Source organism: Sturnus vulgaris, chromosome Z, assembly GCF_052056855.1.
Source record: "Sturnus vulgaris isolate bStuVul1 chromosome Z, bStuVul1.hap1, whole genome shotgun sequence".
In the NCBI taxonomy this organism is placed as follows: domain Eukaryota; kingdom Metazoa; phylum Chordata; class Aves; order Passeriformes; family Sturnidae; genus Sturnus; species Sturnus vulgaris.
The window spans coordinates 5,110,732-5,180,537 of NC_142283.1; the positions used below are offsets into that span (position 1 = coordinate 5,110,732).

Below are 69,806 nucleotides of genomic sequence, written 5' to 3' on the forward strand. Positions count from 1 at the left end.
ATTAGATACCACCCCCTAGGTGGCAGGGGGAAGTGGAAGGGATTTGTTTTTCCTTGGCCGGTGTGCTGTAAGATGTGGAGTGTGCCAAGAACCGTCTGGTGAACCATCACGTGTGACTTGTTCACCTCGTGCGCTCTGCTTTAGTGTTGTTATTACCGTTTCTGTTCTTATTTCACTGCTGTTTCTAGTAAATTGCTCTCATCTTCAACCCATGATCTTTATCTCTTTGTGCCCTCCTCTCCATCCTGCCACAGGGAAAGTCATGGGGAAGTCAGGGAATGGCACATGGTCCGAGGTATTTCAGTGTGAGCACTAAACTGGGGAATGCCATTCCTACACTGCAACAATGTGGGAAACTCCATTTCCTAAGTGATTACTTTCCTTCTCTAGTCCTACAGGAAAATTAGCCTGCTGAACAGCAACTGCTGTAATTGAACTGAAAGCCTGCTAGGTAACACTTGTTTTAAAGTACAGACTTTATAAAGTTACACAGAAAGCAAAACTTAAATATTGCCTAATAGTCTTTATAATAATATTTTAAAATCTGTGGTGGGAGAAATTCCTATGGTCTTTTCCCAGAGTGACAAAGAATTCTATAAAGCAAATTACAACTGAATATTTTCAGCTCATCAAGAAAGTTAAGTAGAATAGCAGAAACAGTTACATTTGAGTTGCATTTACACTCCAAAGCAGATGGTTGACTTTAAGGCTTAAAGCTAAAGAAGGGGAAATGAGAGGATCTGTGTGTTGAAAAATAAAACCATAATAGGACTGTGCAAATGCTTTCTGTTCCTCCCTCAAATGGACATTCTTTTATTCAAAATATCATTGAAAGTTGAAGCCAAAATTTCAAGTGACTTGATGACCATCAGCTGTGTTAAATCATTAAAGAGAGCGTTATTGGTCTATTTCACAGGTGTCTGAATGAATGATGAACAGAAAATCTGCACATGCCAAATTTCACTTTCTTGAATAAGTCAGATTTTCTAGAGAATTCAGAAAACAGGTTTGGGTTTGTTTTGGTTTTTTTTGTTTTTTTTTTTTTCCTCCCTCTAAAAAATTGCCAAAGGAGTTCATGCCTTTGCTTAGTCAGTTCAAGGTTCTGAAGGGTCACTTGGCTAGTATCGAGGACACAGGCAATTGATTCTGAGCACTTCCAAAAAGATCTCCTTGATTTTCAGATTTTTTGCAGACAAAATGTCATGAAAGAAAAAATTGAAATCAATTGAATTCAGACACTAATGCCGACCAGGGGTTTTATGCACAGAAGCACAAACGAGATGGGACTGCTGTGGAACACGTCTTGAGCTACTTTATTATTATTTTTTCCTCCCAAGCATCAGTCTCATTACAAGGTTGGGACAGCGAGAAGATGCCAGCAGTTGACATCCTCAGCAACAGCCAGAGAACGTGATGTTACAACTCATTTTGAAAGTTTTTTGACCAATCACAAATGCAAAAACATATTGACAGTAGTTCTATCCAACCACTATAAGTACACGTCCTTTTGGTTAAAACAATGCTTGCGTATTTTAAATACAATACCTACTTGTAAGCCTTAAAATACAATACACAGAGCTCCATTATTAAGCTTAGACCTTCCTAATATCTTCCTAGATATACTTTTCTGCAGCTTAGAGAGTTATTCTAGCCAAGTGTTAATACACAGGCCGTTGTTCTATTTGTCCTTCCTTTCTACATTTCATATAACTTTTCTGCTGACATGCCTTATGTTTTTCTCTTAGCTCCTATTGCAGTTTGCTGTCTCTGAGGCCTGCTTTTGTGCAGCTTTCCCAAAACCCTCTGATTTTAAGGAATCACACTTTTTTTCCCTTTTTTTCCTCCCTCTAAAAAAAAGCCAAAAGAGTTCATGCCTTTGCTTAGTCAGTTCAAGGTTCTGAAGGGTCACTTGGCTAGTATCGAGGACACAGGCAATGGATTCTGAGCACTTCCAAAAAGATCTCCTTGATTTTCAGACTTTTTGCAGACAAAATGTCATGAAAGAAAAAATTGAAATCAATTGAATTGAGACACCACTTTGCTCTCCATTAAGCCACAAAACTACACTCTACCCTTCTCATTAATACAAACACAGAAACATTGACAGCCTTGGTTGGCAGAAAAAGGAAAACTGTCACTTCAGACAACTCATCGAGAGCAGTCAGTGTTAAACCCCCTGCCTGGGCTTCACAGCCACTCCCCACCTGTGCCCATCCCTGCAGGGCAGCACCAGCATCAGGAGGACCTGTGGCAAGAGGTGGTGACAGTGGCAGGTCCCTGTGCCCAGGGCAGAAGGCACAGCACCTCTGCTCCTAGCTGGAACAGGGGGCACTTGCCTGGGTGGATCTGGTGCCCCAAAAGGAGGAGGGACCCCAGCCCCAGGGCTCTCCCCAGCCCCACAAGAGGCCAATCCACCAGCAGCTCTAGCAGGGCTCCTGGAACTCTTTATTCAAGGAGAAGGAAATCAATTGTTATTTCCCTCACACACTCCCTGCACACTGGTTTCTCTTCCTTCTAATGCCCTTCCCTTTCCCCTTGTGCCCCACTGTGGGTGACACCTCTGTGCTGGGGGGCACAGCCATGGGCCCCTGGAGTGCGAGGGCCATGTCAGCAGTGGTACCTCTTCCCACAGGGAATCCTGCTCCAGCTGCACACCTGCAGCACAGCAGATGCCACAGGCAGAGCGAGCAGCACGAGCAGCAGGTCTGGCACAGGACCATGCCCTCAACCTTCCTGTCCAGCTCTCTGGATACACAGTGACTCCACAACCTGTGAGAGTCGAACTGGGGGCACTCCTCTCTGATGTTTCTGCCCAGAAAGTAGAATTCATTTCAGTCATTCAAGCTTTAGAATTGAGTAAAGGAAAATGAGTTAACATTTGAAGTGATTAAAAATACACCTTTGGAGTGGTACATGCACATGGGACCTGTGGAAAGAAAGGGACCTTTTGACATCTCAAGGCACGTTGATCAAAAACGGAAAACATATAAAAGTTGGAAACAAAAAATGGTATTTCTTTTTTTTTTTCTATCCAAGACCATGTACCCACAGGGATGGAAGGCCTGTGCAAGGTCTTTTTGCACCTCTGAGATCACACGAACCATCACGACCCCCTCCTGTATTAACAGCAGATCGTGGCATTAAATTGGTGTCAAGGACAGGATTTTCTGGCGGACAGAAGGGATGCAAGGTTGTGTGCAGTCTGTAGTATGGGAAGGATATATTGCCTCAGCCACACCTAGCTGGCATCTTGAAAGGGTTGAGCCTGTCTAGAAAGCAAGGGGGGCAAATTCAGATTTCCTGCAAACTGCAGACACCTCGATGTAAAGCATCCCCACACTCGCTTGAGGGCTCTGTCATCAGAATTTCACAAAGGATCTCCTGGTGCAAAAGGTGCGACTTTGTTGTTGTTTGGTGGTTTTGTGTGAAAATTTTCTACTTGGTGTAGCGGAGAGACAACCCAATATTTTGTACCTAAGGAGTGCCTCCCAAGTAGTTTGGTCTCTTCACCCGCACAGGGAAGCCAAGGGGGGCACACGGCAAAAGCTGTGTGTGTGAAACTTAAGCCATAGACCTCCCCGTTGTGGTTTTTACTTATCTCTTCATAAAATGACTGAAAATTCCAGTGCAACAGATAAAGCTGCATTTTATGCTTTACTAGCTAAATATAGTGCCAGACCATCCCAAGGTGGGGAGGAATGGGTGAACAAAAATTGGTTAAATCTAGAAAATGTGAAGAAGTTCAAACTGGGCAAAAATGAAACCATACTCTGCTCAGTTTTGGGAGCTTGTCTTGTAGCTGCTATAGAAACTCGCTCTAAGTGAAGAAGTGAGGAAAGCACAACCATAGAGTCTTGACAAAACTTAGTCAAAATTTTGCAAAAACAATTAGATGAAGAAAGGGATGAGAACCTTTTGATACAAGCTGCCCTAAGAGAAGAAAGGGCCAAAAATTCAAAGCATGCTGACTCACCAAAAGAAACACAGGAGAAGGAAACTGTCCATATTAATCAAATATACCCTCAAAAAGACCTGATTTTGAAGAAAAATTGTGGGGAACACTGCTGCCCCAACTTGAAACCTGTAATTAAAATAGAATAGGATTCTATCAATGATGCACCCCCCAAATAACCTTCTCCACAGATTCTGGGAGTTGAGCCAAAGCAGTACACCTGCACGAGGCTTTCTCAAGGGTATAAACACTCCTCCATTTTGGCCCCCCCAGGTTTTAGCCCAGGAATTAAACAAGATACACCAAACCTGGCAATGTAGCTGTTTATCAAGATATTGATGATATCCTGGTGGGAGGAAACGAAATAAAAGTAGTGGGAGATACCCAACAAAAAAATAATCTCCCATTTGGAAAGCCTAGATTTGCAAATTCCCTCAGAGAAAATTCACAATCCTCAGGAAGTGAAGTTCCTGGGAATTTGGTGGAAAGGGGGTGTCACATGCATTCCTCCTGATACCCTAACCTCTTTAGATCAGATTTTAATGCCTGAATCTAGAAAAGATATCCAACAAGCTCCAGTATTACTAGTGTTCTGGAGAAAACACATTACAGTCACCACTGGGACCCCCCCGCCCCCTGACAGGGTGGCCCAGAGATCCTCAGTCAGGAAGTGGTATGCTCAGATAGAACATGACTGCAACATATTCTCAGTAACAAAAAGAGCTGTAAAAAATCTGGCAATACAAGAAACTGGGAGCTTGGCTAACAGCCATGACAAACCTGCCTTGGTAATTAAAATAGCCCCTCCTTTCTCCCCTGAACAATCAGCAAATTCTTGGTTCACTGATGCTTCTGCCTCACGAGAGGGAAAGGTGGGGAAATACAGGGCAGTAGCCCTCCCCACTTCTGCTGGTGAAGGAATTATTACTGAGGGAGAAGGCAGCTCTCAGGTTGGTGAGCTGACAGTTGTTTGGAGTGTTTTCCAACTCGAGGTACAGAGTACCTCTCTTGTTTACATCTACACTGACTCCTATGCTGTGTTTAAAGGAGGTACAGAGTGGCTTCCTTTTTGGCAGCAAAATGATTGGGAAGTTAACAGAATTCCAGTCTGCACTACACACTGGATAGTTCCATCATTTTAATCTCCTGCCTCCTGGAGGCAGACTCTGTTGTGTTTACTTTTCACAGAAGAGCACCGAGCGACATGAAGAAGTATCCCCTCAGTGTTGGATGACAAGAACAATGTCTTTCCTCCTTTCATGGTAACACAGGGCAATGATGTCACAATAATGTGTAAATTAATTTTTGAATCCCTCCTTGAACCTGCATACAGTTATGGCACAGGACCTCACGGCCATGTTTTATACTGTGAAATTCAAAATCAGAATTGTTGGCTACTCTTAACTGTGGTACAATTTTCTCATAAAATCATGTGTGGTAAAAACATTCCAAAATACTGGGGGGAACTGATGTTAATGTTGTAACACCTACCACCCAACCACCGGTTATGCTGAGCCCAAAAAGTTTTGCTCAGAAATTCAGCCAGCTTGTTCACTTTTTCTGCAAAGGGGTGGACAACCTGGTTGTGAAAATGGAATCCTTCTAAGAAACAAACAACAAGAGGCATAACAGGTGCTGTGGGGACAGGACTGGGAATTTTGAATAGTATCAATTCAGAAGTACTGATGAATAAATTGGCTACCACAACTGGAGATGTAGCCAAATTACAGCAGCCACTGCACTCATCCTTAACAGCTTTGGGAACCCAAGAGTGGTTGTCATCAAATGTATTACCAACTTGGGAAAAGGTAAACAAAATAACATTTCTCTTGCTCTAGCTGTATCTAGGCTCAGTTGTGGATGCAGTCAGTTGCTGCCTCAGTTATAAGAGAAGGAGAGGAAGGCACTTTTCCTACTGAAATTTGGAAAATAATCTGGGATAGTGCCACTGATTTTGAAAGAGAATTCCAATCCTGGTGGAACTTAGTAAATTTTACCTATGACCCCAGCACCAACACAGCCACAGCCTTTGTACTGACGATATGCAATGCTTCAGTGCATTCAATATTCCCCATCATTGCCTTAGGGTTGAACCATGATGGAGCTATTCTCTATCTTTTTGAGCATAGGGAATGGGCCCATCAAATTGGTGAGCAATGGCAAACTGTCAATTTGGAAACTTGCGTTGTCCGGGAACAACAAGGGTTTATCTGTGAAAGTAACACAATTAGAGCTCAAGATATTTGTTTGGACACAGAACAGAATGTTGTAACTTTGAAATTCACCCAAACAAGATCCCTGGAACAGTACTGGTGTATATAGGCAATGGATGTGCATGCTTTAGAAGTACTTGTGATAGTGTTTTCATAGAAAATTTGGTAGTGAACACTAAAAATCATTGAAATCTTTGTGTTTGTAACTTTACTAGAATTGCAGGATGTGACTTTTCCTATGTAGCTCCAGTTACTTCTTACCACTTTTTGAAGTCAAATCACACATTGATCCACCATCTATTGCCCACCCCCATTGGAATAAGCCTCTCTCTGGTGAAGAAATTGCTGCTTCACCGGGATTTAATTGAAATTTTGGAAAGGATCAAGAAAAATGGACAAAAACCTTTAATAACTGTTCATCACAATGTGAAAGAAAAACATGGTGTTTTGGAAAGAGTAAAGAAAGATGCCGAACACAGGTGCTGGGATACTCTATTTGAGTGGTCACCTACTGCTACAGGTGTCCTGACCAAATTGTGTCATCCCATCATTGTTCTCTTGATTTTTGGCTTTAATTGGTTTTGTTTTATTAGCAAACCTATACATTATGAATTGGAGAATGATGAAACACTTAACAAAATTGGCATCTGTAATGGAGGTACCCAAATCGGTCACTGTTGACATCCCTAAGGTTATTGACACAAGACAAACTACACAGGTGTTCAAAAATAGGATAAACTGTGATATTGACTGAAATTGCTTATTTTAATTGTGTGGTATGTTTTGGAATTATTTAAATCTTTTTGTAATCAAAATTTGAAAATTTACTTCTTCTGTAATCAAAAAACTGAAAAAACTGTTAATTTCTTTGTAATCAAAATTGAATGTATATTTTAATTGAGAATTGATTATTTGTTTTGTTTCGTTCTCTCTCTCCTTTTCCTTTCCTTTATTTTTCCTGCTTTTCTATTCTGTCTGATTCTGTCTCTGTTTTCCGGGATATGCTACCAACTTGGATGGGTCCTGAAGACTTCACAACAACACTGCAAAGGAGCGCTCTTGACAACGATTGTGAGTCCTGGGGGGTTTAAGGGTCAGTCCGAAGTTTCCCTCGTTTTTGACTCACGACCATCACAAGAAGACCCCGAGGACTCCCACCTGGGCTGACTCTGGACAATGTTTTTTTTGGCCTGGTCGAGATGGATGCTTGCCAAGAGACTGTTTGCAGGTGTGTTGTGTTCACTGCACTGTGCTGTCATGGTACCAGCTGAAGCCTGCATGTACTGCACGTACGCACCTGTCTCTTGGAGCTCCTCACAATGGTCCATAAATCTTCCCAGCTCTCAGCCAGAAGCCACTCGCTTTGACCCTCTGGAGAAGACCCTTGAGTATTCCCCACGGATGAAGGTCTATTGGCTGAGGATCACGAGGACGTCCATCTTATCTGTTGGTAGCTATTTCCCCATTCTCCTCTTTCTCTCTCTCTCTAGACTCTGTTTCCTATATCTCTCCCCTCTATCACAACTGAGCTGTTAGCATTCCATAAAAACACATTGCTCTGAATAAACTGATTTGTCCCCCGCTATTTGCCTGCTTGCACCTCTGAGATCAAACGAACAATCACGACCTCCATGCTGTGTTGGCAGATCATGACAGGAACACGGCGATATTTTGGGCTCTCTGCTAAGGTGGGCAGGGATCCCTCATGAGGTGTGCAGCAGGGTTAAACTAGACGTGTTTTTTCAGGCTTCTCAGCACAGCAAAGGGACACTCTCGCTCGAGGTTGTGCAAAGTTTGCTGGAAGCCTCCTGCAAAGCCTTGGGCCCGGCCTGCGGGCCCAGCGGGCGGGCAGAGCCCATCCCTTGGGGCCGGGCGGGGCCTCTGGAGCTGCCGCGCCCTGGTCGGGCCGGGTCCCGCGGCCGGGCCGGGCCGGGTCAGGGCCCCGGCAGGGAAGAGCCGCGGCCCCGGGCTCTGATGGCGCTGCCGAGCAGTGCCGGAGGCACAACAAGGGCCTCGCTATGCCCTGGCCCTGTGCTGCAGCCAAAGACACATTTACAGCCACGGCTGTTCCTGGGCCACAGCAGGCACCTGGGGTTACAACTGAGGCGGTGGCTTCTCACACTGAGGACTTCCCTGCAGTTGTCTCAAGCAGATGGGGAATCCAGCACAGCATGAAAACGGTTCTGATGGGTTCTGGTCTGTGCTCCCGTCTAGATCAAGAGATGGATTGACTGGAAGTCCTGGCTGGTCACAGTGGGAAGATCATAGTGCATGCTGGAGGCAATTTCTGAATGTCCCTTTCCTGACAGAAGAATCCCTGATTGTTAACCCTGCCCAAGAGTAGCCCCAGGAGCAGTGGGCAGAGGCAAAGCAAGGTGGGGAGGAGAAAGAGCAGGGTCTAGATTGCCTTTGAAAGGCAGATGAGCTCTGGGGCCTGCTCGTGGCCAGGGACCCTGCCCAGAGCCATCCCCTGCTGGCCGGGGCCTTGAGGGGCAGCTGTCCAGCTGGGCCAAGGTGTGCCAGCAGCTCCAGCCGTGCTGGGGAGCCTTGCCAGCTCTGGGCCCAGCTGTGCAGGAGGGTCCCTGTCCACCACCAGCAGCTGGGGCCTCAGACACTCCTCTCTCCACAGGAGCGCCCCTGCAGCTTCACGAGAGCAGCAAACGACTTCAGTCTGGACGAACTGGATCTGTCATCTTGCATCTCCATGCACGTGTCTGTTTTCCCTCCCCCAAATGCATGACCAGGTAATTCCTGTGCATATGCTGCCACCAGGATGCAGAAAAGGACCCTCTGTCCCCAAAGGGACTGTCCTTCCTCTCCAGCCAGGACAAGAGTTGGGGCCCTCTGGCCAAGGCAGAGCCTGAGTCCAGAAAAACCTTTGGGCTTCAACTCTGGTGTCTGGGTGGTGTCACCAGCACTGGCAGAGCTCCTTGTCTGGGCACAGCCAGGGCTGGACAGGCAGCGGCCAGCTGCTCCTGAGATCAGCAGCTGCTATGTTTATTTTTCAATTGGCTAGATTTAGGAAAAATTTTCACCAAAACAAATCCCCAAATATTTCTTCCCTTTTCCCCTAGTAGTTTAGGATTTTTCAAGTAGTTGTAGAATTCTGAAAAGCTTATTTACACTTGTAGAATAAAAAAGAAAACTTCATTTAGTTGGTACTCTTTACTCTAGCACAAACTAAAACAGCCCAAGACACCCAGCCTGTCAGAGTCGTTCCATCAGCTGCCAGGGGCGGAGGGGGCGGGTCCCAGACAAAGGCACCAGCACTCCTGCTTCTTGTAACAACACCTAAGCCTCGCCCTGCTCTTTGGGGTTACAGCTTCAGAGCTGTATTCTCATTTCTGGCTGTAAGTGAATACATCAGAATGTTACTGGTAGTTCCTTAGCCACCTGCAGTGCTGCACTTGGGAACTGCACATTGGGAGAGATGTGCAAGGAGTCCCTAAAGGCCCTAAGCCCTGCTTAGAGCCCAGGATGTATCCAGAGAGTACTGTTCTGTTCATATGGTGTGTGGGGTTGCTTTGCTTTTATTTCTGCCAGATCCCCAAAAATGCTGCTGGTGGGAGTTCAGGGGGCCCTGCTTTGAGCTGAAGGCACAGCTGCAACATGCACAGAGGTATGATAGGGAAGCACAAGCAGTCAAGGGTGGCATTGGTCTGTGTGTGTCCCTTCCAGAGGGAGGGAGATACAATGTAAACCTTCAGGGGAATAAAGACCACTGTTCTGAGCAGCGTTTAAAATCCTGGGTTTTCTTGGAACTGGCCAATTTCCTACTCCTTGTCTAAAGCCCCAAGGAAACTGAGCATGGCCTTCTGAGTTCTCCAGAAGATTCATCAACTGCCCATTCTTAGACTGAGAGTGCAGAATTCTTTTGCTTGATTTCCTAATTAGAGCTGGCTTTCATGGTGTGTTGTTTTCTCCACAGCTGATTTTGGCCTCTTTGCTCAGCTCACCCCTGAGCAGAGTAGATGGAGCTCAGTGGCCGGCGCTTCTGGGTGGATGGCACCTGAAATCATGACAGGTCAACCATATAGCCCCAAAGTGGATATTTGGTCTTTTGGAATTGTGGGAATTGAAATGGTGGAAGGAGAAGTTCCTCACTGGAACCAAACTCCTGTCTGGGTGAGGTGCAAATACTTACTGATCCCACTGTCTTTCTCACCTGTCCCATGTTCTGTGTGCCACTGGACAAAATCCCATTGCCATCTGCTGGCACCACTTCCACCAAGGTCCTTTTCTAAAACTGTCCCTGCATCACATCATCATCTCCTATACTTTTGGTTGTCTCAGAAGGGAAGTGGCAGGTAATCAGTTCAGCAATGTGCCATTTCTGCCTCCAGCCATGTCTGACATCTCATTTGCTTTTTGAACAGTGTTGGAGCTCTGTTCCTGAAGGAAAGCAATTTTTTCGTGAAATGGTTAGATAGGTGATAAATATCTATCAAAATGGAGGTTGACTCTTCCTAGTTTCAACTTTAAGGAAATAGTAAAAAAATAGAAAAAAAAAAGAAAGGGAAAGGAAAGAAAAAAGAACAAAAAAACCCAAAAAACAAAAAAAGCAAAAAAAAAAAAATGAAAAAGAGAAAAAGGAAAAAGGTAAAAAGGAAAAAGGAAATGGAAAAAGGAAAAAAGAAAAGGAAGTGGAAAAAGCAAAGGAAAATTCAAAGGAAAAAGTAGACATAAAGAACAATCACCAAAATTATTCCGAAGCAGTTCTGCTTGCTTTTTCCTTTTTTTACCAAGAAGAGGACAAAAAGCTTGATGAGTTTTGTTTTTTGGCAGCTCTGCTTAAGGGACCAACAAGCACTGCAGACATGCCTTTTATGTAATTACCTTTGGAAATTGTAGAGTTAGTTAATATAGCAAAGTCCCTCTTCCAAAATGCCTGTTAAGCTCATGTGAATCCTCAGGGAACCAAATGTGCTTTTGATGATGTAGTTTCCACTAACTAGGTGATTCAATGAGATCAGCTGCCAAGGTGAGATCCCCTGCATGTTGGAAAAGCTGTGGCTGCTTTGGGGTTTGGGTGATTTGTTGGTACAGCAAAGTCATCTCAGCCTCTCTGCCAGGGCAGAAACTGCCAGTGCAGAGTGCAGGTTAAACAAAGGCATCTGGGAGAGCAGTGACAGATGTGAAAGGAGCAGGCTGAGCCTCGTGTTTCCTTTTTCTCCAGCCTCAACTCCTGATAGCCACAGGAGGGAGACCAAAGCTGCGGCAGCCCAACCTCTTCTCGCCTTTGCTGCGGGACTTCCTGAGCTGCTGCCTGCAGACAGACGAGGCTCGGCGCTGGTCTGCCAAGGAGCTCCTGCAGGTAAAATGCAAAGGGGCTGCAGGTGAAAGAGTGTCTGAGGGATGGGCTCCTCCTCCACTGGAGGCCAAGGCATCAGATCAGCCCCCTCCTCCTCACCTCCAATCTTGTGCTTTTCAAATGAAAATGGTGAGGAATCCTAGACTGGGCTGGGCTGGCAGGGAGATGCAAAGGTCATCTGGTCCAAGTGGCCTGCAATGAGCAGGGACATCTTGAAGGAGATCAGGTTGCTCAGAGCCCCTTCCCATCAGAGCTGGAATGGTTCCTTGGATGGAGCACCTATCAGGTTGTGGGGTAACCTGTACCAGTGTTGCATAATGGTCCTTAGAAATACTCAGACTCAATCCCCTTTTCACTTAAAAATATTACCCCTACCTTTAAAACACCAGGTTTGGGAAGTCATGGTTCATTGCTCTTTTGTTTTTTTCTCCTTTTGTGCAGCATCAATTTGTAACATCAGCCAAGCCTGCATCCAGCCTGGTGCCACTGATCCTGTCACTGAAGCAGTGGAAGGAGGAGGAGAGTGGCAATCCATTCAGGACCATTTTCTGCAATACCAGCCTAGAGCAGGACTATAGAGTAGGATTGTAGAATAGGATTGTAGAGTAGGATTTTACAGGAGGATTGTAGAGTAGGAATATAGAGTAGGATTGAAAAGAAATAAAGTTTCTGAAACCTCAACTCATTTGGAAGATACCCCTTCTTCTGAGCCTGTGAGAAAGTTCAACATTTCTTTCTGAATTATCAGTTGTTTCTTCATGCTGCAAAGTGACATTTCTGGCTTCCTTGGTGTGCTTCAAAAGTGGGGAAGGCTCTTCTTTATTCATCCTCTCCGGACCACAGTGCCTTTGGAATATGGCCTAATGGCCAGGTTTTGCCCAGCCCTGGTGCTTCTTTTTGAGACAGAAAGGGAAATGGAACTTGCAGGCAAAACCAAAGGAGTGGTGCAGCCAAATCTCCCTGTGCAGGTGCAGGCCTTCAGTCGTGAGTGGGCAGAGGCAGGCTGGAAGGAGGCCCTTGGAGCTGCAAGAGGCAGCAGCCCGGCCCTGGGTGCCTCCTCCTGGCACCGGGCGAATCCTCTGCTCTCAGAGCCAAGCTGGCAGCTGGCTGGGCCCCAGGGGAAGCGCAGCCGTGCTGGGCACAGCACAGACTGGTGGCATTGGCCCCCTGGAGCGTGGCCAGCAGGAGAGAAAGGCAAAGAGCAGCCCAGGGCTGGTGCCCTGGCTGAGCATTGCCCCTCTTGGGCCGGCTGCCCTGTAACTCCTGGGCAAGGTCAGCAGTGTGTGCAGCACTCTGGGCACAGGGGCAGGGAGCCGGGCTGCTCCGCAGGCTCCAGCACAGGGCAGCGTCCTTCAGGCACGGCACTTGTGCCAGGGGAACCGAGGCCAGCGGGAGGCAGGGACAGCTTGTCAGGTCACAGCTGCAGGAGACAGTGCCTCACACAGCCCTGCGAGGAAGCGCCTGCAATCCTGGACTTGTGCACGGAGCCACAGCAAAGGTGTGAAATGCAGAGTGCTTTGCAGAAATATTCAGGGGCACCAGGCCAGCCTGCTTTGTGCTCTCTGCAGCACAGCAAGCACTGTGCAATGCAGCTCTGAGCTGCTGGGAGAGAGGGAATATGGGGATGTGCCTGAGGGTTGTGCTTGAGTGGTGAAATGATTTGCAAGGGAGCAGAATAATTTCAGTAGTCAATCTGTGTGGACACACACATTTAGAGAGCTAGGAAATTACAGCTTGAAAATTCTTTCCCAGGCTTGGATTTTCCTGCCTCTCAGGTCCATTCCGAGACTGATAAGCTGGTTGTAGCTTCAGTTAGGGAGGAATTCTCCCAGGATGATAATATGTCAAAACAGAATGGAATCTGGTGAAAAACAAAATGGAATTCATTAAAGATTAACACCTGGTGTTTTTCCCGTGGGCCACATCCTGAAGTATGGTCTCATGGATGTTTTTCCCAATTATCCAATGAGCTACTGTCCTGTCTTAGCTCCTCCTAATATGTTTTAAATACGGGCTGTCCGTTCAATAAAGTTGGCTTTTTTTCCCTAAAGAGGTCCATGTGTGTTGCTGTTCTTGCTGTCTCTCTCTCTCTCCAGGGCAGTAACTACAAATCTGTGCTTTCTTTATTCCTTTTTGGAAGACAGATATAATGTAGCTTCATTCAGCAAAAGTCTTTTTTTGGTTTTATTTTAGAACGACTACTCAGGCAAGACCTTCAAAACAGCAACTGAAGCAATTCCCACCCGGTGAACAAAAAAGCCCAAACCCCCTGCATCTTTCTACTGTAGATTTTGACTTTTTGGGCTAGTCCTGCAAAGGGCTTAGCTCCCTTTAAGGTGGGAAACACCTTCTTGTCTTGTCAGCCAGGACAAAGGATGCTTGGCCTGTTCTAGAATCAGGCCATGAGCTTGTTTGCTTTTGCTTTTTGTTTTGTTGCAGCCCCTCTGTGGCAAATGTTCATAACCTTGCAAGCTGACCAAGCTTTGCTCACTCTGTCCATCCCAGTGCTTCTGGCAGAGGCAACAGATGGAAGCCTCTTCGGCTGGGAAGGGAACCTATTTGGAATGATGTAGTGATCCCAAAGTCCAACAACACTGCACCAAAAGATTAGACCCCTCACTTTTCAGTACATTCTAACTGATCCTGCCTAAGATGGTTCTAGTGAATCTCTGCCAGGGCTCACACCTTTATTGCAGGGCTGTTCTTCCTCTCAGTAATAATGGCTCAGCTGTGTCTTGATGACAGGCTGCTAACCCAAGGCCAGTCTCATCCATATCCCTTAAAGAAGGACTTTACCTTAGATCCTGAAATGTTGCGTACATGCGTGTAAGAAAGCCAACAGAAACCTTTAGGAAAATCAAGGTGCAAAAGCAGATTCCATTAATCAAACCCAGAGCAACTGCATTAAAATGCAGGTCTATAAGCCTTTCTTCAGAATTGTCTTATTCGTGGCTCCAGAGTAATTTTTGAGAGATAACTAGGCTGCCCCTAACAAGTCTAGATTACTTATCAAGCAGTAATTAGTCATCCAGAAAGCTTTCCAGCTGTTGTGTGGCATTTTATGCAGATAACTTCTCCCTGGACATTGCAACCAGCTTCTGACTTATGTCTCTGCATTTCTTTTCCATGTTCTCAGCCCAGAGCATCCTAACACATTCCACAGTGACTCCTCACTCCGATCCCATGTATTTTCCCGTGGAAGATTCCTTGCTCTGTTTTCCTTGCCACCAATGGGGATCTGCAGTCCCTGCCGGCACTGCTCCTTGTGGGTTCTCCAGCCAGAGGCGATGCTGTGGCGCACCTGGCGCAGGTGAGCCTTGGGCCCGAGGAGGGACCGACGCTCTGAGCTGCCGCGGATACGGCGGCGAACCCGAGCGGTGCCATCGCCTCGTTGGGAACCCGAGCGGTGCCCAGGGCGCTGCCTCCCCGGGCAGGGCTGTGCTCTCACGGCCGCCGGGGCTGCCGAGCAGTCGCTTTCCACGTGTCTCCGGCTCCGGGGCCGCCCCCGCAGCCGCGCTCTCCCAAAGGCGCTGACCCGCGCCCATTCCCGGCCCGGCTGCACGACTCCCTGTGTCTGTTAATCAGGCTTTTTCTACTGGCCCAGTTTCTGCTTTGTAACCATGACTATTCCAGAGATTTGTTTTGCTCTCAGCAAATCTGCTGACAGGCAGCAAATCACACCTGTGTTCACTTGCGATGTTCAAGAGCTCCTGGGAATACCTTACAATGGCAATCTATGTCATTCACAGCACTCTCTGATACTTCAGTGACAAATCAAGTGATACTGGTTCAATACTGCGAGCTGTAGCAATGTGTTTATCTTTTGAATCTGTGGGTTGAGGCGAAAATAATCAGCATTAATTAGTCAGCAACATAAAAAAAGTGATGAGTTTCAATCACTAGAAATCTAATCCGTAGAAAACATATTTTAAGTATAACTAAGATGAGCTAGATAAGCTATCGTTATCAAATGATTTTTTCATCTTCAGGATCAGTGTCTCTTAGCTCCATCATTTATGAGATCTTCACGTTAACTGCTATACACAATATCCTACAGATACTTTGTGCAGCCCTTCTGTTAATGATGTCTAATGTTTACTACAGATGATGCATCAATTTTGTTTTTCTTCAGTGATAATTAAAATCATTTTTTGTACAATCCTAAATCAAACTTCATCGAGTTTGTCAATATTCTAACCACTTAATTTTTGAAAGAACAGTAGCGTTTCTCTTCCTGATTTTACTTAGAAAGAACAAAACATGAGACTAGCAAAAAATGTCGATGAGAACTTGTTTATGTAGATCATTTATTCAGCTGATACTTCATACCTGTACAAATAGACATTATTTTTAGATAATAGGGTATTTAACCAAGGGTTTACAAAGTGATGTAAAATAACTATCAGGTCACTGCTTTAAATGATTTGCTCTCTTCCCTTCGTTTATCCTTTCTGTTCCTGAGAACCGTGGGGAGTTGTAAATGATAAAGAAGTTCCAAGGTATCCATTAGTCCAGTGGATTACTGACATTAAAATCAAAATCAAAAGCACACACATGCCATGTTTACTAGGAAAAAGAGAACAAAAAATAAATCTAGATTTTTACTCCATTTTAATCAGATTTAATGGAAATATTGCACAGAATGAAACAGAATTTAGATTAAATTTTAAACCAGCCCTGCAATTCTCACCCTTAATCGTTTTAGCAAAGTGTCTTTTTACTATAGGTACCTTAGAAAATAATTTAAAATAAAGTTCTATGGAAACATGCTGTTGCAAAACAACTACCCTTTCTTAAATTTACCCTTTCTTCAGGGAGATCAATGGATGTTCTATAAATCTGCTAAAGGAGAGAATACATGGTTCTAAATGCTGAGCACTACCTTTTGAAACACAGAGGGTACTTAATGCAGAGACAGTCTAAGAGATCTAAAAACCAGTTTTAAGCAATGGGGCAACAAATTCTGAAGTCTTATAATTGATAATATTGATAATCAGGTCTCCTCTCTGCAGTGGGTTTGATCTCCAAAAGCCAAGCAGAGGCTGCGGGACAGGGAGCTGAGCTGTAACTGCAGTACAGGAGGGGTCCCGTTGTTGGCTCAGGAACAGCTCCCCTGTCCATCAGCAATGTGCCCGCTCCTCCTGCCTACTGCCAGTGCTTCCCTGCAGTGCCAGCAGGAGCTGCTCCCTGCCGCCGCCCAGCTCCTCTGCCTGCCGTCCCTCCCAGTGCTGGCACTACAGCTCCCTCCTGCCTTGAGCCAAATGCCTGCTGCACCTTGTGCTGGCTGTGCCAGGTCTCTTGCTCCAAGCCTTTGACTGCCGGGCTTCTGCCCCAGCCCAGGGACATTGGTTATTTCCATCACCAGGGAGTTTTACACAATGAACCATTTTGGTTTTACCTAAGAGGTGAATCATCAAGATTGTGGTGCTTTCTTGTACCCAATGTCCTGTTAAGACCAACAACGAGCTCTTCCTACAGCTTAGTTTGAGGCTATTCCTACACCATTTTATTCCACACTGCATGCCTAAAGAAAATATATCCTTTTCCTTACTAAGTTTGGGCTGCAGCTTAGTGCAAATACGTGTGAGAAGAGAATAAATGTCATAATCCCCTGACATTTTTCTCCTCCCCTCTCCAGCCAGGGTGCTGCCTGAGGGGGTTCTAGAGATGGACCACAACTCACAGACAAATAACCTCAGACAGTTTCTATTACCCACAGATGGACAGACTTGGGAGGAATTGGGTGCCACAGGCTGTCATACACTCACCAAAGCTTAAGGATCAGTTAAGAAATAGGGGCAAACATTGATGTGGTCACTCATCATAGAAACAAGAAGTGCTCCAAAGCCAATGTCAGTTTCAAAGGGAAATTTATTACAGATTGCTACAACTGCGATGCTTATATACGATGACCAATTTCAGTTCTGTTGGGCGTTGAATTTTCCCCTTTTCTTTCTGTGAAATTGCGGGCGATGGTGAGGGAAGGCATGCAGACAAGCAATATGATTGATAAAGCCAGCTCCGTTTATTCTCTGTTACAATGGCTTTTTATACACTTAGCAAGCAACAAATACAGCTGTCACATTTTGATTGGTTGCATACAGATTCCTACCTTGCTGCTTCTTCTTGCCAGGGCTCTTCCTTGTTCTCATGACAAACTTCTCTAAAGTTGCATAGAACAGGATGACAAGATTACAGTGCTGTGACAATTGATAAAAGATTCGTGTTAATCACAAAAGCATTAGGGTTTGTATAAACCAGAATACTAAGCTCTAAAGTGAAGCATGGACGCTAGATAAAGGAAATTATATGATTAAATAATTCTTTTTAAAATCACCTTGTTATGTTATATTATGTTGTATTATGTTACATTATAATATGTTATGTTACGTTTTTCAAATAAGTTGTATCGGCTACCAGCTTGCAAAATTGGACTCCCCAAAAAGCCCTTCCTGCCTTTGTCTGATCAATACTGCCTATCCCAAAAACCAGACTCCCAGAACTTCCCTGGTGGTCATCTCCAAGGACCGGATGGCTATCTGTGACTGATTATCACCCAAAGGCTTTGTGAATTTGTGAACAACGAGAACCCACAGTATAAGAAGAGGCTCCAAACCAAGGTTCAGTGGAGCGTGGAGTGGGCGGTGACCCCTCACGTTCCCCAGCGAGCTGCTCGCTCTTTCTATATCAAATAAAGCAATCTAAATTTTGCTGAATATCGAGACTTTTGTCTCTCATTTATAACAGTGCCCTTGTCACATTATTACATAATGCAATACTTGTGAAATGATGTACAGCCTGTCTTATTCTGATCAACAAGGGGATTGTTCGAACAATGCTTCCAAAGACCCATGACCCTGAGCAGCAAGCCATTCCTCAACATGAAATTTTTCCCATTGTTATGCCAAGTATTTGGAGCTACACCCAGAAGCTCAGATAGCTCAGTTAACAGTTTCTCTCAAAGGGGGAGGAGAGGGGCAATACTGGAGAAATGAAGAGGTGGGGTAGGGGCCTGCTCTCTGGGGCTCTGGCTCTCTCGCTCGTTTGGCTCGGAGAAGGACGGTTGCTACAAACTCCGCTCTGCCATCCTGACGCCGGGAGCTGCCTCCCTTGGCTGTGGGATCCTGCAACCTCCCTGCTCGGACGCTCTCTCTCTCCTGCATCTCCTGCCTACTTCAGCACATCCTCTTGGAGCATTGGGATCCGTGAGCATCGTCTCCCTTCCGCCCTTCCCATCTGGGACACAGACGCCATTCACCGCAGGGCCCCTCCAGACACGTGGGATCATCGCATCTCCTCCCTGCTCAGCGAGAGCTGGCAGGCAGCGCCAGAACGGAGACTGCACCGCAGAGGAAAGGTGTCCACAACCGAGAGAACTGTTCACTGGGTTTGCTGCTCTGTTGCTCTTGATCTCGCAGTTATTGTTGTTTCTCTTGTTACCTATATATATATATCAGTAAAGAACTGTTATTCTTTCCCCCATATGTTCGCCTGAGAGCCCTTTAATTTATATAAATCATAGTAGAGTGAAGGGAGGGGGGAGGTTATACTCTCCTTTTAAAAAGAAAAAAAAGAGAGGCCCCTGTCTCTTTTGGCCGATACCTGTATTTCCAACCAAGACAAGTTCAAAGATGGCTACAGAACGGTACAACTCTGCTGACTCCATAGATAAAGATAGAAATATCCATTTCAGTTCCCACAATTAAGTATGTTCCAGGTCACTAAGTCACTAAGTACTGCCTACATATATATATATATATATACTTATCTATTTATTTATTATATTATATCTCTCTCTCTATATTTTTTTTGTATATGTATGTCTATGTATGCATGTATATAAAGAACCAAAGATCAATTGAGTGATCTGAAAATCCACAGAGCAGGAGTTCTACGCTCAGTGGAGTCCCAGAGTTTTTTCAGCAGGCTTTGCAGAGAATTCTTAGCAAACGTGTGGCTCTGCTGCCATCCCAAATCTGAGCTTTCCTCGCCCAACCTGAGTGCATGTGGGGCCTGTGCTGGGCATGGCTGGAGATTTCCATGGCCAAAATCCTCCAGCATCATCACCTGTACATCTGCTCATTGCTTTGGATAGCACAAACCACACAACACCCATCTCAGCTGACAAATGTAATTTCCTGCAGATTGCTACAGCCACACTGCTGATCGACAAATACACGAGACTCGATTTCAGTTGAAAAATGTCATTTATTACAAATTGCTACACCCGCGCTGACAATACAGAACTGTACAAATCTCAGTTAAGGTTCAAAAAAGGAATTTATTACATTAATAAAACAGTGATATGTATATATATACAAATACCACCTTCTGTTAACAAAAACTTGATTTATTGCCAACCTCTACAACAACTCGGTTTACATAAAGATCATTTAGGTGTTTAACAACTTAATTTATTACATATTACTACAAGCGTACAGCCCATATACAAATACAAAAATACATATTCTCTCTCTAAATAGACAGAAGTATACAGCTACACAACTCCATACACGTTTAAATAGAAGTAAAAAAATACATATATACACATATATAAATACATTAAAAACTATAACGAGATACAGATGTAAATATAGATTAAATATTACATATTATATACAATATAAACAGATCTATAAAACAAACCTATCTATAAATATAAAACTATCACTGTGCCAAGCTAAATATCCATATAACTTCATCAATACAAATACACAGCTATACAATTGGATACATATGTCAATAGAATGACATATAGAAATAGATTAATATATAAGAGAACATATATACCTATGTAAATATGAATATACCTATTTAAAGAGCCATTTATCTATAATTGCATCAATAGAAGAAATAGATAGCAACACAACTGTATACATAGGAACTAGAACTAAAAACAGAACAACATACATGTATACTTAGATACATATATACATATACATAATTACAAACATATATGTTTGTAATCCATAATTATAACACCTCCATAAATATAACAACAGACACATAAAAATATTGATATACAAAACAAAACCCACATATGTAGATATCCATAGAATTATCCCTCTCCATGTGCAAGTCCATTTATCTTGAAAGGGAACGCTGAGCAGAGGGATTCCAGCAGCCCCATCTTCAAAGCCTCTCCCTCGGTCTCTTCCTCCCACGCAGAGCAGCTCTCCTGGACAGCGACAGCAGACGGGACATCTGGGAAAAAAAGGGAACACGGAGTCAGGATCAGGGCCTTTCCCTCGGCAGCACCTGCACTTCCATCAGGGAAGAGAAAATCTCAGCGCCTCCCCAGGAGGGCTGCAAAGGAAAAGCGGCCGAGCGGGCCAGGGTGTGGTGAGCGCAGCCGCGGCGGGACCGTCCCGCAGCCCCCGGCAGCCCGGCACAGCCGGCACAGCTCCCGGGCCCTGCCGGCACAGCTGCCTTGCCCAAGGACAGCCCCTGTGCCGGCCGGGGCAGCTGCGCTGAGCAGCCCCAGCACGGGCAGGGCCCGCTCCTGCCCCGCCGGGCAGTGCCCACGGCCACAGCCCACGGCACCCTCACCCCCAGCCGGCCTCACCGGCCCTGTGGCCTCACCCAGGCTCCCTGCTCACTGCTCTTGCTCTGGCCTTCAGCTCCTCCCTGCTGGCTCCTGTCAGTCCTCCTGCTGTCTTCAAGGTCTTCTCTGCAGCTGTGCCAAAAATGGACGCTCAGGAATTGGTTCCAAGGCCTGGCAGAGCTGCAGTCCCGCACCCCTCTGTGCTCCCTGCTGGCTCCCTCCATCCCCTCAGCCCCGCCATGCTCTCGGCAAACCCCGAGTCCCCTTCAGTTTCTTCAGAGTCCCGCAGTACTCTCACCCCCCTCAGTCCCTTCTGACCCATCCCATCCCCTTAGACCCCGCCACCCCCCTCAGCCTGTGCCACTTCCCTGTCCCCTCAGTGCCACCATCGCCCTGTGCTGCCCCACACCCCCAGCCCCACCAGCACCTCAAGGTCACCGTCCCTTCAGTGTCACCACCTCCTCAGCCCCCTCAGTCTCACCGTCCCTCAGCAGCTCCTCAGGGGACAGTGCCTGGGGCCACCGGCAGCTCCCAGCGCTCCAGGGACACCCGGGGCTGGAACTGCTGCTCTGCTCCGGCCGCCAGCTCGGACACAGCACAGGGAGAGGGGACAGAGGGGGCACAGGGGGAAAACAAGCAGTGAAAAAGGCATCCGAGGGAGAAAAGAGGTTAAAAAAACGCCTGTATGTAGACAGGTATCAATCTATGTAACTAAACTCCCAGATAGAAATACAACTATGCCTATTTATAAACTTAACTATATAGATATATAAATCTAACTGTACATATCTATAAACACGACTTTAGCAGAGGGATTTTACCTGCCTGATGGTCACAGGCCCTCCCTCTATCTCTCCCTGTCACCCAGGGCAGCCCTCCTGGAGAGGTCCATCAGAATGGATCTGGGAAGCAAAGGGAACACTGAGTCAATATTGGCCCTTGTGCGTGTTTCCCTTGGGCACCAATTGCCCTTCTATCAGGGACTGTTCAAGATGGTCTGAAAGGCAGACTCTCACTTGGAATTTGAAGCCTGCTCTTTTGAGAAAAGGGATCCTTCCACATTTTCAAAACTGTGTAAAGCACTGCAGTACCTCGATAAAGTCTCAGCACTCACAGTGCAAATAGCACCCATGAGAGCTTGAAACAGACAGTCCCAGCTCCCACAAAGAAGCCCAGCCTTGTTCTTTCTCTGTGCTGACAGAGAGACCTCAGTCCCCACTGAAATGGCTGAAGCTGAAGGGTGCTGTGAGCTGAGTTATGAAACCAAATTGGGACACCCGACTTGGTAACACAACTCCCACGAGGTCAGTTTATTCCCTGCTCTCTTGCCACAGCAGAGGACTCCATGTGAGAGCCTCTGGAGGGCAGGGCTCAGGGAAGTTGTGTCTGTGCAGGATTTGAACTAAAGGCACCGGGAAGCACCAACCCTGCAGACAAGAGCTCAACTCTACTCATCTCCCTTCCTGTGAGAGGCAAGCTCAGAGCAGCCATCTCACACCTCTCTAAACCAATGTGGGCTCTCTCCTTACCAGGCTCCTCAGGCTCTGGGGAACTGTTCCTGCAGCTCTCGGTGCCAGATGAAGATTCCTCTGCTGCAGCCCTGTTCAGAGCTTCCTTCCCTGAGGACTCAGGGGCAACATTAACATTCCCCTTGAAAGAGAAACAGAAAGAAAGAAACCCAAAGATCACTCACTATTTTCTTGGAATCACATCAGGGATACAGGAACTCTCCTTCTCCACTCCCAGAGGACATGGAGCAAAAGGGGCAACACTGCCCACACGGTTCCCATGACAAGCATTTTAAACTCAGGATTTGGGTGGCCAAGGTGAAACTGAAGCTCTTACAAAATGATCTTTGAGGCAAAACATGAACACAGAAAATGAGAAGACAACAAGCGAGGAGACGCGCCCTCACATCCTGACCCTGGCTCATCCCACGAGCTGTAAGAAATCAGCCAGCAGAAAGCCAGGGGCCCTCCTTGTTGACAACACGGCTGGCAGCAAGGGCAGAGCTCGCTCCCAGCACTGCCCAGGGCTGTGTGCTGCAAACACACACCAAAAGCACACATCTCATTTCTGGCTCCGAGTGTCACCGCCCCAACCCAACCACTCAGACAATCCATCACCAGGTGGTGCTTTTTGGAGCCCTTTGCTGCTGCCCCATATGGATGACATTTATGGACCAGGGTATTTCCAGGATCAAATTTTCCAGTGGCTAAAATCTGTAAATGTGGAGGGTAAAAAACCAAACCAACCCATCTCTTCTGAAATAGCTCATCCATCAAAATCCTAAAGATTCTAAAGAGGGTTGAGAGCCTGTAATGTTTCCTGTTAGTATGGAATAAAATGCTTTTGAAAACTGCTATGTGTGAGTTTACAGAAGACAAAAGACATCCCACTTGACAATAAAATATTAGTAAATCCAAAATATCCCACTCCCCCCTCTGAGTCTGCCCTTCCTCAATCATACATGTACTGCAGCCAGTGGGGCAGAACATCAATAGAAAGAGAGGCATTCTTTGGCCAACACATATAATAACTGCAGAAAGGCCTTGGCAACACTCCAGGCAAGTCTGGGAAGAGTTAAGAGAAATGGGATTCCTAATCCAAAGACTGAATCTTTCAAACAAAAGGACAGAAAGCTGCAGCTCCAGCCCATCCCCAAACACAGCTCTAGGAGCACCTACATGCATGGCAGGGCTCACACAGCAGCAGCAGCTGCAGCCCAGCCCTTGCTTTGCCTTGGCCTTCCAACACAAAAGAGGCAAAGCCCACATCTGCTGCTGGAACTGAGGCACCTCTCACATGCCCCTCCCTGTCAGGACACTTTGCCTTCAGTGGCATTTTCCAAACACTCTTCTTTCTCAAACATACCCTGATAGAACCTACAAAGCATCACCACAAATGTCCCTGCACGAGGCATTCTTCCCAGGAAAAGGAGCAACCAAGCGTGGCCAACACAGGCTCACAGCTCTCATCGTCACTAAGGTGGGGAGACCTTTTCATCCTCCTTCTTTTAGAAATCCTACTTTCCCAAGAATAATTAGATAATTATAGAATAATGAAACAAATTAACTTCAAGAAGCCTTTGCTTCTCAGCCACGTAACAAGGTTCCAAAGCTCTCAGTTCAGCCTCTTTTATTCCCATCCAATGGGGTTACCTGAGCAGAGGGTGACCTTTGAGGCAGGGATCTCCTGATCTCCCGAATCATTTTTTCTATTTCAAGGCCTAGATCTACTGCTGGGGATTCATCTTCCACAGGTGCATTCCGTGCTGAGCTGGAGGCCATCGATGCTGCACAACCAGCACTACCAGGTGGAGCACTGGGGGCTGAAGTGCCTGGTGTGGCTGCAGGAATCCAAACACATTAGTCAGGCTCCACAATGTGGCTTTGCGAAACAGACCTCTATTGCTGCCTGGGATCAAACATCCCAGGAAGCACAAGGGAAAACCAGGCAAAGGATCTTTTGGCCTTCTAGGTCCCCCTTCCTAATGGCTTGACAATTTCTGTCTCACAATGACAGAGCAGTGCGGAAAAATACTTTAAGAGGTCACTTCTCATGACCTTTTGGAAAAGCAAGGCTGGAATTCTTTTCCTACCTGGCAGGTGGGAGGCTGGGGGCTGCTGCTCCCTGTGGAGCTGCTGGAAGCTGCAGGGCTCAATCCCGAGCACCTCCCGGTCGGCCGGAGGCAGCTGCTCCCCGCAGAGCTCCTGGAAGCGGCTGGGGGGCCCCTCCCGCCCGAGCTGCAGCGGCCGCTCCCCGTGGAGCCCGAGGAAGTGGCAGGGCGGCACCCGGAGCAGCTCCCGCTCGGCGGGCAGCGGCCGCTCCCCGTGGAGCTCCTGGAAGCGGCTCGGCCCCTCCCGCCGGGCCGGCAGCGGCCGCTCCCTGTGCAGCAGGTGGAAGCCGCTGGGCGGCCGCGCCCTGGGCAGCGGCTTGAAGCGACTGCGCCCGTCCGGCCCGTCCGGCCCGTCCGGCAGTGGCCGTGCCCTGGGGAGCTGCTGGGAGCCGCGGGGTGGGAGCCTGCGCCCCTCCCGCCCCGCCGCCAGCCGCTGCCTGTTGGCCGCGCTCCGGCGGCGCTGGATGCGGAGCAGGAGGTCGGGGCGGTCGCGGCGAAAACTGGGATTCGTGTAGTGGAGCCAGGCCCCGGCATCGCCCGGCACAGCTGAACCAAGCCAGCCCGGCACCTTGCGGAAGCCGTAGCGGTAGAGCTGGCGCACGAAGCTGCGGAACTGCGTGGCCCTGAAGGTGTGCGGGGTCGGAGCGTGGGCACTGCCCGGGCTGAGCAGCTCCCGCTCGAAGAGGGAGCGGTCGATGAGCAGCCCCTGGCCCCGGCTGTCCCAGCGCACGGAGCGGACGCGGGGGCTGTCCACCAGACGCCAGAGCTTGGCGGGGAAGGTGCTGGCGTTGAGGCCGGCGGGCAGCGGCCGCTCCGCCATGGCGCCGATCGCCGAGTGTCGCCACAACGGCCGCGGCTGCGCCGGCGGCGCGCGGCCTGAGGGGGGCGCTGCGCTCGGCCCCGCTCGCGGCCCCGCGCGGGCCGGACTTGGCGGGGCCGAGCGCGGCAGAGCCGGGGCTGCGGGCCCAGCGCGGGCCGGGCGGCTCCCGGGGCCGGGCGGGCACCGCAGGGCACCGCGGCGCCAGCTGCAAACCCTTTCTCTCTGTCTTTCCCTGCCTGCAGCCGTTCTTCTGTCTTCGCAAACCGTCAAGACAAGCGCAGGATCTTTCAGAAATGGGTCCGAATTGAGGAATCCCGTGGGAAACTCTTCCTCTTTGTCCAGTGAAAGCAAAATCGCTCTGTGTTCAGCATAGCTGAAGGGAGGAAAAAGATGTTAGATTGAGTGGTTTCAATATTTTGGTTGGGGTTGCAAAGAATTCCCAACTTGAAAGCAGACAAGGTCAAATGGGAGAAGGGGAAATTATTGGGGGTTGAATTGTTCCCTTTTCTTTCTGTGGAATTTTTCCCATTGTTACGGTAAGTATTTGCAGCTACACCTTAGTAGCAATAGTTTTCTCTTGCAGAGGGGTGGGGGATAGGGGGACACCAGAAAAGGAAAGGTGGGACAGGGGTGTGGGGCGGGCTCTGGCTCTCTCGCTTGGCTCGTGGAGTGAGAGGAGGACGCCCTGTGCTCCGATCTGGCATCTTCCCCTCCATCCCAGCGCCGAGAGCCACGTTCCCTGCCCTCGAACACCGCTCTGCTCCTCTCCCACCTCACCCTACTACCTCCAGGCACTCTGCCGAGCACCACGACCGACACCGTGAGGGGGGAGTCTCTCCCCCATCCCTCTCACCCCTGGGCCGCCGCCATCACTGCAGCCCCTCTTCAACTGCGCGGGACCTGCCCTGCCCCCAGCACCGGGAACTGAGCGCAGGGAGACGGCCTGCGGCCAAAAGGGACTGGAGCTGAGCTAGACTGCTCTGTTCTGTTGTCAATTTTTATAGCTGTTGTTTTTTCTGCCTTGTTAGATACCAGTAAAGAACTGTTTTTCCTATCCCCATATCTCCTGCCTGAAGGCCTCTGATTTGAAACTATAATAATTAGAAGGGAGGGGGTTGCACTCTGCATCTCAGGAAAGGGGTTGTCGCCTTTCCTTAGCTAAAATACCTGTCTTTCAAACTGAGACAAAGAATTGGTGTGTAAGTGAGGAAACAAGGTCAAATGTTCACTGAAATAGAAATATAGTTTAAGTCATTACAAATAAATTACATGCCACTACCATTCATTCAGGCATTTGTGGATTAATAGTCAATTGGATTAGAAGCATTTCAGCATGAAAATTAAAATAATTTGCTTAGTCAAAGTTAGGATATGTTAGGATAATCTTCTTAGACGTTCATGTTACTACAACAGCTTTTTTTAATGAACTCTTATTCTCTTTGGACACTCTACAGCCAGCTGAGGAGGGGGAATTAAATGTTGGGGATTCAGGTTTAAAGAGCAGTGACAGTGCAGGGTGACATGTGAGGCTGTGTTGGCCATGGGGAGCATGGGGAGGCACAAACCCTTCCTGAAAATGAGGGACGAGCAGGGCTCCTGGTGCTGTGTCACAGCTGAGCCTCTCCACTCTTGAGGCCTTGAGCAAGTGCCAGCCTTTATTCTAAACCTCAGCTCTGGCTCTCAGAGTGGGCAGAGGCTGGCTGAGCACACCCAGCCTGGGTGGCTGCAGCTGGAGGGGACAGCAGGACCCCTGAGGTGCAGTTTGTCCAGCAGCTGACCTCATGTGAAACTGCTCCATTTGGGTTCTTCTTCCAAAATGGGCAGGGTGTTGCTGCTGCTGGGCAAGCAGTGTGTGTTCCCTGAAGTGCCTCTTTCTTTAGGCTGAGTCCAGATGGGTCAACATTATTAGCTACTTTATATTCTGTATGGTATTATTAAAGTATTAATTTTCTTTTTCTCACAGTCATCTCTTTGGAAAGATGATTCTTCATTTCAACTCCTTTTCTGGCTTCCCTGTCATACTCCTGTACCACTGGATGGGGTCAGCTGTGTCCTTGAATCTGTGTAGCCACTGGGAAAGGTAATACTTCCCTTTTGGAAGAATAAGTGACATAAATTCCAGTGTAATAATTTTGCTTCACTTTACTTGGCGTGCTTCAAATTATTGAAGGCTTTTAGCTGAGTTTAAAAACAAGGGAAAAAAATCACTTTACTGCATGGGCAGGTGAGTTAATGGATAAGTAAAGAGATCATTTAACAGTGGGCTGTGTGATGGGTTGACTTAGGAAGAAGAAACTCAGAGAGAAGTTCTATCTAAGGCAATTTCCTCTGTGGGGCTTGGGACACCTGCAACAGCCAATGAGAGAAAGTTAGTTCTCTCTGTGAACACACATTTTGAAGGAGGTAATCTGGAACTGAGTCTCTTTGTCTTTCCTGTAGCTGAGCAGGTGACACCAACCCGAGCTTCCCCCTCCCCCATGCGGGGGGAAGGCTCTGGAGGCCGCTTGGGCCTCGTTTGCCAATGAGGGGGACCCGATGGCCAGGAGGAGAAAAAGTTGTGTGATGAGACCTTCACAGCTTCCTCCTCCACGGGCCTGTGGCTCTGGCATGGGGGGGAGGCGACTCTTGCTGCTGCCGGCCGGGCCGGGCCTGCCCGGGTGGCCATGGGCAGGGTGGGGCTGCAGCCCAGCCCCAGAAAGGCTGAGTGACACCTCAGCCACCCTCACCCAGCACGGCCTGGGCCTGGCCCAACTCTTGGAGTTGCGTTAAACTTTAACTCTTTACTGCTCAGATAAGATTTGCGAAACCTCTGGCCTTCCTTTGAATATGAAAGGGAATAAGAAGATTTCTGAAGTCAGTAACGTAAGAGCTAAGTTTTTTTAGATGGAAGAAGAATGAGAAGATGCTGAAATGGCTGAAAATCTTTTTGTAAATTGTAGGGATGAAGTGATGTACTGAATATTCCTATAAACCATGGAGAAAGACATGGGGGGATGGAGATGTTCCATCTGATACATGATTTGACCAAAAAGTACCTGTGTTAAGAATCTTTTCCCTCGAGGAAAGAAGGGGATCTCGGTTTTCTGAGGATGAAGCATGAACAGAAAGAAAAGAGATAAAGAAAACCTTTGCTATGGAACATTTCATTCTTAAAAGTAATACCCCATGAAATAAACATGGCCCACATCTACAGCTTTGGGAAGGCTGTGGAGTTGGGAGGAGCGTCACGATTGCAGGTCAGGGTGGATGCAAATCATGAAAATGAAACCACGAGAGGACTGTTTTCTTCCTTCTTGTGGAAAAATCCCTACAGCTTTCATCAAAAAGAGGCTTCTCTCTCCGGAAGTGAATTGAAAAAGACTAAATTAGGGACTGACCAAAATCCTTGCTATATGTTTTTTTTGTTGTTATGAAGGTTTGGAAAGGGAAGGAAGCAGTAGTCTGAAGAAAATCTTATTCTAAATTTGGGGGTTTTTTTCCTTCTCTTTGTTTGTGTAGTTAATAAATTTCTTTTTTATACTCTCTTAAGTTTTAGGCCTGCCTTGCACTTTTGCTCCTGGTTCCATCCCACAACAGAAAAATGAGTTTATTTAGATTAGCAAATCAAAACGAAGACACTGCTTTTTCAGATGAGCAAGACTCTCATCCAGGCAAACAGATTGCACTTAGTAATAAGTAATCATTTGGCAGGAACTCTGTTGATTTCTAGTAACAGCTGGAGGCCTTCATCACCACAGGATGTTTTGGCTTTCCCATACTTTATTGGGTTTTGGCAGCAAATACCATTGCCCTTGCCATCTTATCTAGAAGTACCATGGCTGGGCAAAAACTGTCTAGTGGCCCATATTCCAAAGGCAGTTTGGTCTGGAGTTTGTGAATGAAGGAGACCCTTATCCAATTCCAAACCACATTAAAAAAATCATGAAAGAGAACTTCTCATATTTAACAAACAACTGACAATCAAGAAGTGAATGTAGAGCTTATTCACACAGTGAAAAGGAAGGGAATCTTCCAAGGGGGTTGTGGTTAATAGAGTTTTTATTCTGGCTCCCACTCATAGCTGGCACTGGAGAAAGCCACGTCCCTGGAAGTGTCAGTATCTTCTGTCTGCCATAAATTATTTTGCTGCAACAATCAGAGGCATCAGGCTACACAGAGGCTCAACTGATGTTAGGAACAGGAGCTGCTCCAAGGAGAAAAGAAGAAATGCACTTTTACTTCCCAAACCCATCTCCCCACAGACTCAAGCAGGATTCCTCTGAAATATGCAGAAATAGGGCTGAGAAGACCATCTGAACCTATGTGTTCATGGCCAGGACCATGCTGATGCCATTTAGGTTTTTCCTTTTTTTCTTTTATATGCCCTCTGTATTCTTCACACATGTATTTGTAGCTTTGGGGCCTATTGTATTAGTGACTAGTTTTCCCAGTACTTTCCCAAGGCATTTCCCTAAGCAGGAAGATAAAAAATTACAGAGCTCCAAACTCCAGGGGGTACAAGGTCCCAGTGCTATCTTGGTTCTTCCTGGGGACCAAGGTTGAGAAAAATTCTTTGAGGAACCTTTTCCTGGACAAAGCCAGTGCTGAAAGGGGGGACTCCAGAGAAGGAACTTGACCTGGGGGGGAATTGCATAAAACCACTTGTCCTCCTAACAGGTGCTTTTTATCAATTATGCTAATTTCCTATAACCTATATAATGTACTCATCCCTGGAGGGAGTGGGCTTTAGTGGACATCTTTATGTAACTGCTCATGAAAACTTTCAAATAAAAATCCACTTTTATATTACCTCCTTACTAATAGTATCTCAACTTTGGTTTTCACATTGGGAAAAAGAAACATAGCCATCACAGGCAAACGTGGCCCATAATGCCACTAACCCATTCGTCAAGGTGTCTTCAGTTTGCTGGGACTTCCACTCTGCTAGTTTTGTGGGAATGCTGCTGGCTGTCCAAGAGCTTTGTTCTTTTCAGAAAACTCTAGATACTTGCTTAGGTTCCTCTTTCCTGCAGACACAGCCTATTGTAGCTGTTGAAAAAGATGAGGGGCACAAACCATTCCTCAGGAAACGCCAACAAGTCTAAGAAATGCTGATTCCAGTAGGGCTTTGGCCCTTGTTCTGCCAATTGACAGGGCCCTTGGCGGGAGTGCTTTGCTCAGGGCCCAGCAATCAGTGCACACACATCTCTCCTTGCCCTTCACCTTCCAGTTACCACAGTGCTGTTGCCTGAGCCTGTGAGGCAGAAACTGGCTCCACCTGCACATCCTCACAGAAGAGAGTGAAGTGTTGGGAAGGATGAATTAGGGAAACCTTATAAATAATGAAGCTGTTGGAGATTGCTTTTTTACACTTCAAGGACAGAAGTCTAGCCTGTTAGGGACTACATGTAGTTATTCTGTGAGCTGTGGCTTTAATGGTTTTGTAAGGATGGAGTCCATAGTATATGAAAGTAGAACAGATAGATTTAACTCACTCTTCCATAGGAGAATAGGTAGTCCCAGTTTTCATTATAAAACTTGTTTCTAAGAGGCCCTTTAGTGTTGTCACTGTGTAACTATTTTGCATCTACCTTTTGTTTAGGGAATTGAACTACCCTACTGTAGTTGCTTGGACACTTTTCAGTAATATTTGATTATCTGTATTTGAAAAATTAATAAAAGGTGAAAAATTTCTCAAATTTCCTGAAATGTGTCATTCTTTGTATTTAACCCTCTGCATTTTAGAGGATGTCCTTCCTATACCCCTACCTGAAATAATGACTTCTTGCAAACTAAGATGTTGCATATATTAAGAATACTGTGTCTCAAGCATGCCCATAGAAATGTTTGAAGCTTCATGTGAAAATGCCCTAAAGTGCCTGAAATGTTGCAGCAGTGTACTCCTGAATTTTTAGGAATCTTTGGAAAAGTTTTCTTTACATAGTCACTTTTATAGGCTCCTGGGGAATAATTCAACAAGATGAACAGACACGTCCCTAACTGCAAGTCATGTGCTTTAATACATAGTTGTTTTTTGGCTCCTCATAACTAAGGTTTTGACACAAAATTGTGACAACTGAAAGTCATGCTTTCTCTATTCCTGGTTATCTGTCTCCTTCTGGAGAGGCCCTACTGTTCTAGGAATATTACCTTTTCCACCAGGCCTAATAATATTGTATAGCATTGAGAGCCACTTTGCATGCACAGCTTTGTCCATGGTGAGATGCAGCTAAACAAAATAGAATTTACTTCTTGAAGGACACATTAGAGAGTGGTAGTAATTTGGAAGTATTTATTCTCTTTGCCTTTGGACCAATACATCTGAGGTCAACTGGTCAATTTTAAACTCCAATACCTTAGGAACTGCATAAATTGCTTCAGTCATGCTATCAATGCTATTCTTTATCTCAGAAGTTTGGTTGAGAATTTCTACAATGCTCACACAAATCTTCATGTGCATTCTCCAACATGAAAAAGGACTTGCTCCTACCTAAAGAAAAGTGATGTGGGCATTGTTCTTTGCTGTATATCAAAATTCTACAGCCTTTAATTTCAGAGTCCTTCAAAAGTATCATTAGGTTTTGGAAGTGTTTTGGAAGTGGTTGAGATTTTCCCTTTCCGCTAATTTAGGTGTGGCTTGAAATTAAAAAAACTCTGTGACTAGTTGCAAGGGGAATTCTGAGTCTCCACCAAGTTGCTTCAACATTGATGCATTCTTACACCATGCTGGAGTTGAGTAATGGTCAGCACACATGTGACTTGATGCTAAGAATTCTAACTATGTTTTATAAATGCAAATACGTATTATCAGAACAGAAGGACAGTTTTGCTTTTGAAGGCTTTTTGCTGTGGGTCTGCTGCTGGAGGTTTTTAAGTAAGCAGTTACACTGTTGTAAAACAAGTCCACTGAGATACTCTGCTAAATGAACAAAACCTGATCACTTTTCCAGCTTCTACCACTCAGCAGCAAAATATTAACTCAGAAGGGGAGTTAGCTGCATGCTTATTTAATCACCAGGCTGGAAAAAAAACTAATTTTAAGGAAAACAGCAAGCAGAGAGATTATAAAACTGAGTGCTGACCATGTACTCAGCAAGGACCATCCCTGTAACTAACTTTGTTACTGTGCCTTGTGAGAATGCTGGTTCTGTGTTAGCCGAGCTACAAGGATGCAGTGATTCAAATTGACAGCTTGCTCTAAGCTTGAAAATCATTGGGAAATGTGCTTTTCACAGTAAATTTTTCCAGTGTCATATCCTTGGTGATAGTAAATATGTGTCACTGTGATGGGAAGTTTCAGCGCATAAGATTGGATTGTGTTGTTTTATGGAGTGAGAACAATGATTCAATTGGCTGCAATTTAATCAATCCTCTGTTAATGTTTACTTGTGAAGTTGAATTAGGTCATGTCCCACTTATAATCTTATCAATGGTCATGCTCAGAGTCTTATTTCCAATCTGTTTTCAGCAATAAATGACTGACCAAACCTGATTCTTCACCACTTTGCAGCTTGTGATATCATCTGCCTCAGTAAGGAGTATGCAGTGTTGTCATTTCAATCTGGAATGCTGTGGTGCATTATTTTATTGTTGTTAGATGGTTTGTTCCATTGTTTGTACCCCACCTTGTTATAGTTCAGTTGCCCTAATTCCTGCCTTTCCCTGATCAGTCAACCCTAGTCCCAACCCACCTTCCAGACTGTTCCCTGTCCTTCTCCCTAATCCCCTCCCAGGCCTATGCCAATCCCTCCTAGCCCCTCCTATCCTTCCAGTATTTTCTAGATCAGTCACCCCCTTCTTGGTATATGATTTGATGTTACATATGTCTCCCTGCCTATGTTTCCCCCTCTTGGTTGTATGTAGAATTAGTCCCACCCTAAGTTACACCCACGGTTTATTCGGATTGGCTGCTGTATTGTGCCCTCCCCTGGGGGAGGGCCCCTATTTAAGTTGCTGCAAACCCATTCTCCTTGCCTTTGGGTTCCCTTCCCTTGTGTTTAGTCACCTCCCTGCTCCCTCCCAATAAACCCTGTTCAGGAATCCAGAAACGTGTCCTCCTCATCCTTTCCCTTCTCTCTGACGCAGTGAGCGGCCAAAGGGGGCTGAGTGCCCTAGCTGTACTCTGAGTTCTGGGTATCTCACAGACAGCCCACTCTTGACAATGGCAGCTCGTGACTAGCTTGGAGAGTCTGCTTGTGGAAGAACTGATTTACATGTTTAGTTTCTTTTCCTCAAAGTAATGACTACCCAGCAAGACTTAACTCTCTCTGGGCTCTATTCTATAAGTTGTTTGTATCTTCATCCAGAATTGTCTCTACAGAGTATTCACTAAGCAGAATGTTACAGAATTTTGATTTTACAGCCCTTCAGCTTTTTTGCAGCTGGCGTGGATTTACATAGCTTGGTTTTATTTCAAGAGAAAATCCATCAGTTACAGAAGTGGTTCTCTGTGAGGACTGCTGGCAGCTTCCTCCAGATCCAATGAAGGTCAGTGAAGAAGTCAAGTCCCAGATGGGAGGAGAATGAGGAGATGCCTTAGCCTTGGGCTGAAATTCCTTTGTAGGCCATTGTGATGGACTATGATACACTGTAATATCCCTGTAAAGCATTGAAAAGCATGAGAGATAGAGTATTCACATTGTAGACATGAGTGAAGGCATCCATGCTGAAGCAAGCAGATGTTGAAGTAGTTGTGACTCCATGAGAATTTTGTCCAGATAGCGTGATGAAGACTCTGCCCCCAGCAGAGAAGAAGACCTCTGTTCTCAGACATTAAGATCATCTCCTTCCTCCAGGAGATATCTCCTGTTAATGGGCCATTGAGTCACACTGCATGACTGATAAACTTACATCATCCCATTGGGAGATGCTCCAGCCAGGGGGAGGAGCCAAAACTTTCCTACCTAGATAAAAACTGAGATCTGGAACACCAAGACAGCGTTTTTCCACTGGATTCCAGAGGAAAAACCAGACCTTTCCACATCATCACTGGACCTTTGGAGGAAAACTGTTTTTTTCCTTTCTTTTTTTTTTTCCTTTTTTTTTCACAGGGTGGGTAGTTTTTCATGGAGAAGAGTTTCTCATGGGGAGTATATTCATTATGCCAACATGACATAGAGTTTACAGCTCAGTCTGGCTTTGTTCTTTGGAGACTGCAGTTGGAACTGTCATATGGGAATTTACCCACACCAATGAGCCTAAGATTTTGAGTTATGGAGTACATGTTTCACAAAGTCTTAAGACATTTTGATTCTCTGAAAGCTGCAATTTTATTTCATACCTTCCCTCAAACACCAATATGATGAATATCTAGTACATAGAATGAAACAAGAGAAGAAAGCTGGCCTTCTCTTCCTGCATCAAACAGGTGTTTCAAATCTGTATTTTCATCTAAATGCTTTTATCACCTCTTATTCTTTTAAAATAGCAAGGGAGCAATTGCTTTCTTCACAGGCCCCAGATTGAGTGTGTGAGTGTTTTGAGACATGCTGATCAGCTGATGTCCTTCAGTGCTGGTAGGGACACACCCTAACACCCTACTGCTGCTCCATGCACCACTAACAGAGCACTTTGGGGTGTCCGGTACCAGAAGCTCCGTGATGGAGAAGTGCTGAAGCACATGCACAGCATCTCTATCAATACAGCCTGTGACCTCTCCATGAACAGGTTCTCCCTTTCTCTGATCCCCACTGGCCCCAGTTTGCTGCATTGTTCTGCCCCTGTTACCCTCTTGGTTTCCCCAGTCCTTTATCCTGCCTATGCACCACTTTCCCATTTCCATTGATCTCTTATCCCATGCACTGCCACTGTTCTCCCATATTTAAACCCCTTCCTTGCTCCTGGTCTTTTGTCCCTGGACCCCTTCCATGTGTGGCTGCTAATAAACCCCATCAGAACTGCACACAGAAGACCCTCATATCCTTTCCTTGGTCGGCCTTCTCGTCATCGTAGCGAGCTTGTATGTGTGTGCTTGTGTCCCTGTGTGCCGGTTTGCCTGCTGGATCACCTCTGCTGGGGACGCTTTCAGGAAGGGAGCGGCAACTCAGCATCACTGCACGCCGCTACAGCCCTCGAATTGTCTTGTATTTACAGTTTCCAAGAGTTTGGGACATAGGATACTAATGTTTGTGTCTCTATTCTCATCACAAGTGACTTGATAGTAGACTGACTATTAGTCATAGAATTGAATTTTATTTATTTTAAACAATAAAAATCTGTGTAGGAAAATCTCCTATGGATGTCTAATTTTTCTGAGCAAAAACTTAAGATACATTTGAAATCATGTTAACCTACCCAGCTCTGCCCTGGGAGGTTTTAAAATGATCATGATCAGGCTACATTTGTCAGAGTTCAAAAGAAAGTAACAAAGAAATCCTAACAGAACACAAAAAATGTCCTATGAGGAATGTTTGACTTCAGCTTCCTTATCTCCTGTTCTGTTGTGGTTTGTTGTATTTCCTCGTTACGGCCTTGTTTCCCCTTTTGCTAAAATGGTTCATCCCAATGTTGTACCTCCCTGTTTGGTTTGTTCCAGGTTGCCCTTCTTCCCACCAAGACCCCATCAATCACCCCTAAGCTCCTCTCCTTCTTCCAGACCCTTCCCTGCCCCTCACTTCAAACCCAACCCTCCAAGTTGCCAACCCCCCTGGCCACACCTATTATTCTAGAAAGTTCATTGCCAGTTAACTGTAAGTTATATGTTATGTGATTGGACCTTGTATGTTGAACCCCTCCTACCTTCCCCCTCATTGGTTTGCTGTGATTGTAGTCCCTCCCTATGTCACTCCCCTAAGTTTCCTCAATTGGTTTCTGTACTGTACGCTCCCATGGGGGAGGGCCCTTATTTAATTTCATGTACAGCTGTTCTCCTTGCCTTTCTTGGTATCCCTTTCCCAACTCCGGTTTTCCCCCTACCCGCTCCTCTAATAAACCTTGAAAGGAACCTTGAAAAGACTCTCTCTGACTCTTTGCCTTTCCCCGGACGCCGACAACTGCTAGAAAGGCTCTGAGCCTTACCCTCATTCCGGGCTCTGAGAGACTCTGGAAGAGGGCCACTCTTGGCATCTCCCACACCTCAAGAGCTATCTGCGTGGGTTGAGACTGAGTGGACAGAGGCAGACAGCATCACTGTTCCTAACACCGCTGTCACCTCAGCAGCAGTGGAATCATGGCCATGAGTCTGAGAGGTGGCAGCTCACTGGCCCACACAGTGCTGCAGGCAGAGCTGGCTGCTGCCTACTCAAGGCTCGTGTAGGCACCTGAGCTGCCCTGCTGCACGGCCAAAGCCAGCTCAATGCTGCAGTGCAGCCCAGAGGTGCTGCTCAGCTGCAGGACTTGCCAGAGGGCAGCGCTGTCAGCTGGAAGTGCCGCGACTGCGGCAGAAGCTGCCAAGCCAATGCCACCAACATCTGGACCCACTGGGTGACTTCCTTTGGATCCAAGCAGGAGACTGTGCAGAGGGCGTCCAGCAGGTACCAGTTCTGATCCTGGGGCAGTTGGCCATCAGAGGTGTGGAGGAAGCACGTCTGCCCCAGCAGCTGCTCCCTGGAGCACAGGCACTCCAGTGCCACACGGATGTGCCTGCCTGGCGGCTGCTCTGTGCTATCCAGTGGAAGGAGTAGCCAGGGGGTGGCCACAGGATGACCCGAGGGTGGTAGGCACTGCTGTTCTCCTGGATGCTGCAGCATTCAGAGCTGGTGTCACAGCAGCACCCAGGGGCTGGGTGCAACTCTGGCATGAAGTTCCTATGGGAAAGCACTCGGTAGGCACTGAGGAGCACATCCACCAACTCCTTCAGCACCTTTGTGCGGGGCAGGCCCTGCTGTAGAATCACAGAGCAGTTGGGCTAGGCCGGGCCGGGTCAGGGCCCCGGCAGGGAAGAGCCGCGGCCCCGGGCTCTGATGGCGCTGCCGAGCAGTGCCGGAGGCACAACAAGGGCCTCGCTATGCCCTGGCCCTGTGCTGCAGCCAAAGACACATTTACAGCCACGGCTGTTCCTGGGCCACAGCAGGCACCTGGGGTTACAACTGAGGCGGTGGCTTCTCACACTGAGGACTTCCATGCAGTTGCCTCAAGCAGATGGGGAATCCAGCACAGCATGAAAACGGTTCTGATGGGTTCTGGTCTGTGCTCCCGTCTAGATCAAGAGATGGATTGACTGGAAGTCCTGGCTGGTCACAGTGGGAAGATCATAGTGCATGCTGGAGGCAATTTCTGAATGTCCCTTTCCTGACAGAAGAATCCCTGATTGTTAACCCTGCCCAAGAGTAGCCCCAGGAGCAGTGGGCAGAGGCAAAGCAAGGTGGGGAGGAGAAAGAGCAGGGTCTAGATTGCCTTTGAAAGGCAGATGAGCTCTGGGGCCTGCTCGTGGCCAGGGACCCTGCCCAGAGCCATCCCCTGCTGGCCGGGGCCTTGAGGGGCAGCTGTCCAGCTGGGCCAAGGTGTGCCAGCAGCTCCAGCCGTGCTGGGGAGCCTTGCCAGCTCTGGGCCCAGCTGTGCAGGAGGGTCCCTGTCCACCACCAGCAGCTGGGGCCTCAGACACTCCTCTCTCCACAGGAGCGCCCCTGCAGCTTCACGAGAGCAGCAAACGACTTCAGTCTGGACGAACTGGATCTGTCATCTTGCATCTCCATGCACGTGTCCATTTTCCCTCCCCCAAATGCATGACCAGGTAATTCCTGTGCATATGCTGCCACCAGGATGCAGAAAAGGACCCTCTGTCCCCAAAGGGACTGTCCTTCCTCTCCAGCCAGGACAAGAGTTGGGGCCCTCTGGCCAAGGCAGAGCCTGAGTCCAGAAAAATCTTTGGGCTTCAACTCTGGTGTCTGGGTGGTGTCACCAGCACTGGCAGAGCTCCTTGTCTGGGCACAGCCAGGGCTGGACAGGCAGCGGCCAGCTGCTCCTGAGATCAGCAGCTGCTATGTTTATTTTTCAGTTGGCTAGATTTAGGAAAAATTTTCACCAAAACAAATCCCCAAATATTTCTTCCCTTTTCCCCTAGTAGTTTAGGATTTTTCAAGTAGTTGTAGAATTCTGAAAAGCTTATTTACACTTGTAGAATAAAAAAGAAAACTTCATTTAGTTGGTACTCTTTACTCTAGCACAAACTCAAACAGCCCAAGACACCCAGCCTGTCAGAGTCGTTCCATCAGCTGCCAGGGGCGGAGGGGGGCGGGTCCCAGACAAAGGCACCAGCACTCCTGCTTCTTGTAACAACACCTAAGCCTCGCCCTGCTCTTTGGGGCTACAGCTTCAGAGCTGTATTCTCATTTCTGGCTGTAAGTGAATACATCAGAATGTTACTGGTAGTTCCTTAGCCCCCTGCAGTGCTGCACTTGGGAACTGCACATTGAGAGAGATGTGCAAGGAGTCCCTAAAAGCCTCAAGCCCTGCTTAGAGCCCAGGATGTATCCAGAGAGTACCAAGGCACAGATTACTTCTGAATCCCAGACAGAGCAGCAGAGAGTGTGGGCAGAGCTTTGTGGGTGACAGTAAAGACATCTTTGTTATCAAGTGGACAAGGCAAAACATCAATGGCCATGTGTCCTGTAACTGGCCCCCAAGGGAGCAGAGAAATGGGCTGTTGGAATGTCAGTTCCTAATTACTCCAATGTCTAATCACAAGGCACTTTGGCTCAGCTCAGCTGTGTCATTGTATCACTCACTCCATGTGGTTTCTGGTCTTATGCCACCACCTTCTCAAGTTACTGATTTTCCATGTCATTTTAGGTGGCCATAAAGAAAAATCTTCAAGGACTGACAAGTAAAGAAATAATCATCAATGAACTCATGCTCATGGAGAAGAATAGGAATCCCAACCTGGTCACCTGCTTAGACAGGTGAGTTGTTGTGCTTTTGTCCCATGACTGTTTGTTTACATACTGCAAACACGCAAGGTAAAAAGCCACACTCGTCACTGGTAGAAAATTGAGCTGTTAATTATTAGTACATTATTATTGTTCTGCTCATCATCAATGGATGGGAAGAGAGTGCATCTTGTCTGCATGAGTCTTCCCTGGCACGTGTAGTTTGCAAATTGTTCAAAACCCTGGATCAACCATATCTTAGTAAATCAATAGCTTGTATGTTCACCTCCTTCATGTTGTTTTGGGGCTTCCTTTATTTCAAGTGTTTTCTTACATATGGATAAAGCACCAAGGATTTCACTTGGATTGTATCCCCTCTTTTCCATTGCTCTGCATGCCAGGGGCACTAGGTGCTTTTTTTCCAGAAACACACAGCGTGACAGGTTTTTTATCTGTTACTGAACTGCCCTTTTCATTTACTGGCCATCTAACACATCTATTTATCGCAGATGTGTCATTCTCCTTGAGTCTGCACAGGTTGGAAACACTGCACAGCCTAGAGGGAATGTCTATTCCTTTCATTGTGTCCTCATCACAAAGAGACCCGGGAACAACAATGACGCTTGTCTTTTCCAAACAGCAACACAGCCATGCACGTTCATATCCACAGCCTTGTTTCCTTCTTTCAGCTACCTTGTGGATAAGCAATTCTGGCTGGTGATGGAGTACATGGATGGAGGCACTCTGAGAGATGCCATCAGCAAGATGTACCTGTCTGAGGATGAGATGGCAGCTGTCAGTCGGGAGGTCAGGGATCCCACCTGTGCTTCCAAGGGCTTGGTCAGGATTGTTTGGGAAACTGGGGCTCAGAACTGCAGAGATTTCATGTGCCAAGCTTTGTTTCTGTGTTGCTGGTATGCTCTGGGGAAGTAAAAGCATCTCAAGTGAACTGTGTGCCAGTGCCCCAGAAATCACTGTCCTCTATTCCTGTACTCTTCTCTCCTGCTCTTGTATTCTCTCTATGCCTCTTGTATTTGTATTTGCTGTTCTCCACCCTGCCTCTCTAAATGTTTACCTCGAGCCTGTCTGCACTGCTTTCCTCGTCTGTAAAAGTAAAGGTGCTGGTGGCAGGATTTGAAATGAATAACAAAGAAAAACGAGAGACTCATTTCTCACAGGTCTCAAAAAGGAAAGTAGTGCACCCAAAATGCTGTTTGCTTCTGAAATGTGACTGATGTGATGCTTCCCAATTTGTGCTGATGCCAACACTAAACCTTTGTCATGGGGCTTGCCACCCAAAGTAATCCACTTCACACCAAGGGGAGGGACGTTTTCTTTTTTGGCAAAATCGTTTGTCCCCTGCATGGAGAGTACATCCACTGCAGCAGCAGTCATTCTGGCTGGTTTGCAGGGCACAGTCTACAACAGCAGTTGCTGCTGCTCTTCCAAAAGCTGATATGCCTTTCCTTAGAAAGGTCCTGCTCTGCTGGTGTTGGAGCAGCAAGCTCTTCCTCTCACTGGCACTGTGTTCTGCCATTACTCCCCATTCCCCTGGAAAGGGAACCATTTAGAGTTGTTGGCTTTCTTGTGAACTCACATCACTAATTTTTGCCCTCCTGTTTCTGTTTTCCTTCCCAATGCCTGCAAGGACTCAATTTTCTTCACATAAACTGTGTGATCCATCAAAATGTGAAGAGCTGCAACATCCTTCTCAGAACCGATGGCTCTGTCAGGCTGGGTCAGTATATTCTTGGTCAGGGGCAGTGTTCTAGGGATGTGGGGTTTGGGGCTGCTTTGAGTGACTGCCAGCTCCCCAAAAATGCTGCTGGTGGGAGTGCAGGGGCCCCTGCTTTGAGCTGAAGGCACAGCTGCATCGTGCACAGAGGTATGATAGGGAAGCACAAGCAGTCAAGGGTGGCATTGGTCTGTGTGTGTGTCCCTTCCAGAGGGAGGGAGATACAATGTAAACCTTCAGGGGAATAAAGGCCACTGTTCTGAGCAGCGTTTAAAATACTGGGGTTTTTTTTGGAAGTGGCCAATTCCCTGCTCCTTGTCTAAAGCCCTAAGGAAACTGAGCATGGCCAGTTCTCCAGGAGATTCATCAACAGCTCATTCTTAGACTGAGAGTGCAGAATTCTTTTGCTTGATTTCCTAATTTGAGCTGACTTTCATGGTGTGTTGTTTTCTCCACAGCTGATTTTGGCCTCTTTGCTCAGCTCACCCCTGAGCAGAGTAGACAGAACTCAGTGGCAGGCACTTCTGGGTGGATGGCACCTGAAATCATGACAGGTCAACCATATGGCCCCAAAGTGGATATTTGGTCTTTTGGAATTGTGGGAGTTGAAATGGTGGAACAAAAAGTTCCTTGCCAGAGCCCAACTCCTGTCTGGGTGAGGTGCAAATACTTACTGATCCCACTGTCTTTCTCCCCTGTCCCATGTTCTGTGTGCCACTGGACAAAATCCCATTGCCATCTGCTGGCACCACTTCCACCAAGGTGCCTTTCTAAAAATGTCCCTGCAGCTCATCAGTATCTGCTGTACTTCTGGTGGCCTCAGAAGGGAAGTGGCAGGTAACCATTTCAGCAACGTGCCATTTTGGCCTCCAGCCTATCCTGACATTTCTCATTTGCTTTTTGAACACTGTTGGAGCTCTGTTCCTGAAGGAAAGCAATTTTTTCGTGAAATGGTTAGATAGGTGATAAATATCTATCAAAATGGAGGTTGAATCCTCTGAGGTTCAATTTTATAGAAAAAGAAAAAAAAAGAATTAGATAAAAATGACCCACCAAAGCTGTGCCCAAGTATTTGTGCTTGCTTTTTCCTTTTTTAACCACAGTGTGGGACACATATTGAGAAAGTAAGAAAATTACAGCCTGAAAAATATTCCAGGCTGGAGCTTTTCAGCTCTGTTCCCAGCCGATAAGCTGGTCCAGCTCAAGGCTAGGGAGAATTTCTCCCAGGGTGATAATTTGGTCAAAATAAAAAGGAATTAATAACAAAGATAGAACACCTGTTATTGTGCATGACCAGGCCCTGGGAATGGGGTGTCTTCTCTCTGAACCAATCACCTTCTCTCTACCCTTGGAATTGCGAGTCATGCTATAAAAGCAAGTGTGTTTCTGAATAAACTTGTCTCTTTCTTCCTGTCATGAAAGACGACCATGTAGCTGGGCATCTTATTTCCGCCGCACTTAAAGGGTTAAAACCCCTTTCCACAGCCACAGGAACGTGAGAGGAAAGCATGATAAATGTGAAGGGGAAAGTATGAGAAATGTGAGAGGAAAAGGGTGGGAAACATGAGGGGGAAAGTGAGAAATGTGAGGAGAACATTTTGAGAAACATGAGAAAAGGAGAGAAACATGAAGGCACAAAAGGGCAGGGTATGTGAGAGAAAAATTGTGAGAAACATGAGGGGAGAAAAACAACAGGAAACGAGTGGGATGGTGTGGAAATGTGAGACAAAAAGTGTGAGGAGAGTGACCTAAAAAGGGTGGAGGAAATAAGTAAAATTTGGGAGGGAAACATGACGGGAAAACTGTGAGAATTGTGAGTGGGAACAGGTGAAAACGTGAGAGGGAAAAGGAAAGGAAAGGAAATGTGAAGAGAGAAAAGGGCAGGAGAGCAGGCAGTATTGGCATAACAGCTGTAATAATTCCTAACACATTCCCCCATACATTCGCCTATTTGGACAAGCCCAGGGCTTCTCTCTATCTGTGTCTCTGCCTCTGCCTTTATTCCTATTTGGAAGCAGTCGAACAGGCAGGATTTGCCTGCCTGCAGGAGCTGCTCCAAGCTGGGCATGTGGCTGGCGGTGCTGATTTCCAGAGGCTTGTGTCTCCCCGGTGAAGCCAAGGCGGGAGCGGGTTGAAAGGTGCTGGCGCTGCTGCTGCTCTGTGCCAGAGAGCCCCGGCTGGGCAGGGCACGGCGCCCACTGCGCTGCGGGCTCTTTCACCTGCCACAGCTGGGCACACCTGGGAACACGTTATGACGACTTGGGGGAAAACCCAGGGCTTTGTGGGGACTGCATTGCTCTGCACACACTCAGGCCACCTGTGGCACAGAGCTTTGGCCCCTAAAAAAGGGAAACCAGAGGGAACGGCTGGGAAAGGTTTAATTTTCACCTTTCAGTAGAAGTGACTACAATGGAGGTTACCCAGCAGGGCCCCATCCCCAGTGCCAGCTCAGCGTGAGAAAGGAGGCATGACTTTATTTCAGTGCTGGGTGCGTGGGGGATCACTTTTCTAACACCTGCTCCCTCAGAAATCTCACCTACTAGTTTGCAAACATGGAACTAAGTAACACTTTGCTGAAACTCACAGGCTAAACATTCCCTCAAATTACTTGGCATATTTAAATCACTTCTCAGAAGTTACTGACAGGAGAGTAGGGGTTTCTTGAGGGTCTCTGGTGGTCATTTGGGGAACATCCCATTCCTCAAATTCTCCTCTGATGGCCAAGAGCCTCCTCAAGACACTTTCTTCCCCTTGAATGCATTCTAGCTACCTTCTTAGGAGGACCACGCTCTTTATTCTCAAGGCTAAGATAGCCACTTGCACACATTAGTCACTGCACTGAAGGAATAGAGGGCTCAACACTGTCTGTTAAAGGAATTCATCATTAAACATCTTCAAAACACCTTTTTTCTCTGGGAATTGCACACGAGCATTTTGTCAAGGCACCTTGAAAATGCTTCTACAGACTAAAACCATTTTGCTTACTTCCTCCAGAAATTAATAATGAAAATACAAATTCAACCCTTCTGCAACCCTTCTGCTCCATTCCAAATCACTTCACTACTCAAGCACAAGCCTCAGACTCATCCCCAATTCACTCTGTGAGATATGAGGTAGTATTTTCCTGCAGCTGAAAGGTTGTCAGAAAAAAGAATGAGAGCCGTTGGTTCTAGGTGTTGTTATTTCTGGTTTGGATTTGTTCCAGTTAATTTCTTGGGTGTTGCTGTGAGCTGAGAGTGGGTTGAACACCAAACCAAAAAGAAAGTAGGATAAGAGGGCAGGGGACAGACAGAAAAGTAGGTGGTCAGGAGAGAATGTAAGTTCCCTGGTGTGCAGCCAATGGGAAAGGGGACAGTGACCGCCCCCAGCCGGGAGCGGCAATAAAAAGCAGCATTTTGTAGGACTGTGTGTGTGTGTGTTCGGCTTTTGGGGGAGGGACACACACACTCAGCTCAGCTGAATCCATACTAAGAAACAGTTCTCTTTTGCTTTGATGAGTTTGTCCCCATTTAATTGTATCTAAGAGTTGGTTCATTTCTAACTTGTCTGTCCCAGCAGCTCAGAGCTGCATTGCACAGTGCTTGCTGTGCTGCAGAGAGCACAAAGCAGGCTGGCCTGGTGCCCCTGAATATTTCTGCAAAGCACTCTGCATTTCACACCTTTGCTGTGGCTCCGTGCACAAGTCCAGGATTGGACTGCACAAGCAGGCGCTTCCTCGCAGGGCTGTGTGAGGCACTGTCTCCTGCAGCTGTGACCTGACAAGCTGTCCCTGCCTCCCGCTGGCCTCGGTTCCCCTGGCACAAGTGCCGTGCCTGAAGGACGCTGCCCTGTGCTGGAGCCTGCGGAGCAGCCCGGCTCCCTGCCCCTGTGCCCAGAGTGCTGCACACACTGCTGACCTTGCCCAGGAGTTACAGGGCAGCCGGCCCAAGAGGGGCAATGCTCAGCCAGGGCACCAGCCCTGGGCTGCTCTTTGCCTTTCTCTCCTGCTGGCCACGCTCCAGGGGGCCAATGCCACCAGTCTGTGCTGTGCCCAGCACGGCTGCGCTTCCCCTGGGGCCCAGCCAGCTGCCAGCTTGGCTCTGAGAGCAGAGGATTCGCCCGGTGCCAGGAGGAGGCACCCAGGGCCGGGCTGCTGCCTCTTGCAGCTCCAAGGGCCTCCTTCCAGCCTGCCTCTGCCCACTCACGACTGAAGGCCTGCACCTGCACAGGGAGATTTGGCTGCACCACTCCTTTGGTTTTGCCTGCAAGTTCCATTTCCCTTTCTGTCTCAAAAAGAAGCACCAGGGCTGGGCAAAACCTGGCCATTAGGCCATATTCCAAAGGCACTGTGGTCCGGAGAGGATGAATAAAGAAGAGCCTTCCCCACTTTTGAAGCACACCAAGGAAGCCAGAAATGTCACTTTGCAGCATGAAGAAACAACTGATAATTCAGAAAGAAATGTTGAACTTTCTCACAGGCTCAGAAGGAGGGGTATCTTCCAAATGAGTTGAGGTTTCAGAAAATTTATTTATTTATAATCCTACTCTGTATTCCTACTCTAGGCTCGTATTGGAGAAAATGGTCCTAAATGGATTGCCACTCTCCTCCTCCTTCCACTTCTTCAGTGACAGGATCAGTGGCACCAGGCTGGATGCAGGCTTGGCCGATGTTACAAATTGATGCTGTAAAAAGGGAAAAAGAAAAAGAGCAATGGACTATGACTTTCCAAACTTGGTGTTTTAAAGGTAGGGGTAATATTTTTAATTGAAAAGGGGATTGAGTATTTCTAAGAACCATGATGCAACACTGCTCATTGCAGGTCACTCACTTGGACCAGATGATCTTTGCACCTCCCTACCAGCCCAGCCCAGTCTAGGATTCCTCACCATTTTCATTTGAAAAGCACAAGATTGGAGGTGAGAAGGAAGGGGGCCTGATCTGATGCCTTGGCCTCCAGTGGAGGAGGAGCCCATCCCACGGACACTCTTTCACCTGCAGCCCCTTTGCATTTTACCTGCAGGAGCTCCTTGGCAGACCAGCGCCGAGCCTCATCTGTCTGCAGGCAGCAGCTCAGGAAGTCCCGCAGCAAAGGCGAGAAGAGGTTGGGCTGCCCCAGCTTTGGTCTCCCTCCTGTGGCTGTCGGGAGTTGAGGCTGGAGAAAAAGGAAACACGAGGCTCAGCCTGCTCCTTTCACATCTGTCACTGCTCTCCCAGATGCCATTGTTTAACCTGCACTCTGCACTGGCAGTTTCTGCCCTGGCAGAGAGGCTGAGGTGACTTTCCTATACCAACAAAACACTGAAACCCCGAAGCAGCCACAGCTTTTCCAACATGCAGGGGATCTCACCTTGGCAGCTGATCTCATTGGCTAACCTTGTTAGTGGGAACTACATCAGCAAAAGCACGTTTAGTTCTGTGAAGATTCACACCAGTTTGACAGGCTATTTGGAACAGGGACTTTTCTTTAACTGTTTTCAAGTATTATATAAAAGGGAGTTATTGCTCAGATAAGGAACCAACACTTGGAATCTCAAATTCAACACAGATACATTAAGATGCATGCACAAATGTACTAGGATGAAAATGCCTCTTTGGGCACATAGGATCCACCTGCAGCTCTGTCTCTCAGCAGTCTGAAAATTTCAGCTTCCAGTATGCAGAAAAGAAAAGCTTTCCATGTTCTAAACAGCAGAAGTGCCATCCCTTTGGTAATCCTCTGCTCTTTTGGATATTCATGTGAATGCATTAATGGTATGCCCATCCCAGAAAGTGCCAGGAAACAAATGAGAGGTTTGGCAGGCTCTCCCCATCACCATGCTCTGGCTTGATGTGGAGAACGTGGCTTGGGCTATGAAAGAAATATGGTCATTAAGGGTTTCAGCAACACTGCATAAGAAGCAGAAGAGACTCTATGGCCTTTATTCCCTCATGCCCAGCTTTCAGGCAACATTCCCATGACAAGAAAGTACACAGGGTGTGCACTTAATCTCTAAAAAACCACTGTTTTAGAAACTTTGTTTAATTTGAGTTTCTTTCCTTCATTTCTGCAGAGATAACACCAGCTCTGAGACTCATGTTTTGTGATATTAGGTTCATCTGCACAGACAAAAGAGCTGGAATGACTTGAAACTCAAAGCAGAGTGTTGCCTGGAAAGAGCTGGGGAGTGTTTGTGTGTGGTAAGGCTTGAGTTCCTCAACTGAACTGAATCAATTACCAACCACTGAACCAATGAACCAAACTACAGCACATGCTGATGAGCTGCAGGGACATTTTTAGAAGGTGACCTTGGTGGAAGTGGTGCCAGCAGATGGCAATGGGATTTTGTCCAGTGGCACACAGAACATGGGACAGGGGAGAAAGACAGTGGGATCAGTAAGTATTTGCACCTTACCCAGACAGGAGTTTGGTTCCAGTCAGGAACTTTTTGTTCCACCATTTCAACTCCCACAATTCCAAAAGACCAAATATCCACTTTGGGGCCATATGGTTGACCTGTCACAACTTCAGGCGCCATCCACCCAGAAGTCCCAGTCACAGAGCACCTTTGATTCCGCTCAGGGATGAGCTGAGCAGAAAGGCCAAAATCAGCTGGGGAGAACAAGAAATACTGTGCAATTAGAAAACCAAGCAAAAGAACTCTCCACTGTAGGTCTGAGAGTGCACTGTTCAGACTCCCTTCCCTGCTAAAATCTGTCCCTGCTCTGTTTTCTCAGGGCTTTAGCCAAGGAAATATGGAATTGGCCATTTCAAAAATCCCCAAGTTTTTTACTCTGCCCCAAGCAGTGGATTTTATACCCCTGAAGCTTTAGATTACAACTCCATCCCTCTGGAAGGGACACACCCACAAAGCAGTGCCTTTCTGGACAGCTTGTTCCTTGTGATGCCTCTGTGCACGTTGCAACTGTGCCTTCATTTGCAGCAGGGGCCCCTGCACTCCCACCAGCACCACTCTGGGGGAACTGGCAGCCACTCAAAAGCAGCTCCACACTCCATATCCCCAGAACTCTGCACCTGACCAAGAATGTACTGACCCAATTTGACAGAGCCATCGGTTCTGAGAAGGATGTTGCTGCTCTTCACATCTCGGTGGATCACGAGATTTGAGTGAAGAAAATCCAGTCCTTGCAGGCACTGAGAGAGAAAACAGAAACAGGAGGGTGTCACATTACTCACTTTTCAGAAGCAAATGCCATTTGGGGTGAACTATTATCTTTTTCAGCTGAGCTCTGAGAGAAATGAGTATTTTTCTTTGCCATTGCTTTCAAATTCTGCCACCAGTACCTTTGCTTTTACAGGCAAGGAATGCAGTCCAGACAGGCTCGAGGTAAACACATAGAGAGGCAAAGTGGAGAACAGCAAATACAAATACAAGAGACAGAGCAAGAATTTAACAGCAGGAGATCAAAGTAGAAGAACAGAGTACAATGAATGCAGGCACACTGCCACGCAATTCACTTGAAATGCTCTTGCTTGCACATAGCATTCTAGTAACACAGAAACAAAGATTGGCACATGAAATCTCTGCAGTTCTGAGCCCCAGTTTCCCAAACAATCCTGACCAAGCCCTCGGAAGCACAGGTGGGATCTCTGACCTCCCGACTGACAGCTGCCATCTCATCCTCAGACAGGTACATCTTGCTGATGACATCTCTCAGAGTGCCTCCATCCATGTACTCCATCACCAGCCAGAATTGCTTATCCACAAGGTAGCTGAAAGAAGGAAACAAGGCTGTGGATATGAACGTGCATGGCTGTGTTGCTGTTTGGAAAAGACAAGCTTCATGGTTGTTCCTGGGTCTCTTTGTGATGAGGACACAGTGAAAGGAATAGACATTCCTTCTAGGCTGTGCAGTGTTTGCAGTCTGTGCTGTCTCGAGGAGAATGACACATCTGTGAAAAAGAGATGTGTTAGATGGCCAGCAAATGAAAAGTGCAGTTTAGTAACAGCCCAGATAAAAACCCTGTCACACATGGTATTTCTGGAAAAAAAGCACCTAGTGTCCCTGGCAGGGACAGCAATGGAAAAGAGGGGACACAATCCAAGGGAAATCCTCTCTAGGATGATTCATCAGCATGTAGGAGACTTGAAAAAAAATCAAGCCCAACACCATGGAGGCGGTGAACTTACAGGCTACTGACTTACTACAATAGAGCGGATCCAGGTTTTGAACAATTTTTAAACTATCTGTGCTGGGGAAGACTCATGCAGACAAGATGCACTCTCTTCCCAGCCACTGGAGATGAGCAGAGAAATAATGATTATGCAATAATTAACAGCTCTATTTTCTGCCAGTGACCAATGTGGGTTTTTGATCTCTCATGTTTGTGGTACATAAATGAACATTCATGGAGTAGGACCATAACCACTCACCTGTCTAAATAGTTGACCAGGTTGGAATTCCGATTCTTCGTCATGACCATGAGTTCATTGATGGTTACTTCCTTACTTGTCAGTCCTTGAAGATTTATTTTCTTTATGGCCACCTAAAATGACATTGAAAATCCGTAACTTCAGAAGCTGGTGGCACAAAACCACAGCACACATAGAGTGAGTGATTTTGCAATGACACAGCTGAGCTGAGCCAAAGTGCCTTGTGATTAGACATTGGAGCAATTAGGAACTGACATTCCAACAGCCCATTTCTCTGCTCCCTTGGGGGCCAGTTACAGGACACATGGCCATTGATGTTTTGCCTTGTCCATTTGGTAACAAAGATGTCTTTACTGTCACCCACAAAGCTCTGCCCACACTCTCTGCTGCTCTGTCTGGGATTCAGAAGTAATCTGTGCCTTGGTACTCTCTGGATACATCCTGGGCTCTAAGCAGGGCTTGGGGCTTTTAGGGACTCCTTGCACATCTCTCTCAATGTGCAGTTCCCAAGTGCAGCACTGCAGGTGGCTAAGGAACTACCAGTAACATTCAGATGCATTTGCTGACAGCCAGAAATGAGAATACAGCTCTGAAGCTGTAGCTCCAAAGGGCAGGGAGATGCTCTAAGGCACCACCTTTGTTTTAGCAATTGAGAGCGAGTGAGCGCGTCCTTCTCTGAAAGGAACCGCTGCCCTCCTCGCCTTCCTTCTGGCAGCTGAGAAGGACAAAGACTGTCCCAAAGGCAATTTCCAGGCTGGCACCAATCTGTGCTTCTTGTGCCTTTGCTGCACAGCTCTACCCAAAGCTCCAGCCACAGCTCACACCAGAGGGGAAAGCCCTCAAGAGCTGCAGCAGAGTCTGCAGGGGCTGTTGACATTTACCTCTTCTCCTGTGGCAGTGTCAAATGCTCTACAAACCTCTCCAAAAGTCCTAGAAACAAAACAAAGCAAAGAAAGAGAAGCCATTTAGAGCCTAGAGTGAAAGCCAGGCCAGACAGGAGATCTGTGCTGTCAGTGCCTAAAACCTGCAGGATGCAGGAGGGCTCTGCCAGAAGGCAGCTCTTGCATTTTCCTCTCAAGTGCATGAGCACTGGGTCTGTTCCTGGAGTGTTGGTGTTTACTGCCTCAGCTCAAAAAGAGAGATTATTCTTCCATCTGGGGTTTCAGTTTCTAAACTGTGCAGTTCTTATCCTGACCATGGAGTATTTCCTTCAGCAAACTCTTGGAAAGAAATGTTCCTGAGAACTGTTTTTTGACAGCTATGATAGGGGCACTGTTGCCCCTATGATAGGAGTAGGTTGCTCTTTCTGATAATGAAGATTGAAGTATCTTTGACCATACCTTCTGACCACACTTAAAAATTCTGACTGGCACTCAGAAGTGGAGCAGTCTAACCCAACTGTCTAAATGAATATATGATTGCAGCTCGCCTGACTTCACACTCGATACACATTCTACCAGCAAATCACCTGGCCCACGTGTATGTAGAAGTAACTGTGTTTGGACTCACCCGCTGCCAATATTTTCCAGTTCAGTGTATTTCATCACAGGATTTCCCATATTCACCATTTTCCCTGAAGGAAACAAAATGCAAGATGCTCACTTGAAAGCAGAGATCCCAGTTTCCAGGAAATACAAAAGGCAGCCCCACTGTCTAGGTCTCTGAGCCCTTTGTGGTCAGCTAGGTGACAACAATGACAACAGCAACAACAATAACAACAGCAACAAGACAGGCAGCTCTGCAGCACAGATGGCCAGCACAGAGACTGATTTTGGACGGTCCTTTGAAGAGCTCTCTTGCTAGGAAGCAATGCACAGGGAGATACAGGAGAGAAGGGCATTTTCTGCACCTTGCAGCAGTTTGCCAGAAGAATGCCTTTCTGTTTGTAAACCAGAGCAGCTCATGCTATAGGTAATCACAACGGGGCTTTCAGCATCAGGATCCTCACCCTTTATGAGCAGGCTAAACTCAAAGATGCCCTAGCCCGTGCCCCATGCGAAGAACCACACTGCTTGTCTTCACCCTGGCAGCGTGGATCAGTCACTCCCGTTGGGCTCGGCCTCTCAGCACTGCACATGTCCCCATCTTCCCAGCGCGGCAGAGTGGGCAAGGACAGCAGTGCTCCTCAGGCGCCGGTGTGACACCGACAGTTGGCCAGAGGAGATGGTGACCCTCTGGTGAGTCCAGGCCCTGCCATGCAGAAGCCAGCCCAGACAAGGGGCTGCTGCCTCGGGGCAGCTCTGCTCTGCAGCAGCCAGCTAGCAGCGGGACTCTCCCAGCTAAGGAAGGCTCCGGCCTCTGCAGTCACACCAGCCATCAGGGGCAGGGCAGCTACAACAACAAGGCTGGCAAAGCCCAAGTAGGAGCACTGACAAGCAATGGGAAGAAGCCACGGTCAGCTTGAGCCCCTTACAATCTGCTGCCCCCATTCAGGACACAACAGGATTGGCTTGGAGATCAGACACACTGAGGTGCAGATCAATGCCCTTCTTGTCCCAACAGGTGATGGTAGACACAGAATCAACTGGGCTCTGTTCTCAGCCCTACCAGGTCTTATGTGAGAGCACAGAACTGGCAGCTGTTATGGTCGAGAAGCAGATTAACTGAGTTATGCTTCAGAATCACAAAAGGCTTGATGTGTTTTCCTAGAGACTGATCTGAGTTGGGCCAACGGGCAGGATTTGAACAGACATGGGAATGACTGGGAATCAGGTATGAAAAAGAGCCATGGATCTGAGGAATATATAGCAGAGGGGCTGGAGGCTCACTCCTGAGAAATGCCTACAGTGCAGTTTTATCTGATCACACCACATAGCTGTTTCTCTTGGACATATCCTTATAAACATAAAACTAGGATATTAAATACAGATTGTTATACAGGTATCTTGTTTCTCTTTGAGGGCACGGTAAAAACGCATCTGGCTCTCTATTTGTGCTGTCACTTGATGTTCTTTCAAAGGAGTTCTCCTTTGAGGAGGACAAAAATGTAGTATTCTCATAAAAACAAACTGTAGATGTAGTAGTGGTATTTATAACAGTCCATGACACCAGTAACACACCTGCAGCAGGAGAGCTCCTTTGGGATGAAGGACAATAAAAACCAACCCCACAAAAAGAAAATCACACGCAAAAAACTTCCAAAAGCAAATTTTAAAAACCCCAAGCCAGTCTGAGCTGCCCTCAGAGGCAGCAGGAACACCCAGGACGCTCTTTTGCTGCCTCAGAGCACAGCAGTTCCTCTGGGGAGTCCAACACCAAACTCAGGAGGAACATTTGGTACAGCTATGCTGACACATGCACACAACACACTGTCCCTCAGACAAGAAATACACCAGACTTACTCAGTAGCTCCAGGTACTTCTCCTCAAGCTCCTGTTTCTGAGCAGCTGCAGCCACACTGGACCTAAACGAGCTGAAAAGGCTCCACTTCTCAGGCTGGGGACTGGGAGTGTCATTAAACAACATTGCTGCTGCAGCAGGTTCCATGTCAGAGCTTGTGTAGATCTGGGAAAAGAAACGAGTTTATGTCAGAAAGGCAGCTGGCAGAAATTAGCCTGAGATCCCATTTCAAATGCAAGCCTTTAGGAAGGTGCTGTAAGCCACATCCAGGGCAGCAGCTGAGATTCAGCAGCCCAGGAAGTCCTTCAGAGCAGCTGTGATAGAGACCAAAGCAGGATGGCACTCAGAGGCATCACCCAACCCTCTGCTGCTCTGTAGAGGAAAAGAAAGAAGGGCAGAAACCACCAGTTTGGTGACTGCAGTGGTTATCACTCTTTCACTCACTGTCTTTTCTAGAGCCTCTTGCTCCTGAAGGAGGAGATTAATTTTCTCTTTGACGATTTTCATTTCTTCCTCTAGCCTCTTCTCCCTTGCCTTGAGCATAGCCTGAGTTTCCTGCAGCTCTCTGTGCAGCTTCTCACTGAAGTTCTGTAAACGGCAAGAGAGAGAAAGTTTCTTGCGTGGAATGACACCCACTCTTACCCTTACCTGGTTTTGTAGATCACCCCTCTGACGATGGAGATTCCAGTGATCTTGTATTCTTCTCATGTCTTCCTTGTTCCTCCTCTTCACTGCCATGGTGGCAATCTGAGGTTTGGGCACCTCTCCTTGTGGCTCTGTCTTGATGTTCTGTACACACAAATGCAGAGCAAATCACAGGGAGCTGCCACCAGGCTCAGCTTTTTCCTCTTTCAGCCTCAAAATCAAATTCATTCCTCCACTTCTTTCTGTTTCCCTACCCACCTCTGCTTCCATTGTAACCATCCCGTCCCTGATCTCTGCAGATTACAAGGCTCTGTGCTTCCAATGCCTGTGGCACTCCTGGCCTCCTCAGTGCCAAGAGCTCTGTTTTATGTCCCTGTTCCTGCCCTTCACTCTGTCACCTGCTTGAGCCAGGCTTACCTGGACATTCTCCTCTAGCTCTTCCACCTGCTGCCTGAGCTGCTCTTCCTGCTCTCGGGCTGGGCACAGCTCTCCCTGAGTCTGCCCTGGCACCTCTGATAAAGCAATCTGCTCATGCTCTTGCTCCAGAAGGGCCTGCACAGAAAGCAAGAGGAGATGGGTTTCAACTTCCCATACAACATTTGTGGACCAAGTCTCTGAGACTGATGGGCTCACACGTTCCCAAAGCACTGTGCTGCTGCTCCCCTGGCTCATTCTCTGCCCATGGGGAGGCACAGATTCCAAAGTGACACTGGCAGTACAGTCAGGGTCCATCTGGGACTGAAGCTCCAACAGCCTCTCAGGCAGCTGACAGGGAAGGTGTGGCATTTCTCAAGGCTCTGCTGAGGGCCTCCCTCCACTTCTGCTCTGTCCCCTTTGTCTTTCCATGGTGACTGACACCCAGCCCTGTCCCACAGCTCCATCCTGGCTCTGCAGGTGGCTTCCAATGTGGGCTCACTCCTTGTGACAGACACTTCTGGAGTTCATGTTCTCTTCAGGCCTGCACCACCATTCCTGCCTTTCTGACATCTACTCTCTTGTTAGAAATTCTGTTCAATCAGGAGAGAAGGATGCATGCACAGATCCTCTGATGGAGGTCAGAGAGCCTCCACAGCCACCTTAGTGTATTATATGGAGGAGGACCAAGGTGTTTATTCTCCTTACTTTGTCAACTGAGGATTATCTCACGTACGTATGACCAAAGTCACTAAAATCACCTGGAACATAAGATTATTCCACCTCTCTAGGAAAGGCAGAAACTTCCAGGATAAACAGTGGGTTTCAGGGCAGGAGAGGCTGGAGGAGGAGAAGGCCTCTGAAGGGAAAAAACCAACCATTTCTGGAGGGGGAAACTTCTGCCTACTAAGACTTTGTGGACAAAATGTGTCTCTTCTCCTCTCCCACTGAAGGGATTCCTTTAGGTAAGCTTTGCACACCCAACTGTCTAGGTGCACAGCTGGGAAGATTCAGATAGATAGACAGATAGGTAGATAGACAGATAGGTAGGTAGACAGATAGGTAGGTAGATAGATAGATAGATAGATAGATAGATAGATAGATAGATAGATAGATAGATAGATAGATAGATCTATTATAATCTCTCTCTTACTATACTTTTTTGGTGCTACACACATCTACACTTAGTACCCAGTGGCCTTCTTGGCCACCTGGGCACACGCTGCCTCATCTTCAGCTGCTGTTGACAGGCACCCCTGGCTCCTTTTGTCCAAGTCGCACATTTGACCTAAGATACAGCATCCGGAATTTCAAGATCTCTTTCCTGTTCTCAGCAGCACAAGACAGCAGTCAAGGACTTACAGCTTTACCCGACTTGGGGCTCCAATGCAGTTTTCAAAACTGCAGACGTCACCACAAAATATATCAACAGAATCTTGCCTCTCCTAGTTTTTGCCTCAGAAGAAGGGTTCAGAAGTGTTTCTTTTGTTTCTTTTGTCACAAGGGACAAGAATGCTCCCCACAGCTTCGTGGACAACACAATCATCTCTTTACAGTTTATCAAAAGCCAAAAGACAGGTGAGCCAAAAGACTCAGTAGAAGTGAAGAATTACTCAAGAAAACTGCAGACCAGTTCCACAGGTGCCAAACACAGGTTTCCAGAAAGGGAAAACAAACAAACAAAACCTTGTGATCTCCAGCACTACCACATGTGCCTTTGGCCATAGCACTGCAGAAGCCAAGAGACAGAGCTTAACTGGGGCAAGGAGCCAGATGCTCACCTAGAGGCACCAGCTCCTTGGTGGCTCAACAAGACAGATCAAAGCCCATTTCCCAGCTCTCGCTGCCTGGCAGGGGAATTGCTAGGTCCTGGCAGGACGCCAGCACTTAGCATCCTCAGCCACCAACAGCAAGTGCTGGCTGGTCAGAAACTTGCAGCTCTGTCTTGCACTAAAGACAGCAGCAGCCACAACTGGCACTTACTGTCTCGGGATATTCAGCTTCTGCTGTGACCACAGTTGGAGGCTTGTGATCATTTTCCTCATCCTTGGTCTCATCTTTGTCCTCTTCTCCAGGAGCAGCAGGAGCCAGAGGGGAGTCTGCTGTGGGTTCTGTGCTCTGTGGAGAGAGAGAAGCATGAGGGACAGGCCATTACCTATCATTTATAATCTTATTTTTGTTCAGCTCTAGAACCAGGTCTACTAAGGATAAACCATAGCAATGGGATTCTAAGTCACTCTGACTAAATTAAAATGGACTGATTCAACAGCACTGAAAATTGCTCTGAATTAGATATTTCACCCTGGTTACTATCAGCAAGCGATGTTCTCTCTGCAAAACCAGGGTTTCAGCTAAAATTAGGAAAATTAGGAAATTGCCAGCAATGCCTTTGTTATTGCTGCTGCACACATGGAAATGGATTTTTTTTTTAGCCTATCCAACTAGCCCTCCTCACCCTAATGCCACAGGCCAAGCTCACAGCTTCCGTCACAATTCTTAAACACTAGAAACATCAAAGGTTCCTTTCTCACTCACCTCAGGATCGGCACCTCGGAATACATGTGTCAGGTGACCTGTAGTGGGCAAGTAAAATGAAGCAGATTCTTTGAGAAAATTAGAGAGAAAAATAACATTTTTAGAAGGCTTTCTGAGATAGCCTCCCAGTTTGCATTTTCAAAGTTGTCCTGCTTGACCCCGCAAACTGAGGAAATGTCAGACTCTGCTGCCACAGACTTTTCCATGGAGGGAATGCAACCCCTGCTGGTTCCCTTGGAAATGCTGCCCACAGACCCCTGGCTACAGACATCCCATTTTTAGCTGAATATGTTGGCAGAAGCTTTCCCAAAGCAGTGGCATCCCAATGCTCTTTCTGTTTCAAAATCAACCCAATCACTAAGAAAGAGCAGGAAGACATACAAAAGCCAGGTTAGGTTACACCCAAGGAAAATCTCTACTTACATGCCAGGTGTGTCAGGTAATATCCAGAATAAATAAGTCCATAAACTGTGCAAACTGCCTCGATCAGATCCTCAATCATTGTAGCATTGCTGTGCAACTTTGGAACACAAGAGAAAACAAGTCTCTTGTCATTGCGCAGTTGCCCTCAGATGAACAGGAGGATGCTCCTGCGCTGAGCACGCCCAAGGGCGGCTCTGACACTGAGGCCTTCCGTGCCCCAAGGCAACCTTCTGATGTCACCACTACAACGTGGCAACCATGCCCTGACATCACAAAGCAAACGTTCTGCATTAGTCTGTGAATGTATGCAAAGCAGCCCAACATTCCTTACAGCAAACACAAATTAGCCGGGAAGTTCTCCTCTGTCACAAAGTAGCACGAACTCGCCTGGTGGGCCAAACCCTGTTGTTCAAGGGATCCAAGAATAACTTGGAGACAGAAAACAAAGAGAATTTGTAAGAAGAGTGCAAAGAAAGCTATTCAGTGAAGACATAATGGATGTAACAAAGTTTCTAAAATGCAACAAGTAGCAGAAGCACAGTAGTTTGCAGAAATTGTTATACAAGCACTTGTCTTAGGGAAAAATACTTGATGTTGCTAATAGGGAATCAATCATGTATATTATTGGTTAGCAGACATCTGAACATTTATGTTATTGGCCATCCAGGCTCACGCTATTCTATCCAGATAGTGAAAATATTACACAAGCTGTATACTCTTCTAATAAATATTTCTGGATATGCCATGTCTGGGGACTGTGTATCGTTCATACGTTGCAGTGCCCCAAGCACCTACAGCCTGTACTGCAACTGACCACTGAGATGGGACTAAAGCAAAGGAAATCAGACCTGTGGCCACTGATGCTTCTGACTAAATCCAAGAATGCCTGTTCCTGTACCAAACCTGCTGCACACAGCTCAGCCTGCTGCTTCACTGTCTCAAAAAAACATGTGGGGCCTGTGCCTCACCCCTGGAGCTCCTCTGGGCACATCTGTGAGCCACAGAGATGGGGTTGGGATGGTCATAAGGAAAGAGAAGGAGAAAGTTACAAAAGAATGTGGGAAGATGTAGAAGGTGGCAGGAGGAGGAAGCCAGTGGGGGCAAGTAAGTAACTTCCATCAAAATTGGGAGCTCCAAGGCAGGACCCCACAGATGTGGTGTAGAGACTCATCACCTGTGACTTCTTTCTCAGTTAAAAAGAATAGATAAATATCTGGCCTTTAGCTGTGTGTCTAGGTATGAAGCCATGTTAGATTTTTAAATGTCTCCACACAAGTTTGTCAAGTTTTCTCCAAGCTTCCAAGTTCCCCAGCCCCAGGAGCACTAGTGTCCAGTTTTGTTGGTTTTGCAGGGGTTAGTTTTTGGTGAGGGGGGGGAAGAAGCTAGCCATGGAAGTGATATTTCTGTGAGGAGCTGTTAAAATCTTTCTCCCTGCCTGGTAACACCAATCACTGCCTTGCTCTGAGAATAGGCACACTGCTAAGCCACTTAGAAAAGCTGGTAAAAAAAAGCTGGTGAAAGCTTGTGCCATGCCTGTGGTGATGATGTGACCAACAGCCAGAAGCATGACGAGTGATTCCCCGATGTGGAGCCTGGACAAGATCAACCTTACAGTTCTGCAGAAATCTTTAAAAGCTGTTTCAATTGATAGAACTTGAGAACAAATGAACTTACGAACACCAATTCTCTCCTGAAAAAAAGGAAATTCTTTCCTGAGAAAAGGAAAAGGTGGAAACACGTGAAAAGAGCAACATGGTAACACTAAGGTCAGTGCAAAAGAGGGCGGGGAAGAGAAGGCGCTCTGAGCGTCCGAGCTGAAATTCTCCCGCAAGCCGTGGTGAGGAATATAATACAACAAACAATTTCTCTGTAATTCATTAGGTGGGGGAGGGGATGCAGAATTCACCTGCAGCCCATGAGAAAAAGGTTCTCATGCTGTAGTGTGTGGATGCTGAGAAGCTGTGATCTGGTGAGAGGCTTGAACAGAGAGAGAGAACCCTTGCTTCCAGAGATAGGAGAAAAAGACCCTTGCCAAGCCATGGGGACAGAGTGGAGCTGCCCCATCTGCCAGGACACTCAGAATGACATGGCTTTTGCTGTGTGACCACCAGTTCTGCCTGGGCTGCATCCAGCAGTGGGCAAAGAGAAATCCCTCGTGCCCACTCTGCAGCAATCCACTAGAGAGTGTCAGGTTTTCTGAGCGGGGTGGACAGGATTACATACAATTTCCCATCAGCTCCCCATGCAGAGTCACCAGAGACCAACAGCCAGGCAGGGAGAGCTCCCCTCCACCTTGCAGAAAATAGCCCCCATGGCCCTGTCATGTCTCCTCCATCTTCTCCACAGGGAACACTGTCCCCAGCTGAGCAGGGGGATGCAGGATCAGAGCCTGTGGCCGGCCTGCTGCCTGAGGTGTGGGCAAGACTGTTCCAACAACAGCAGCACCTCCTGGATCCTGTGTGGCCCTGGCTGTGCCAGAGGCTGGCAGAAATCTATGGGTGGAGGGCAGAGGCTGCAGAGGCCTCCATCCTGCACAGCCTTTGTGCCCGTGGTCCGCATGCAGAGGCCTTGGTGGAGGCGCTGCAGCCTCTCCTCAGCCTGGTGCACGGCACCGTCAGCGCCATTGCGCGAGTAGGCCCCGAGCCTGCTGCACTTCCATCACGGCAGAGGACAACGGGCCTGTGGCCAGCACCAGCTCCAGCATCTCCAGCTGCTCTAGCTGCCAGGAGAGGACTCCTGCCACTGGCCCTGCAAGCTTCAACATGGAGCAGGAAGCTGGAATGTCACAGCCGGCCTCCAAGGGAGTCACAGCTGTCCCCAGCCCATACCTGACCCTGCAGAGTGGGACAAGCCCCACTCTGAGAGGAGCCAGAGCAGGCAGCAGTGGCAGATCCGTCTGCCCAGGGCAGCATCTGCAGCCCCTCTGCTCCTGGCCAGGGCAGGGACCACTGTCTCAGGGATTCCCAGCACGCCCAAAAGAGGAGAGCCCCCAGATCCCAGGATTCTCTTTAGCCCAGCAAGAGCCCACCCTGATGGTGGCACGAGTGAGACTCCAGGAACCCTTTAGCCAAGAAAAAGTAAATAAATTCTCTTTCTCTGAAAAAGTCCCTAGGTTCTGCTTTCTCCCCCTTCTAATGTCTTTGCTTGATGCCCACAGCCCACCACTGAGGGACCCTGGAGCCCCAGGACCATTTTGGCAGCATTTCCTCACACAGGAAATCCTGCTGCAGCCGTGATGGTGGAACAGCTTCTGGGAAAGTGGGTGCTGTGCACCGCATGGTTATCCTGGAAGATGTGTCCAAGCTGCCTGCTGACTTACCTGGAATCCTGTAAGGCTTTTGACACAGCTGCCTGTGCAAGGTCCCTCCCCTCAATGAGAGAGAGATGGATTAGGACAAAGCAGAAATCAAACGGAGTGAGGATCAGCAGATCAGAAACCCTGCCTAAAATAAGAAATCAAAATTAATTCTGAGAAGCAGGAGCAGCCATAGCCATGGAGACAGACCTGGAAGGGTCACCAGAGGCCACCAACTAGGCAGGAACAGCTGGCAATGCTCTGAAAACAGCTTCAGATATCTCAATGTCTTCAGTTCGTCTATTTGTGGGTTCTTTGCTTGCTTGATTGGTTGGTTGGTTATTTGGTTATGTCTTGACTGGCTTATTTCAGATGATTTCCATTTTTGTTAGCATCTGTTAGCTGCTGACATTCTGCTTCAGATGTCTAAGATAAACATTTACATAAATATTTTCCTCAAAACAGTCATTTTTATCTTCCTTCTAATTGAATGTCTCAATGTTCATTTTAAGAGATATAATCTCTCAGCTACTGTTGAAGAGAGCAGGGTTTTTTCCCACTGGAAAACAGTTGATGACACAGTCCCTGGTGAATAACTTCAAAATGTTATGTACACTCACAGCAAAGAAATCTATTATTATTATATATATAATATAGGTACATATATATATTATATATATATATATATATATAGGTACCTGCAGGACATTTTTATCATTAGTACAGGTATTCAGAAACTGGAAGAAAAAACCCAAATTTAGTTCTCAGTGCAGTATTTGTGACCACTATAGTGATAACTATAACCCTGAAGATTCAGTTAAGTGAATAAATATGAGCTAAATGTTGATGGACCGTAAGATAATTCTGTTACTGTAAAATAGTAAAAGGCTGATATCATTTCCTTAAATACCAACCAACCAACCAAACACACTGTCTTCGTTTTGATTTACTAATTTAAATAAACTCATTTTTCTGTTGTGAGACAGAACCAGGAGCAAAAGAGCAAGGCAGCCTAAAACTTAAGAGTATAAAAAAAATTTATTAACTACACAAACAAAGGGGGGGAAAAAAACAAATTCAGAATAAGATTTTCTTTCCACACCACTCCTTCCTTCCCTCTCCCAACCTTCATAACAACAAAACAAACATAAAACAACTACTTCGGTCAGTCCCTAATTTAGTCTTTTTCAGTTCACTTCCAGAGAAAGAAGCCTCTTCTTGTTGAAGCTGTAGGGATTTTTCCACAAGAAGGAAGAAAACAGTCCTCTCGTGGTTTCATTTTCACAATTTGCATCCACCCTGATCTGCAATCGTGACGCTCCTCCCAACTCCACAGCCTTCCCAAAGCTGTAGATGTGGGCCATGTTTATTTCATGGGGTATTACTTTTAAGAATGAAATGTTCCACAGCAAAGGGTCTCTCCATTTCTTTTCTTTCTATTCATGCTTCATCCTCAGAAAACCGAGATCCCCTTCTTTCCTCGAGGCAAAAGATTCTTAACACAGGTACTTTTTGGTCAAATCATGTATCAGATGGAACATCTCCATCCCCCCATGTCTTTCTCCATGGTTTATAGGAATATTCAGTACATCACTTCATCCCTACAATCTTACAAAAGGATTTTTAGCCATCTTGACAGCATCTCCTCATTCTTCCATCTAAAAAAACTTAGCTCTTGCTTCACTGCTTCAGAAATCTTATTCCCTTTCATATTCAAAGGAAGGCCGGAGGCTTTGCAAATCTTATCTGAGCAGTAAAGAGTTAAAGTTTCACACAACTCCAAGAGTCGGGCCAGGCCCAGGCCGTGCTGGGTGAGGGTGGCTGAGGTGTCACTCAGCCTTTCTGGGGCTGGGCTGCAGCCCCACCCTGCCCATGGCCACCCCTGCTCCCAGACAGGCCCGGCTGCCTCCCCCAGGCCGTGCGGGGGCTGGGCAGGCCTGGCCCTTCAGAAACTGCTCCGAGCCAGCAGCAGGAGCCGGGCCCCCCTCAGAGCCGCGGGCCCGTGGAGGAGGAAGCCGTGAAGGTCTCATCAAGGAGCCTCTCCTCCTCCCGGCCATCGGCTCCCCTCGTTTGCAAACGGGGCCCAAGCGGCCTCCCGAGCCTCCCCCCGGCATGGGGGGCAGGGGGGAAGCTCGGGTTGGTGTCACCTGCTCAGCTACAGGAAAGACAAAAAAACAAGTTCCGGATTACCTCCTTTGACATGTGTTTTCAAGGAGCGAACTAACTTTCTCCCATGGGCTGTTGAAGGGGTCCCAACCCCCACAGAGGAAGCTCCCTCAGAGAGAACTTCTGAGTTTGTGCTTCCCAAGTCAACCCATCACATCCATGAAAAGGTTTCCTTTTGCCACATAAAGAAGCTGAAACTTGCAGACTGCTGAGAAACAGAGCTGCAGGCGTTTCCTCTTTGTGTGCCCAAACAGGCATTTTCATCCCAATACTTGGTGCATGCATCTTTATGTGTCTGTGTTGAATATGAAATTCCAAATATTTGTTTTCTTACCTGAGGAATACCTGATGGATTTCCTTTCTTTTCTTCCAATTACCATTCTTTTCAAGAACGGGACAAAAAGCTTGATGAGTTCTGGATTATGGCAGCTTTGCATAAGGGACCAGCAAGCACTTCAGAGATGCCTTTCATGTAATAATTCTTGGAAATAAGAGTTAGTTAATATAGCAAAGTCCCTCTTCCAAATAGCCTGTCAAGCTGGTGCGAATCCTCAAAGAAGCAAACATGTTTTTGCTGATGTAGTTCCCACTACCTAGGTCAGTCAATGAGATCAGCTGCCAAGGTGAGATCCCCTGCATGTTGGAAAAGCTGTGGCTGCTTTGGGGTTTGGGTGATTTGTTGGTACAGCAAAGTCATCTCAGCCTCTCTGCCAGGGCAGAAACTGCCAGTGCAGAGTGCAGGTTAAACAATGGCATCTGGGAGAGCAGTGACAGATGTGAAAGGAGCAGGCTGAGCCTCGTGTTTCCTTTTTCTCCAGCCTCAACTCCCGACAGCCACAGGAGGGAGACCAAAGCTGCAGCAGCCCAACCTCTTCTCGCCTTTGCTGCGGGACTTCCTGAGCTGCTGCCTGCAGACAGACGAGGCTCGGCGCTGGTCTGCCAAGGAGCTCCTGCAGGTAAAATGCAAAGGGGCTGCAGGTGAAAGAGTGTCTGAGGGATGGGCTCCTCCTCCACTGGAGGCCAAGGCATCAGATCAGCCCCCTCCTCCTCACCTCCAATCTTGTGCTTTTCAAATGAAAATGGTGAGGAATCCTAGACTGGGCTGGGCTGACATAGAGCTGTGAAGGTCATCTGGTCCAAGTGGCCTGCAATGAGCAGGGACATCTTGAAGGAGATCAGGTTGCTCAGAGCCCTCTCCCACCTGATCTGGGATGGTTCCAGGCATGGGCACCTACCAGCTCTCAGGGCAACTTGTGCCAGTGTTGCACCGTGCTCCCAGTAAACAAGTTCTTTCTTAGAGCTACTCTGACTCAATGCTCTGTTTGGTTAAAAATGTTAGCCCACTTGCTACTGCAACTGGACATAATTAAAAAGGTGTCCCACACTCCCTCAGAAGCCCCACTGAAGTTTTGGAAAGTGGCAATAAAGTCTCCCTGGGAGCTATTTTTCGCCAAGCTAAATCACTCCAGGTCTCCCTGTCTGTCCTCTGACGGTTTCTTCTGCCCTGTCTTGTAATTTGGCGGTGTGGTCAGTTTTATCTAATGGCAAAAGAATTGAAGTAGAGCAATTCTGGATCCAGAGGAGTGAAATGTTGATAGAAGAACCCAAGGAAGCCAGTCCTGGCTGAGCACTCAGAGATTTGGCTGTGGGAAGGAGGGGCTGTGGCAGGCTCACTGTGAGCCTTTGAGGGGCCCTGGTTTGTGCCCCCACCCCACTCTTAGAGGTTTCTGCCACACAAACAGGGACAGCTGAGAGGGACTTGTCCCAGCCCCATCTGCTGCCTGGCATGGTCAAGCAGACAGGACCTGCCCCAGAGTTACTGCCAGCTTGTGTGGCAGAGAGGGAACTGCAGGACCCAGTGCCACTCGGCTGTCCCTGCTGGCAAGGAAGGAAGGAAGGTGCCATCCAGCACAGGAGGGGCAGGGCATGGAAAGGTAGACACTGCTGTGTCCCCCTGTGGAAATTAGCGTGATGCCTGTCTTTCAAAGAGAGGCACCCATGTGAGTCTTTGGAGTTTCCTGAAAGGAAAAAACCTCAAGGACAGAAAAGCACCATTTCCAGAGCCCTGGCAGGACAAAGTCCCCAGCAAGATGAAGACACCAGAATAAAGAGATGAGTGGGATTCTGGGCCAGGTTTGCCTGTGATGGCAAGGTCCTGCACATGAAGGTTGAGGTGCAGATGGCCCTGTTGGTTCTCTTTCTGCATCTTTCTGTGAACCAGAGCAATCCTGATTGAGCCTGTAAAGGCACTGAGCTTGGAAATCACGATTCATTGATTTTTGTTGCTGATGTTTTTATTTTGTTGTTTTTATTTTCCGGTGGGCAGCATCCATTTGTAGCATCAGTCGAGCCTACTTCCTGCCTGGTGCCACTGATCGTTTCCATGAAGAAGAGGATGATGGAGAAACAGCTGCCATAATTACATCTGGACCATGTGCTCCACCACCAGTTTAAAATTGTAGAGTAGGATTGCAGAGTAGGATTGCAGAGTAGGATTGAAGAGTAGGACTGAAGAGTAGGATTGAAGAGTAGAATTGAAGAGTAGAATTGAAGAGTAGGATTGAAGAGTAGAATTGAAGAGTAGGATTGAAGAGTAGGGTTGAAGAGTAGAATTGAAGAGTAGGATTGAAGAGTAGGATTGAAGAGTAGAATTGAAGAGTAGGATTGAAGAGTAGGATTAAAGAGTAGGATTGAGGAGTAGGATTGCAGAGTAGGATTGTAGGCAAGGATTATAGAGGATTATAGAGTAGGATTGTAAATAAATACATTTTCTCAAACCTCAAATCATCTGGAAGATTTCTTTCACACCACGTGTCAGAGACTGAAATATTACAATTTTTGACTTCAGCATTTTCTTGAAGGATGTTTAGAACTGAAATACAACAGCTGAACAGAATACCACCATATCCTGAATAAGCCTTTGGAGTGGGGCCCTGAACTGTTCCCTGATGAAGATAAGATAAAACTCAGGAACTGGGGACATTCATAAAGCCAAGCTTAGCACCGTTGGGGAGGAGACAAGAGCCACAAGGCTGTCAGCTGCCAGGCTGGCACAGAGCCTCTCACCAACGGGTGGGCAGAGAGAAGCTTTGGGTGTGTGTTGGAAAGCCTCTGGTGAGAGGCTCAGTGACCGCCCATTCTCTGATGTGCAGACCAGCCCTGCTCTGGGGTCCTTCACCCGGGGGAAAGCTTATCCACAACAGAGGGGGTGACATAGCCCATGTCACCAGCTGACATGAAGTTGGTGCATCAAGGATCTCCATGGATTGCTTGCTTCTAATTATTCCCCTTTCCAATTTGGGCTTGCTTTGTTTATTGTTTTATTTGAATTTCATCATTTGAGTAAAATTTGTCTGCAGTGATCTTGTCTTTATATTTTAGGCTGTAACACATCTGAGTGAGCATCATCAGAATTGAGTTGCTCTTGTTCCAGTCCAAATCTGGAAGAAAAACCAATTTCATGTAGTGGTTTTAGTTGGCCAATTTGAAATTTCCCGGCCAATGCACCAATTGATGTGTTGGGTCAAGTGCTGCCCAAATCACCAGTGCACCCACTAGAATTATTTACTCATTTCCTGCTGTGAGATAGGGTTAGGAGGGAAGGCTAAGCAAGCTCAAATTTTAAAGGGTAGAAAGGAAAACTTCATTAACAGAAACTAAAGGTAATAATAAGAAGAAACAGAATAAAACCTTTTGAACATATCTTTTGTTTCCCACTGACAACGTACAGAAACAATTTGGTCAGTTTGTCACCTCTAAAACAGTCTTTCTTCATGTCACTTCGGGAGATGAGTCTCTCTTGTCAGTCTATGGACACTTCTCCACAAGACAACAGTTCTCTCGTGGATGCAACTTCCACACATAGCAGCCGTCCAGGAAATCTGCAATCATGAAGTCCCTCCCATCTTTTCACAGCCTTCCCACAGCTGAATTTATGGGCCATGTCAGACTCAGGGGGTATTATTTGTAAGGATGAAACTGTTTCAGTAAATGTTCTCTTGGAAGAGAGATCTTCTTCCCTGGGGGCAAAGGTTCTTCAACACTCTTCTCTCTGTTTAAAGTTCTCCTGGGACCACAGCTACTTCAACATCTGCTTACTTCAGCACGGGTGCTTCTGCTCATGACTGTGCTTAGAACGCTTCATTCTCCACAAATGCATTCCATGAGTTACAGAGGAAAAAGTGTCTGATATCTCAATCATATCTTCTCTATTACTTACAAGAGAATTTCAGTCCAAGAGTGAGGCATCTCTTCAATCCCTCCCACCTTGGAAATTCTACTTCACTCACCTTAGTGTCCTCATGTTTTTTCTGTGTGTCGTCACTCTGCCACTTTTCTGTCACTCAAGAGAGAATTGAAGCTCTGCAAGTCTCATCTGTGCACGGAAAGAGTTCATATTTTTCCCGAGGCCTGCAGAGGGCCCTGTGATCCCTGCCAGTCCCGGCCGGAGCTGTTTATGATGGAGGATTCTTGGTGGGCCGCGCTGGGGGCAGGCGAGGATCTCAGCAGCCAGGCCAGCACACTGCGGCAGCATCCGCGGGTCGATGGCTGCCCCTGCCCCTGCCCGGCGGCTTCTGCTGAAACTCAGCAGCAGCAGCAGCAGCAGCAGCAGCAGCAGCAGCAGCAGCAGCAGCAGCAGCAGCAGCAGCAGCAGCAGCATTCCAGCCGAGCCACGGGCCCGGTGTGGCCGTGCTGAGGGGAGGGGGAGCCGGCTCTGGCGGGACGGGGCCCGGCGAGCTTCCCGAGAAGGGGCCCGGCCCCGCGGCAGAGCCCGCCCGGCCTGGCCCGACCCAGGCCCGCAGAGGGGCAGAGCCCGCCCGGCCGGCCTGGGACCTGTGCTCAGGCCCCAAGGGAAAGAGAGCTTCCCGGCCTTTGTTCGTCCTTACATGGTGCTCACAGAGGAGCAGCTGACATTTCCATTGGTGTGACAGTGTGTCAACATTAAAAATCAGCCACTGATTGCGTTTTGTCTGGCCTAAAGGAAGCTGCCAAGGTCCTACCACGGAATTATTTACATAACTGTTTCATTTCCTACCTTAAAAATAAAAGAAAAAAAATAATACAAACCAGCACCTTAGTTTATGTGGGTCTGTGCAAGAGCAATCACGTAAAAATCCCAGTACAATAGAGTGCTGGTTTACTGTGTCCTGTGAAAAACAAATTTGAGATGTCTTTCAAGAGATGCTCATCAACAAGAGAATTGTGGTCTGTACAAGATCTGTAGAGTTTTTTGGCAAGTGGTTAAATGGTGTTCTGCTGGTGAATCACAGGCATCCTTTACACACCATCAGTGTGCCATGAGCCTGCTGGATCAACATCTGCCTCAGATGCAATGCTCATTGAGTTGTTGGCATTTTGCAATGTTTTCCTTTTCCCTATGTCCAATTAAAATATCTCTGCAGAGGCTTGACAGCTGGCCTTTAAGCCAAACTGAGTTAGTAGAAGAAGCAGCAATTGATGAATTCTGAACCTATCTGTAGCAAGGAAGAAGACAAGGCTTTTAGCATGGAAACTAGTTTCAAAAGTTACATGAAGGATTTTTTTAGATTGAGAATGTGCATAAGTAAATGTATATCCATGCCTTATAAAATTTGCCAAACTTGTGCCAAATACATTGACACTAATTGCTCTGCAGCAATGAATATGATAAGGTATTGTGATGTAGTCAATGACTTAAGATCATGCTTTGTTAAGAGAATATAAACTGTAGAACACATAGAATAAAGAGGATGAAAATGCCATTGTTATTCTGCTCAAGTGTGTGTGTGTGTTTATGACATCCAACTTGATGGTGACAACTGCCCCACCTGGTTTTAACAGATGAATATAAAATACATACTTTTGGGTACATTCCGCATTGCAATGCAAGACTCTTGTTAATTTAAGATCGTGGCCTTTAGTGTTTGAATGTGTAGAAATTTGGACAATCTCCTGCATTATTTCCTTTGTTTGTGATCTCTAATGGCAGTCTTTTGTAAAACTCTGCTTTCCTCTGTAAGCAGATTTTCCATTTTGCTTGTCCCTGTCAGCCTAACACTAAGTAGCAGCCTTTCCAAATTGTTTACCAAATCCTCAACACATCAATGAGTTTCCTCATGTTTGTCTTCTATAGCTTGTCTCATCATTGCTTGAGGCACTCTAACTTGATGATTTGTTGTTAGCCACCACCCTTGACAACTAAATCAGACATTAAGGATTTTGCTAATTGAATGTTTTCATCATGGTGTGCTCCTAGTGATTTGGAAAGGTTCACAACTTTGGAAAGAACTGGCAACAAGATGCTTTGTCCCGCCACCTCTCTAGCAGTTTTGGCTGCTACTTGGTTTGTGATGTTGCCAGGTGTTTGTCTGTTCTGGTGAGCTTTGCAGTGCATTATTGCTGCTTTAGCAGGGAACTGGACACTCCCAAAGATGCCCATACTTGCTTGGAGATCCTGATTTCTTGTAGAATGATGGAGGAACATAGAGTTCAAGGCAGTAGCTTTATTTAGCACCGAATCTTTCCTTCTAGGAGTACCACCTGTTACTTTAGGATTCTGCTCAGGGATAACCAGTGACCTCCATTTTGCTCTAAACCAGACATAACCATGTGTGGCACAGAAACTGTCATATTTTTTCCCATTCATTTTCAAGCCTATTCTATCAATGAGGACCATGCTGGCTCCTGCTCTCAGGTGAATTGGCCATCCCTCGTGTACATAGTTTAGTTGCTTTTTGAGAAAGATACTCTTTTCCACTGGGTTCTTTCCTACATTCCCAGTCTTGGAGCTAAATATGGAGCTACTGTGCAAGGGGAAGGCACTCATGGATGAACAGTGGAAAGGGTTCAGTTAAATGTGGTAACTCCAGAGCAGGGGTCTTTTAAAATGTCTTTTAAAATCTTAAAAGCCTGTGTCTTGGTTTGAAAGAGAGATATTTGCTAAAAGAGACAGAGACTTCTTTCTTTTTGTAAAGGGGAATATAAACCCCCCTCTCTTTACTCGACAATGATTTTGAAATTAAAAGGCTCTCATGAATCATAGTTTTAAAGAGTTAAGATTTTTGCTAAGCGTAGAAGTAGTTTCCACGACCAAGATGTAAGTTAGGTAGGTAAATGGTAGGTTAATAATTACTAGATGCTTAGGCTATGCTAATTGGTATAATTATCTGCTATTATGAACTCTCATAGAGAAGAACATAAAACAATAAAACCGTTAATCACGAAGCAAGAGGCCTCGGATCGTGCCAGGGGGTGACCGAGACCTGATGAAGACTCTCCTGACTTCATCCTTCGAGACCACTGACCCAGTTCAAGAGAAGACCTGCGCACATGTGAAGGACTAATGGGCTCATTTTAATATTGCACGGGAATGGGAGGTGCTGGGGTTATGCATATGTGTTGTATGTAAGATCTTGGGGAATAAATAGATGGCAAAGGACCTTGTTTGGGGCGGTCACGCCTTTCAGAGGTGACTCCTGTGCCACCCGCCGGTGGATAAACATAGCACTTTGTAACTTTAATTACTTAGAGGGTCATTGTCCGTGATTATACCGGCTTTTAACGATTCGCTCAGACAAAGATATGGAGGAAGGAATAACAGTTTTTACTGATATATATAGATACATATATATGTAACAAGGGAAATAAAACACAACAACAATAACTGCGAGATCAAGAGCA

At 47.0% G+C, this 69,806-nt stretch overlaps 3 protein-coding genes, 1 long non-coding RNA gene and 1 pseudogene across 4 annotated transcripts; 1 reads left to right on the plus strand and 4 right to left on the minus strand.

Moving 5' to 3' along the window:
• Positions 1 to 19,705: 19,705 nt before the first annotated feature.
• On the minus strand, positions 19,706 to 21,740 carry LOC148219610 (uncharacterized). The gene is made up of 3 exons (XR_015799557.1): positions 21,502 to 21,740; positions 21,059 to 21,152; positions 19,706 to 20,680 (listed from the first exon to the last, which is right to left on the minus strand). It is a non-coding gene; the product is annotated as an uncharacterized LOC148219610 (long non-coding RNA).
• A 127-nt stretch (positions 21,741 to 21,867) lies between these two features.
• Positions 21,868 to 25,459, minus strand: LOC148219611 (uncharacterized). Its single transcript, XM_088156384.1, has 5 exons — positions 24,622 to 25,459; positions 24,182 to 24,369; positions 22,550 to 22,670; positions 22,112 to 22,157; positions 21,868 to 21,922 (listed from the first exon to the last, which is right to left on the minus strand). Exons 1-5 carry the CDS (start codon positions 25,457 to 25,459, stop codon positions 21,868 to 21,870), a joined length of 1,248 nt encoding a protein of 415 aa, XP_088012510.1.
• An 11,214-nt stretch (positions 25,460 to 36,673) lies between these two features.
• On the minus strand, positions 36,674 to 38,082 carry LOC148219612 (inositol 1,4,5-trisphosphate receptor-interacting protein-like 1; annotated as a pseudogene).
• A 1,144-nt stretch (positions 38,083 to 39,226) lies between these two features.
• On the plus strand, positions 39,227 to 41,819 carry LOC148219613 (serine/threonine-protein kinase PAK 3-like). The gene is made up of 4 exons (XM_088156385.1): positions 39,227 to 39,276; positions 39,933 to 40,048; positions 40,880 to 40,981; positions 41,437 to 41,819. Exons 1-4 carry the CDS (start codon positions 39,227 to 39,229, stop codon positions 41,817 to 41,819), a joined length of 651 nt encoding a protein of 216 aa, XP_088012511.1.
• A 3,692-nt stretch (positions 41,820 to 45,511) lies between these two features.
• Positions 45,512 to 56,765, minus strand: LOC148219614 (serine/threonine-protein kinase PAK 3-like). Its single transcript, XM_088156386.1, has 14 exons — positions 56,687 to 56,765; positions 56,264 to 56,301; positions 55,712 to 55,846; positions 53,732 to 53,866; positions 53,114 to 53,458; positions 52,672 to 52,834; positions 50,840 to 50,903; positions 50,212 to 50,260; positions 49,331 to 49,443; positions 48,552 to 48,669; positions 47,991 to 48,090; positions 47,351 to 47,547; positions 45,973 to 46,110; positions 45,512 to 45,640 (listed from the first exon to the last, which is right to left on the minus strand). The coding sequence occupies exons 1-14, from the start codon at positions 56,763 to 56,765 to the stop codon at positions 45,512 to 45,514; spliced, it is 1,803 nt and encodes a 600-aa protein (XP_088012512.1).
• Positions 56,766 to 69,806: the final 13,041 nt, after the last annotated feature.

Bases quoted from the DNA above. Each gene is read 5' to 3' on its own strand.
- LOC148219613 (XM_088156385.1), top strand. From the start codon at position 39,227: ATGCTCATGGAGAAGAATAGGAATCCCAACCTGGTCACCTGCTTAGAC. The intron at 39,277-39,932 runs GTGAGTTGTTGT...TCCTTCTTTCAG, and splicing joins CTGGTCACCTGCTTAGACAG to CTACCTTGTGGATAAGCAAT. The intron at 40,049-40,879 runs AGGTCAGGGATC...GTTTTCCTTCCC, and splicing joins GATGGCAGCTGTCAGTCGGG to AATGCCTGCAAGGACTCAAT.
- LOC148219614 (XM_088156386.1), bottom strand. From the start codon at position 56,765: ATGATTGAGGATCTGATCGAGGCAGTTTGCACAGTTTATGGACTTATT. The intron at 53,867-55,711 runs GTAAGTGCCAGT...CTTTCTGTGCAG, and splicing joins AAGCTGAATATCCCGAGACA to GCCCTTCTGGAGCAAGAGCA. The intron at 50,904-52,671 runs GTAAGTCTGGTG...TGTTTCCTTCAG, and splicing joins GAAGTACCTGGAGCTACTGA to GGAAAATGGTGAATATGGGA.
- LOC148219611 (XM_088156384.1), bottom strand. From the start codon at position 25,459: ATGGCGGAGCGGCCGCTGCCCGCCGGCCTCAACGCCAGCACCTTCCCC. The intron at 24,370-24,621 runs GTAGGAAAAGAA...GGATTCCTGCAG, and splicing joins CCCAGCCTCCCACCTGCCAG to CCACACCAGGCACTTCAGCC. The intron at 22,671-24,181 runs GTAACCCCATTG...TTCTCTTTCAAG, and splicing joins AAAGGTCACCCTCTGCTCAG to GGGAATGTTAATGTTGCCCC.